Source organism: Plectropomus leopardus, chromosome 20, assembly GCF_008729295.1.
Source record: "Plectropomus leopardus isolate mb chromosome 20, YSFRI_Pleo_2.0, whole genome shotgun sequence".
NCBI classification, from domain to species: domain Eukaryota; kingdom Metazoa; phylum Chordata; class Actinopteri; order Perciformes; family Serranidae; genus Plectropomus; species Plectropomus leopardus.
The window spans coordinates 3,767,905-3,839,993 of NC_056482.1; the positions used below are offsets into that span (position 1 = coordinate 3,767,905).

General features: G+C 37.9%; 2 protein-coding genes across 2 annotated transcripts; both read right to left on the reverse strand.

Annotated features, from left to right (window-relative positions):
• Positions 1-4,934: 4,934 nt before the first annotated feature.
• Positions 4,935-9,846, reverse strand: otpa (orthopedia homeobox a). Its single transcript, XM_042509827.1, has 3 exons — positions 9,739-9,846; positions 8,866-9,278; positions 4,935-5,694 (listed from the first exon to the last, which is right to left on the reverse strand). Exons 1-3 carry the CDS (start codon positions 9,773-9,775, stop codon positions 5,173-5,175), a joined length of 972 nt encoding a protein of 323 aa, XP_042365761.1. The 5' UTR covers positions 9,776-9,846; the 3' UTR covers positions 4,935-5,172.
• Positions 9,847-17,956: 8,110 nt separating this feature from the next.
• Positions 17,957-34,535, reverse strand: tbca (tubulin cofactor a). The gene is made up of 4 exons (XM_042509577.1): positions 34,406-34,535; positions 25,275-25,380; positions 20,442-20,528; positions 17,957-18,263 (listed from the first exon to the last, which is right to left on the reverse strand). Exons 1-4 carry the CDS (start codon positions 34,456-34,458, stop codon positions 18,183-18,185), a joined length of 327 nt encoding a protein of 108 aa, XP_042365511.1. The 5' UTR covers positions 34,459-34,535; the 3' UTR covers positions 17,957-18,182.
• Between the last annotated feature and the right edge of the window lie 37,554 nt (positions 34,536-72,089).

Sequence of the window (72,089 nt, forward strand, 5' to 3'; positions counted from 1 at the left end):
ACACACAAATTGTCTCTCTCACACACACACTCACATGCAGGAAAATTAATGAGCTCTCATTCATAATCCGGGATAGAGAGAGCCATATTCACCCTTGGATGGTTTATTGACTGATTTCATTTATTTGTGTGGAATAAATAGGAGGTAAACATTGGCTTGCGCTCACATTTTCCGTGACACACTCGCTGCACAGCATTCTGGGAGAAATGATCCCACCAACAGCAGGGTCACTGATTGGCTACCTCGTCAGTGTGTGACAAATTACCCAATGAGAAATAGGTTACCCATTTCCACAAACTAATTAACCTGGGTGATAGTGAAACAAATTATTACATTTATGTAATATTATTTCACATCTGGCACCAGACTACAAAAATCTTTATCCCCAGGCTTCCTCAAAACGCTTTTTCTTTGTGATTATAATCCAGACATCATGGAAGCACACATACTGTATGCTAATAGTATATTATTTTGATAGACTTCACTTCCAGAGAGCATACTAACGTTGACACAAGTGACATCACTACCCAGAAGCCCTCACACACAGTCTGGGCTGCACCTCAGCCACAAATTTCTGTCAAATTCACTGACTGAAAAGCAATAAATGGCAAGTAAAAACAAAGAAATTATGAAGAATAATCAGAAAATACTATATTATAGTCTGATTGACTTATGGATGACAGAAAAAAACAGTTTGTCACCATCAGAGACCTAAATCTGTCTCTAGGGGGCTGTTTACATGGCAACGGTTCTTGCATTAAATGTTTAACTTTTGTTGCAGTTTCACCTTTCATTCACACAACGCTTTGGGGCCTGAAAACACAAACTTTTGAAACCAGGTTTCACTTAATTTTTTTTTTTTTTTTTACAATTTTTTTTAAAAACGCCACCCCTTCTGTCACCATGTAAACTGGCAAATATGCATATCCTGCGAGAACGGTGACGTCACATCCAAACTCCATGCGCGCCCATTACATTTCAGACAAATAACCATGCAGTAACAACAATGGTGAACTAACAAGCTGTGTTTGTGCTGCTGACTCTACTGAGGTTATTAAAGCTGTCCGTTCTCATGCATTGTAGTTTGCCGTGATTATTGGACTGCCCAGTAAACGGTTTGTTTGTACTCACCACTTTGTAGAGGAAGCCCTTTATGCACAGGCACATGGTGTTCTTCTATGGTGTGTCATTACAAAGTTGCACTACCAACTACTGGCCTGGCATGCAGACTACAGCGTTTTTAACTGTTTCTGCAGAAGCTCTATGGGCCCATAGGTCATGCGTGCAAAAAACTTGTGGCAGTCAAGCGTGGCCAAGTGTGCCCGAGCAGGTGACTTCCGCAGGTGGAGTGACTGACTTCCGGTTAAGCGCTTTGCAAGCTTGAATGGCAGTCGAAAAAATGGAATCTTGTGGCTCTTGCAGACTTTCCAAATGTTATTAAACTGGATGGCTTTAATCTAGATAGTGAAATGAGTTGTTCTGATATACAGACATCTCTTTCCCAACATCAGTCAATTGGGAAAAGTCTTCTTGGGACCGTGATGGACTCGGACAGTGTAATTCCTCTTTTGGCCACTTTGAAAAATTTGCATCAGAGCCTGGCACACTTTCTGGGGGATCTGTGTACAATAAGACCATTTTCACAATGTTATCATATGAAGGCGGATTTCTTTTTTTTTTTTTTTAAACCCAAAGGAAAGACTTTTATGTTTTCAGCAGGGCCGCTCCCCTCCTCACATTGCCTGTCTTTATTTGCATCCTGATTAAAAAAAGGTAAACAATCAAGAGAAAGATTTGCATTTGGATCAGAGGTGTATATGTGTAGTCTGGGGGTTTGCATACTCCCACACGCTGAAAAGAAAAACTCAGTGAGAGAATTCACTAAATTGATGTGAATGCCCCAGAATATCTGCAATAGCAACACAAATTCTGCACAACAAGAGAGTTTTAAGTTTGCCCAGACATGAAGCTGCACCCGTGCTCATGTTTGAATCATTCAGTTATTATATGAGCAAAGCCTCTTTCTTATGTTTTATTATTTAGGGCCTTTGTCAAACATGGGGTTGATTACTGTATCGCTGCATGTGTCATGGAAAGCAGCCGATTACACCGAGTAAAAATGTAGAGCTCCTAAAATTCTCTTTTTCCAGGCTTTAGAAGCTGAGATAGGATTATTATTTTGTGGTTTCAGCTTAAAGATAATAAAATGAAGAATAACACCTTTGGGTCCTCTTTTTAATTTGTCAGTTTGCTCCTTCCTGTGATTGAGTTTGACATCTCTAATCTTGCCTCAATTATTAATTGGGAATTGACCATTTTGTGATGAGATGCTCCTTAATGACTTATATATGTTTTTACATGGTTACACACCAGCTATTGTAAGACACTTTGGCCACCTCAGACAGACATGCATGACTGGGTGATAATCAGTTTCTCGCTTTCTTTGTTTTGTGTAGTGCTGGTGTAGGTTTTTTCAGGGTTTGATTCCATTCAAGAACGGCAAAACTGCTCTCAGGGGCCGACACAAAGCCGATATCTTAGAAGTGGAAGATGACTATTTGCTGGAGTAAAAGCACCATTACAAGTCAAAGTCCTGCTTTCAAAATTAGAAGTCAAAGTACAAAAAATATCTTAGAATATCAAAAGTAACAGTCCTTTTGGAGAGCAATATTATTACTGTATGCAAGGGCATAGCTTTCATTTGCACTTATATAGCGCTTTTCTAATCCTTCGACCACTCTAAGCACTTTCACACAATGAGCCACATTCACCCATTCACACAAACATTCATACACACATTCACACACTAGTGGCCAAGGCTACCATGCAAGGTGTCACTTGCTACTCAGTTTTTAAACATTCATACTAGGGCTGCAAATTGTAAGCCCTTCCTTTACCTGATCAATTAACGATTGATTATCGACGAATCAATGAACTGATAATTAATTAATCAATATTTAATCATTATTTGAAAAAGATAAAACTTTCTTAATTTGAACAACAAATGCATTTTATCCTCAGTCAAAGCTCACAGCAACATATTGCATATTTTGACAGCATTTCATAGCCTATTGATTAATCGATTAAATTTCACGTTTGATTGAATTCTTAATGACCGAATAATCGATTATTTGTTATTATCCCTAATTCATACACACTCACACACACTAATCACCATCAGGAGCAATTTGGGGTTTAGTATCTTGCTCAAGGATTATTCAACATGCTGACTGGTGGAAATGGGGATCGAACTGCCAACCTTTCGATTAGACCATGACCCGCTCAACCTTTGAGTCTCTGCTATCATTTTAAAGTAGTATGTGGTTGGTGGGGAACACATTTTGAATAATTTATTTAATCTTGAGTGGTTTTAATGTATTTTTATGCATATTTTTATGAACTGTGCATATGTTTTGCATGTAAAATTTGAAAACTTCAAAGTTGTAGCTATCAGCTAAATGTAATGGAGAAAAAGTTGTGTTTCCTTCAGACATATGGTGAAATATTAGGCAGCATAAAATATGTTATGTAATACTGTCAACATCTGCTTTCGAAAGCTGCCCAGAGGTTTGCATTTCAGACCACAGCTGTGAATAACATAATGCTTTTAAAGCTCAATTTTTACTTTGTGTCTTTAATTGTTTTTATTTGTAGTTTTTCATCTCCATGTCTCCATAGGCTGGAGATGAGGGCACTCATGTGACACATTACTGAAGAGAAAGTTTTAGTCAAAATTTAATTTGAATTAGAGGTTTAACCCTTTGAAACCTGGATCGTCATCATGTTTTCTGCATTCAAACGCCTTTCACAAGTATTTAAAGTTCAACAGCCTAATGAAATTGGTTTGAATTCTTTAGAAAACATGGTTTTAAAAAAGGGGTCTTTTTTAAACAGGGGAAAATGTCCAAAATATTGTAATATAATTAGTTTTTTGGCTTATTATTTTTTTGGGTAAGTTTTGGGTCATTTTTGTAAAATTGCTCATTGTCTTCCTCCCCTGTTTTTGAAAGAAATCAAGCCAGTTTGCTCAGATTTCAAAAGGTTAAACAGGATGACACTGTTGGTCTTTATATGCTACGGAAATTTGTGTCCTTTTAAAGTAAAATAAACTTCTTAAAAACCAGTTTGATTGCTTTAAAAAAGTTGAAAACTTGTTCTTTTCCCCTCTTATCTAATGAGACTTGTTGGAGACGCGTGTTTTGTTTTACAGGACAGCAGCACCAGAGGTCCAGTGTCCTCTGATGCCTTCAATAAAAGAGGGTTGATTCATGGTGTGACGTAATCGAAAATGATTTTTATTTGATCATTTACATTGAATTGATATAAACATGTCCATGAAACAAAATGGTTCAAACATTTAAGAAATCTGATAATAAGCACAGACAGAATTCTGAGAAACAGAAGTTATCACAAACTGACCAAAATGGGAACAAGAGTGCTTCCGCTACACAAAACATCCTATATAACAGATTATAGTTAAGTCAGTTTCCATGTCGTAATTTATAGTATTCCCATATTTTTTTTATTTTTTCTCTTTTTTTGCCTTGGACAGCACATGCAGTCAAGTCCTCTTCCATGTTGTCCTGATTCCTGTCAGCTCTCTGTCCTCTCTCTCCCTCTCTCTCTTCAGGTCAATGTTCTCATGTTCCTTTTAAACCTCCAGGTGTCTTGTGTGTGCACGCCCATTGTGCATCCCTGTGGCCCCTCAGAGTTGCATGCTGTGCAGCAGGTGGAAAAAAAAGGGGATAGGTTTTGTATCTCAAAGTATCCACAGAATCTTCAAAAACCGTCAGTCACCAAGCAAATATCACTGAACGCCCTGCAGCAGAAAGGCAGGGCTTCGTGTGCCAAAGAAATAAATACAGAACGAATAAGTTAATTTAAATAGACAAATAAATAGTTGCCAAAGGCTACATGCGAAATAATAAATTATAGCTTCAAACTGAACGAGTCCTATGTTTGATGGAGGCCAACAGGCCGGTAAATAGCTTCAGTGTTCCCTCTTGTTTTTGATTTGGAGAAAACAGCGCCAGGTGCGCGGCTCTGTGAGTTGAACAATCCTGGTTGTATTTGTCCCGGCGCGCCGTTTTGGATGGATTGGATGAAGAAGAAGGAAACGCAGCAGATCTCTGTGTGAGTGAAAGAAAAGCTCTGCGCGGGGGCCCCTCGGTACTAGGTGAAACTCATGGATACTGTGTGCTCCAGCGCTTTGCGGCGCAGCGACGCGATGCTTGTCCCTCTCCACACGTCACTCTCCGGGGAACTACACAGCTGAGGCGAGCCGGTCACGTTGGTGGGGCCCGACAAGGACGCGGGGACCATCCCGGGGAACGTGGGTTGGTAGAGGTGCGACTGCAGCCCGGAGCCGTTTGACGACATGTTGGATAGCCCCATGGAGTTGGGCGGCGGCCCGGCGCCGAGGCTGCACTGAGACAGGGACTGCGCCATGGCCTGCTGGCGGCCCAGAGCCGGCGGGAGCTGCAGCTGAGACACGCCGTGCATCCCTGCCGTGGCCCAGCGGGTGTCATTGGCGTGGAAGGAGCAGAGGCTGTCGCCCATCGCCGCCGCAGCCGCCGCGGCGGACGGGAACTGAGGCAGGCCGTGGTGCGTCGGCAGCAGAGTCCCCGGAGCGCGGAAGACATTGGTTGTCTTCTTGCGCTTCTTCCACTTGGCGCGTCGGTTCTGAAACCACACCTGCAGACACACATGAATTAGGAGGAGCGCGTGTCATGGCGGGTCATGTTATCAGAGCTGTGCGCGCACATAAAAAGGTTATGACATCACTCTGTGATCATCATCATACTGCGAACAATAAATCAGCGGCAGAAAAACACTTGATTTATGTGTTTTCCAGGAGCTTATGGTTTATAGCAACGTGACACTCGTTTACATTGTTTACATGTGCGTAAACGTCTTCAGTGAATACAAATATTAAAAAGTAAATCTTTCAATGGCACATTTTATTCTAGGTTGAAGTACAGTGCGAGTGCAACAACGGAAAGCCACAAACACGATGTGGATAATAAAGATAAACGTCAGTAAACACAGTGAAAACAGATACATTCGAAAATAACAAAATAATACGTGTGAGGTGGTACAGAAAAAAGATCATCAACCGATCAGTAAGAATTAATATGATATTACTGCCATTAACAAATAAGAATAGAATAAATAAACAAAATAAAAATCAAGACCAAAAGTTGGCCAATAAAAATAAGACGCGCGAATAAAATAACAACAAAAGAAGTCAGAACAAACCAAATTGAAATAAAATACAATAAAAATGAAACATAACAAACACAGTAAAACTCAACTAAATAAAATAAAATATTAAAACCCACAAGTCACACTATAAAAGGCGCAGCTAAAACTGAATGTTTTTGGTTTATTTTTTATAGAATGACAGCACTCGAGGACACCTGACACCTGAGTGGGATTTTCAGCCATTTTTGTGGAGACCCGGGAAATTTCAGATGACCTGAGGGGTCTGAGTGATTCATAGCTCAAATAAAGAAATACTGAAATAACACGAGGGTAAATTAGAGTATATATTTGTTCTATCTCGCATTTTATTTATTTTATTTTTGTTTTTGAAAGACTGCGTTCAGTCTCACCTGAGTTAGAGGATATAGTAAACTTTTATTGTGAATGTCAAATTGTGGCAACATTAAAAAAACAGGGGATTTTGTTTTTCCATTTCTCAATAATTAACAGGCCTGATTCTAATCATTCAAATGTATTTTTTGTGTAAAATACAACATTTTTAATAACATAATTTGGCCCCCAAATGATTTTTTTACAGCTTTAGGAGGAGCCATTGAACAGCGCGCGCCCGGGATAATAAAGATAATGTTATTGCGGTGACAAACAGACTTTATTCCAGGAGTCCTTGAGCTCCTATAGGTTTGCTTGTACGCGCGCGGGCGTCTATGATTAATGTGAAGATTTGCTTGAGAAAGTGGAGGCGCGATAATAAGACCAGGACAATCTCACTCTCTTTCTCCCCCCGCGTAAGCCAGCCGTGAAATCCGGCCTGAAATGCATTACACTTCCAACGGAAAGAAAATGCAATTCCTCATTCTGTGCAGGAGAGACAGAGTGCACCCTCAGCGCGCCATGAAGACGCGCGCGGAGCGGTGACAGCTGACTCTGGACCTGCTGCTTAATCCAGCACTGTGATGAGCGTCATTTCACTAATTCTTATTTTATGGAAATAGTATATAGGAGCTGAATTGAGCCGTGCTATAATAATGATTATTAGGGTATTATTTCACATGTGAGCGCCTCCAGTGCATTCGCCATGGCTGTGAGTTAATAAGGCGGAGGCGCCATAACTCCTGACGTTTTAAAAAAGTATTTGTGCAGACTGAAGTCACAGAGGACATTATGGAGAAATACACCAGATAAAACACACTGAATTTAGTCACGCTTTCACAGCGCATTCAAGTCGGTTTAATGTGTGCAATAATCATCATCTGACTGCCTGCAGGTTTATTATGGACTCAAAATGTGCGCAAATTCTGAAAAAGGCAGAATTTAAAGCCCACAAAAATAACTACACATTTCTGCAAAACACACTGATGCAACAAGACATTTAGTTAATGAAAATAAAAAGATAAAAACATAAAATGTTTTCTATAATATGTGATTTTTTTATGTTAGAAGACTACAGCTAGATGTGTTGTTGACGTCTTTAGTATAAAGGATGTATCTGAAGTAACGTGTAACGAGCTGATCTCAGGCGGTAATAAGTTCTGTCATGTTGTATACATGGCGTAAATGATGCGCGTGTGTAATCCAAGGTCGCAGGTTCGAATTCCAAGTCCGGATATAATCTCTGCACTTGCGCAATGCAGCCAAAAAAAGTGTGTCTATGCTGTATGGGCTTCACTTTATTGGTTATTGGCCGTTGGCCCATTTTAACTCACCGCTACTATTAAAATAAAAACTTAGTCTATTTATTAATTGCAAGATACAAAACAAAATTTGGGGATACAATGTATATGGTTTTTTTAGGGTTAGGGTTTGGGTTTTTTATTATTATTTTTTTTTTTCAATTTGTTGGGGAGATTTTTTTTTGTTTCGGTTGTTTGATTGTTTGTTTCTTCTGGTTGTGGGCCATTATTTCAGTGTTATCAAAAGCTATCTGAAAACGAAAAATATGAAGGCTTTTCCATTTGTGTGTGTGTGTGTGTGTGTGTGTGTGTGTGTGTGTGTGTGTGTGTGTGTGTATGCATATATATATATATATATGTATGTATATATATATATATATATATATATATATATATATATATATATATATATATATATATATATATATATATATATATATATATATATATACTTCGAGTCTCCTTACAATTGAACATTTTGTCTCGACTAATAGGCCATCTTAAAATCTCCACGCTCTTAATAGAAAATCACAACATTTAGGCTCATTCTACATACATTAAGATAAATACACAAATAAAAAAGAAATAGTGCTATTTTTTAACAATGATTTTAAGAAATATATAAAAACTTAACGGTGCAAAGGTCAATTTATAAAAACGCAAGGGCGCATTTCAAAAAATCAATTTGAACAAAATGCTAAATAAGAGAAGAAATAAGTTCATTTTTTCAGTCAGAAAATAGGGAATAGATTGCTGCTGTTGAAATTTAATTTGTATAATCTGTTTTTTACAGTATGGCTATTAGGAGGGTTTTATTTTATCTTTATTTATATTGAATTTAGACGCGCATTTATTCTGTCCTTGTGTATTTAATGCTGCTTTGCGCGCGAGTCTCTGTGGTTTATTCTATGATAAATCGAGCTTCATGTGATCCTCTGTTGATGACAAAAAAAAGCTCCAGCTGTCCTACCTGCACTCTGGACTCCGTGAGGCCGATCCTCAGTGCCAGCTCCTCGCGCATGAAGATATCAGGGTAGTGCGTTTTGGCGAAGCTCCTCTCCAGCTCGTTGAGCTGCGCCGGCGTGAAGCGGGTCCGGTGCCGCTTCTGTTTCTGGGTCTGCTGCCCTCCGGACTGGTTGGGGTTGTTGTTCTGCTGCTGTTGCTGCTGCTGCTGCTTCTCCTGCTCCTTGCTGTTCACCTGGCCCGGGTTGGACCCTCCTCCGCCGCTGCTGATATCATCGCCGGGGAGCATCGTGGCCCCTTCCACGCCGTCCGGGCCCGGGCCGAGCTCCCCGGAGTGTCCCGGGTCAGGTCCTCCTCCGCCGAGCCTGCATTTTAAAGCCTCCCTGTGGCCCAAGAGCTCCGCCGCGGCATCCTTCATCCCTGCACAGACAACCACAGCTGGGTGAGATTTCAACAGTCAACATTTTCGCTACAGGAGGGAAAAACAGCATGGTTAGAATAAAGCAATGCACAATATTTTGCAGGCAAATTAAGCAACATTTGAGCTTTCAGAGTCAAAATCTGCACATGCATTAAAAGCACACAGAAATTAAACCAGCTCGGAGAGACACAACCACAGCATGCACGTTACAATCTGCTCCTTAAATACTCTTAATTCAATTCGATCGCACCGATATCTTAGGAAATTGTTAAATCAAATTACGCAGTAATATAATAATAATAATTACTTTTCCAATGAATTAGGCGAGTTTGGCTCACTCGAGTCGCATTAAGATGATATAAGGAAGCAAATTGACAATTTTCACAGCTTGATTTAAGATGAGAAGTGCCTCCAGCTTACAGTAGAGTTGAAGACCGGAGTTTGGTGATGATAACTCACCGAGGCGAGCATCCAGGAGGTCGGCATGAGATAGCATTGCGCACCGCTCCAGGGCGAAGTGCTATTCCCAACCACAAAAAAAAAATCCCTATGACTTTAACCTATTTAAGAAATATATATAGCCTAAATGAAAGCAAATTCGGTTTGTGGTTAAAAGGGAGGTTCGTTGCATTATAATGTAGTTTAGAGAAATGGGGAGGCGCTTAACGGCGGAATGAACCCATGAGCTTCTCCAAACGAGGACCAATCAGAGCTGAAGCCTGAGGTATGTCAGCTTTAGACCCCCCTGCACCCTCCTCCTCCTCCCTCTATCCTCTCACATCCACAAGTTCATTCCTCCTCATTCCTGTAATTGGCTTTGATTTCTCCTCCAAATTACATCCAATAAAATAACCTGATTTAATATCTGTGTGAGCTTCGACCCGTTTCAAGAAATGTTGGATCACCACAATATTTGTTTAATTGCGCATGCTGTTGTGTTTTCATAGGACAAGAATGCGAGTTATTCATATGAGGAGGAAGCACATGGCTGCATTATTGTGCCTTTTTACACACAGTCTTTACGCATTTATTATCATTGACCTTTCCTTTTATTTTTTCTTTTAATGTTATTTTCGACCTCTTTCCGACACTAAATGCCTCCTGGAGACCAAGTGAACCTCTTCTAATATCCCTGATTTCCCAGTCAACCAAACAACAAACTTTATATAATTCTAACCAGGGCTCATTTTCAAGGCCATTAGGCTTTTAGTCTGTGTAATTAGCGCCGAATCCATGCGCCTTTATTGCAAATATCAGAGTAAGATCAGTATAAATTAGTGCTAATTTACTAGTATTTAGGCCCGACTGTCAAGAAGGGAGGGACTTGGTATAAATGATGTGTGAGCAAATTAATTCGGCGGAAAGTGGAGGGAGTTGGACATGATAAAGGGACACAGTTAATGCACCCGAAAGGTTGTGGAGACGCTGACACCTGAATAAATCACGCGATCATGTTTACAACACGCAGAGGAGGCCGGTTATTCCGGTTTTTATATTATGTCTAAATTAAGGGGTTTTATTCTCAAATCAGACAAGAAAAAATCCCCCTTAAAGGAGTTATTTTTGTTACTAAATAAGACTTTTCTGTCCCAAAATATTTAGGACAAAAAAAACAAAAAAACAAAACAGACGTGCTTTAGACAGATGTCGGGACGTTTTGTGCGGGTTTATTTATTATGTGCTGGGAAAAAAAAAAAAGTGGCACAAAGGAGGCGTCCGAGCGTGAACCCACGGGCTCGTTTCTTTTCTTCATCCATCCAGGCTTCAATCGCCTCCGCTCATCTTTTATTTGACTGCAATCTGGTGGCACGAGCGACAGACCGGGAGGGATGGAGGGAGGCTGGGAGGATGGAAAGACGGATGGATGGAGCGGAGTAGTGTGCGGGACTCTCTGTCGGGATGTGGAGGAGATTTGGTGTCTTGATTTGATATCTGCGTTTTTTCTTCCTGAGGAGAAAAAAGGAGAAGATGCGCACGTGGAGATATTTGTGCTCCTCTTGTTCGATCGAGGCTCTTATTCTTTTAGAAGCTGGAGTTCAAACTCAAAGACCGAAACTAAGCTTTAATTCAGACGATTTTAAAGACATTATTTTCGATTGCTATTAAAAACCAGATCTTTTTATCGTGGCGCACTGAAAGGTTGGAGATCATTTCACATCATCACATTTGCGGGATGATGGATCGCGCGCTTCGTTTGAAGACTTCTCTCTCGCTCAGTGATTTTATAGCTACACAAACAAAAGTGAATGACTCCTCGCGTGACAGCAGGTCATATTTGACCCAAAACAACGGTGGGGGTGGGGGTTTGGGGGGTTGTCAGGAAGCTACTATGGAAGAGCCCCACAAAACATTAAAAACAATTATCTCGTCCATTTAATTTATATTTCGTTATATATTTAAATACTTTTATATTTATATTAATATGTATATATAATATAATATTAGTAATTATATTTATTTTTTCATTGTTTATATTTTTAATTTTGAATACATACGTTTATAATTATTGCCTATAATTCAATTTATTTAATTTGCGTAAATTAAATTGTATTATTATCCGCGTTTTCAAAATAAAGCATAAAATCTTTCAAAATTATAAGATGCCTGGGAAAATTTAAGCAAGACTTATCATTTTTTTATTATTGGGCCTGTTATTATCATTCAATAATTTCATATTTCATTTTATTTTTTTTAATCTACCCCAATTTAATGATAAATTACTCTGTCTAGAAGTTATTTTATTAGAGTCTATGTATTTGTTTTAACCACTTTAAAGGTATATTTTCACTTAACAGTGTAAATAGATTTGTGTGTGTGTGCGCGTGTGTGCTGAAGGTCTTGGTTTTGCTGACTTGCTAAGGCTGTAATTAGGCTAAACGAGGAGCACAGCACAGTTAGCTCTGTCTCTCCACCAACATGCTCACATCAATCTTCTCCGTGACATAAATAAAAATAGACAAACAAATTCGCCCCCTGCAGTTAATGCGGTGCATCTGAGTGGAAAGTAGACATTTTCACGGGTTGTGGAGACGCGGAGTGACTTTTAATAAAAACAGCAAAAAAAAAAAAAAAAAAACAACAGAAAAGTGTGATATTGCTGGTGTGTTGAGGCCGCAGCCTGTGAGCCATTTTTACCTGCAGATCCATGTGTGTGCTGGCTGCGGATGGGCGCACAGTTGGCGGCAGGCGGGGCTTGAACCTCTGACCTCTTGGTTACAGTACAGGCTCTCAGAACCACAAGGCCCGGGTGATTTCTCTTCCACTCATTCCTTTCTCTCTAATCCGCCTTTGCGGTCTGTATTCACTCAATTAGAGATTTCTGTGGTGGAAAACAATCGATCTTCCATCTGCAGCAGCTCCAGTTTAACAAATGAGATTCTTGTTTCATGCAGCTGATTTGGTGACAGTCTGGGGGGATTAGGAGTAATAAGTTACTGTGTTGAAGAGGAGAAGAGCAGCTGCCGCTGATGCTGCAGCCACACCGGGCTGCTCTGCGTCCTGCAGACGGCACAAAGTTTGACATGGACAAAACTTTAGCGGCAGAAAGAGAGGACAAATGCTCGTTCGCGCGAGCGGAAAACGCATCGCTTACAGGCTGTGCCGCTTCCGCCAGGGCTCCAGAGAGAAGACTTCAGGGTCAAAACCAGGAGTCTTGTCGTCAATATCCGAGAAATTTGTTAAAGCCTATTTTAAAATCAGTAAACTTGAAAATCGTTCACATTAACAAAATCAGTGGTGGAGATATAAGTATGAGATACTTTATGTAAAAGTGACAACACATCAAACAAAGTCTATGTAAGAAGAGCTAACTTTGGTAACAATGTAACAAAAACATTCATGCAGATAAAGCTGATATGAATTTGATAGACACCCAGACAGACAGATATATAGATAGATAGATAGAAAAAACTTGACCAAAAAAAAAACTTAACCCAGCCACCCTGTAAATAGTTATAATTAAATAAAATCTGTTGGTAAAAAAGTCCCAATATTTATATTGAATTTTGCGTTTTAATAACATGTGGCTAGCTTACCTGGCACTGTATTAATATAACATTTTTTTGAGGAGATTATCCGGTCAACAAAACAAATTTTTAAAAATTGGGATATGAAGATAAACTACTTTGTTTAAACTTAAAAATGTCAGTGTTTGAGAAGACAAGTTGAGTTAATATCATCATGATTCAACTTTTCTTCTCAAATTCAGTCCGATTTTAGATTTTACCCTAAACCAGGGGCGTTTCTAGGAATTTGAAGGATTGGGACCCCCCGGGCCCCGCCTGAGGTCATCGCAAAAGGAATTTTGTTTTTAATGCACATGCTCTATTTTGAAGCTTTTCTGCGCTCTTGCACCTCAATTTGCCTTAAAAAGTCGTGTTTTTTCTTTCCATGATGATTATCAATTTTAATATAAAAAAATATTGTTGTTCTTAGTATTTACTTAAAACAGAATATTATATAACTGCTATCAATAAACATGTATTGACTAGAGTTGGAAAAACGTTAGATTGATTAATTTATGTTAATAGTGGTGGAATGTAACTAAGTGCATTTATTCAAGTACAAGCATGAATAGACTGACATATTATTATATACACTGCTTTTTATCATTATTGGGCCTATTCTTATTTTTGAAATATAGCCTTATATACCCTAAATATTTAGATCAATGGCTATATTTGTAGATCATTAAGGGATGAAGCCTCGGACGCCCAGGCCTAACAACATCACTGGCTTATACTGTTTAGTGGTTTAATTTAGTTTAATTTTGAATATATATGCATTGTATATGGGAATTTTAATTTATTAAAATCTTCATCATTAAGGTAGGTCTTTAATTTATAATATAGTAAAAACAAAAATTCCTCTGAATCGTTGTGGTGTATAAATAATTGAAGCAGTCTTCTTGGATAAAGTGCAATACCTTAAAATTGTACCGTACTTGAGCTAATGTGCTTATCCTCTCATTTTTCTCTCACATTATTAGATTGGAAAAGTAAGTTAAACTTGTTGCGACGTCAGACCAGCTCCTTAATTCAGTACTATCTACATCTCAGAATGTCTATAGTCATTGTAACTGATATACAGCAGATGAGAGAGATGATCTTGGAAGCGGAGAGACTGAATCAATCAAGGTTGACTTAGTATAGAATAAACGTTATATTACTTTGTGTGAGTAACTATAGTCTATACTAAGAATACACTTTCTATTACTTTGGAGTCAAGTTATAAGTGATGATGTAAAGTAACTAATTACTTAAGTACTGCATTTAAGTATAAGTTTGAAGTACTTCCACTTGAGTATTTACATTTCATGCCATTTTATACTTTTAGTCCTCTATACAGCTCAAAATGAGACAATATTGTATTTTCTACTCCACTTACGTACATTTTCCTCGACTTGGATTTCCATAGATTAAACAATTGACCTGTATATAAACTACGTCAAATTTGCTCCACCAGCTACATTTGAATGCTTTCAAGTGTATGCATGAGTAATAGAAATCCAATATATATTACATATATATATATATATATATATATATATATATATATATACGAACTTACTGAGAGGAGGCATTCTGCTGCCTTTGGGTGCTTTAATTTTGAGAGTTTTGTTAAAATTTGCAGATACTTCCATACCTTGAGTTTGCCTCAGTGAAATATTTGCATGCAGGACATGTAACAGAGTACTTACATTGCTCTATTACTTGTACTTCAGTATATGATCTGAATAGTTGTTACCCAGCCTCTACATGTTCTGAGCAGTGAGCAGCCTGCAGCCTGCACAGGTCCTCTGGTCACATAAACCCAGATGCAGCGCCCCGCCGCCGCATCTCATGCCTCAATTAGTGCCGCTGCCCTCTGCACGGACTCGATTAGGCCGTGATTTATCCGAAAGAAATATAATTATACCTCCAAATAAAATAATCAGCATTGAAGAGCGATTTCCTTAACGAGATGGAGCGGGGTAGATGTCACGGAGTAGCAGCGCCTCATTAGGGTGGTAATGAGACTTTGGGGTGATCCCGATAATTATCGAAATCTGTAAAATAAGGATCAAGTCAAATGTAACCTTAATTTGTCTGGCAATTGAGTTCATTTATTAGTAGGACTATTTAGGAAGGACTCTCTCAGCCTTAATACAAGGTGTCGTTATTTTAGGCCATTTGGATAATAGATGGAACTGCTGCGGGGACGGCAGACGGGCCTGATTCATCATTCAGGGCCAGAACCAACATTTGTCTTTTGACTGACAGGGTTTCCCAAAGTGCTCCGCTTTATTGTAACACCATCCATTTCACTGCTCTTAACAGGATAATACACTGTGCACTTACATCCATCAGTTTAGTGCTCAAACCATCAGTTTATTCTTCAATTAGCAAATTTAAAGAAACAATCCCCAACCATTTTTAAAATCGATTAAAAAAAAGTCAACATTCATTGGTTTTCGTTTCTCAAATCTTTCCCACTGTTTCATATTATTGTATGTTGAATAAAATTGTTTTGGAACAAACAAAACAATCTGAGGAAAAGTTGTGATAGGTAATTTTTTCTTTTTCTTTTTTAACAACTAATTAAAAATTCAATTGATAATGACTATAATTGTTCCTTGCAGCTTTGGCTCTGGGATGCATCAGCATAAGATAGAGCAGGCTTAAGCAACTCTGATACATATAAAAGGAATGCAAAATGAATTAGAAAATTATTGAGGAAAACTGTCACTTCATAAAACACACAAGGGGTGTAACGATCCACCAATCTGGAGCGATATATCGATTCAACAATCAACGATGCAATTTATCCAATGTGGGGTGAAAACATTGATCCAAATCATTATCTTTAGGGTACGCCTTTATTTTGAAAGTCTGTGTCACTGTAAAACAGGCAGGCAATTAGTGGCAGCAGTCAAGAGAAAGACAGTGTGGATGATGTAAATTACTCAGGGGAAAAATAAAATCAGTAGTGTGGAAATATTTGGGATTTCGGAGATAATATGGGTCAACAGACAAAGGTTATTAGATAAACAACGACGTACCGTAGGTGCTTGGTCGGACATCTAATTGTTCGCTAGCTTCTTGCTCTGGCAATACATTAACATTAGCTGCTCTGTTTCAACAATTTTAGGTTGAAAAAACGTGCATGCAGGCTCATACTCAACCATGCTGTTCTGTTGGGAGAGGAAATAACTTCAACCAACAGTGAATGAGAAAAAAGTATAAATAATACAATGTAATTTGTTAAGCAATGAGTAGAAGATAACTCTGCTTGTCGTTAACTTAGGCTAGGCAAATTTATGCAGTGTTAAAGCACTTGAGCTAATGATGGTGACCAGCAAAACATAGTTGTTTTGTCTATGAACCTTGACAGTAGACTAAGGCGGGATCACGGTATTTAGGTATGTTTTTCAGTACCGTCATAAATGCAGACACTCCTCTTACTATTAAACTAAGTGTATGTAGTGCACAGCAGGCACCACCAGAGCTCAGTCTCTGGTCTTTACTGGTGGAACAGGCAGCTGAACTGAAAGATACTGTGACATCTAGTGGTGGAGGGAGTTAGTTACAGAGACCGTGAGGCATAGCGACATGTTTTTTTACATCTAACTTGGTAAATTAAGGATTTCTTTGAACCAAACCAGAGCTGGCGATTGAAACAGTGGATTTACTAACTAGATTACTAGCAAGAGTAATCAAGATGGTTTGGGTGAGTTTTATTTTGTTTCTGTCCAGTTTGAATGTAGTGTGTTTTATGATGAGTTAATTAAGCCTTGTTAGTCTTCCAGGACCAAGAGAAAGTTGAATTCAAAAGGTGTACAGTTGTATTTGTTTCATAAGGAAAATAGCTGTGAGAATATTACTTTTCTTAATATTTTGTGTATTGTGTAATTTGTGTGTATTTATTAGTCTGACAAGCTGAAAGTAAGTAGCGAACTCACTGATGTGGGTGGGGGAGGAATGAAGCTACGAAATATTACATACTGCCCAAGCCTACTTGACAATTATCATTGAGCTGAGTTTTATACTTCTTTTAAATTATGTTTTCGTTAATCCGTTTGTTGGGAGAAGTTTGCCTTTAGGGCTTTAAACCAGTTTGCCCTGAAGATTCAGGAAAAATATCATTAGTTGGGCTAAAATGACAACATTTTTGCCAGAGAGGTTAACTCCATGCGCCGTTTTATGTCTGTCAATTTAAAGCAAACTTAACTGCTCTAAATCAGTTACAATTATTAACATTATTTATGTGATGTTTTTATCTGGTATGGTCAAAAGCACAATAGAAAAGGGTGGCAGCTTCTTCTGTAACAGATTGTGTTAAATGGGCATTTAATATTGTCTCATACTGATCGCAGGCCCCTGGATTGAATCAAAATCGTATTGTGGCAGACTTTGTGATATAGACACACATCACATCACATAGTTGTCCAAAGAATCGATATATCGTCTCGTGATGAACTCAGTGATTTACACCCCTAAAACACACTATGGTGATTTGCAGTTTTTGACCGTTTACAACAGTCGCCAATGTAAAGCTAACCCCACAGAAGACCCACACCATTATAAGTGATGGTTACAACCCCATAAAAGGTAAACCTGTGTGCACTTAAAAGCCTTTAGATTGCGTATTAGTAAGATGAATGAAATGTTAAGAAAAAAAAAAACTTCTACTCCTCTGCTGTAATGAACTGAATGTTTTATCGTGTTCTTGTGGGATTGTACTCACAGGAGGAGTGTGATCAAATGCGGTGGCACGTTAACAGTAAACAGTCGAAATAATTACATCAAGAACAGAGACTCTGAATGGATTCAGCTTGCCTCCACGCTTTCCAAACAGGGCCTGACGAAAGGAATGGACATTTAAAGCAAGTGAATCTCACAGTGAGAACAGAAACAGAGCAGAAATCATCCTTCAAGCTTCACTGAGTCCAATACGTTCCTAGCCTCTTTGTACTCCTCTGATTCGGCCAAATCCTCTTCTGCTTCCTGGAAAGACACAAACACACACACATGCCCTTGTTTTATCGCCAACTTAGGAAAAATATTGCCATCTCCTTCACCCTAAAATAAGGAATTAGGTAGCAACTTAAGAATAAATCCACAACTCTCCTTAACTTTCTGTCCACTGTCTGTGTAAAAATATGTTTGGCTGTCACTTCATTGTCATCATTAAACTTAACGCTTGTACCATGTTCTCAGCATCTAAATTTAGCAGTTAAGAGCTGGACCGAGGGATAACGTGACAGTATGGTGTCCATGTCCTTTAATCAAGTGTGTACGAGTTCCTGTGGTGGTCACCCAAGTGACAGCGCCGTTAATGAACTGTGATGAGCGTGTGCATATGTGCATGTCTGTCCAACAGGAAGAAAGGAGGGAGGATGAGCGATAGGGGAAGAGGACATGTTGCTAATTCCAGGTTAGCTCCCTCTGCCTACCATCCAGCTCTCCTGTGAGTGACTCACACCGCCACCAGCTGCCTGACTGTTGCTCTGCATTAATTGAGATGACCCTGAGACATGCATGCTTATGTTTGTTTCTCACCATATCAGCTTAAGTCCTGATGGGATTAAATACACACTGTGTCTGTACTGATACAACAAAATATGGGTAATTGGTGTAACATGTGATACTTGAGCATATTCACATTGAGTTCAAAGAAATAACAGAAAGGCATATTATCATAACCCCTTGGGGTTTGTGGCCAAGCGGATAGCAGCAGTTTTATTTGATTCAGTTTGGGATATTGAGGTTACATCCCCACCGATACGTTTTCAGTTTAAAACACAACTACTGCTACATTTTTGCCTAGCATCCACACTGCGCCATTTTTGAACACCTAACGGTTCATGCATGAAACGTTCAACTTTTGTTGCAGTTTGGACTTTCATTCACACAACAACTGCGTCTTGGGGGCCTGAAAATCCAATGTTTTTAAACCATAATCCAGAGTAACTTTTTGAAAAGGCCACCCCTTCTAACAGCGTATAAACTGGCAATGTGCAGATCCTGTGAAAACAGTGACATCACGGCTGCACTTCAGACACGCGCAATATATTTCAGACAAATAGCCATGCACGAGCAGGAGGACAACAATAACAACAATGGAGGACTACCGAAATGTATGTGTGCTGCCGACTCCACTGAGTTTCTTAACAGCGTTGGTTCTCGTGCGTTCGCCATTGTCTTCGTGTTTATATACACCATGGATGTATTATAAGGAATACACACCGCCCTGTAGAAGAATGCCTTTATGCACAGGAGCGGGGTGTGTCATTACAAAGTTACACCGCCAACTACTGGCCTGGCATGCATACTGCAGTTTTTTCAGTTGTTTCTGTGGATCAGTGTACGTAAGGATCGTTTTCACAATGTCATCATGTGAACGACAAATTTTAAAAAAAGAAAGACTTTTTTTCATCTTAGTAGGGCCGTTCACATCTTAATGTGGCCTAAATCAGAGATCTTTGAAAACCATACTCATATTCAGCCCTACCTTGCAGCCACACAAACTGTTTTACTCTCATTTCACTCAGTGTTTTAGTTTTACACACATGAAGATGTCCCCTTCAAAAAAGCTGTGATAAATCCACAACACACCACAAATCAAGCACGAAACGGCAAACAGAAAAAGTTGGAGAAAGTATATTAATAACAATGCTGCTCTTTTACTGCTGGATGTCTAAAAAGTTATTTTTTTGCAACACATCAGTCATAACAACTTTAAAAGACACTAATAGGTCAGAAATGTGCATTTTGGTGTGTTTTAATATTTTCTGCCTTCTACTGGTAAAAAAAAACAAAAATTGGTGCAGCTTTACTTTAAAGACATTTTGACAAGCTTCATAAAGTTCCTCTCAGATATACAATAGGAACAAAAAGAACTGAAAGATACATTCAAGTGAGGAGAAACTCATTTTTTGTGAAACACCATCCGAGGTTTAGACTAATTTTATGATAAATGGTTGTTCTTGTCATCATGTGTCTATAATAATGTGTATATAAAATGCAATTACACCATGTAGTTTTTTCAACAAGGTTATAATTTAGTTACCGTAACAGCAACACAATAAATGGAGTGAGAGTTTTATTAATGTAGTCAGGTTTGTCCTGTGGTGAGATGAAAAAGCTTTTTCACACTTCCACTGAACAGCAAGTGTTACTTACTAAAAACTGGAGCAGTTCTGCGTGTGCCATGGTCAGACGACGGCGGCAGTCTGGGATCATCATTTTGGACTCCTGCAAGACCTCCGTCTGAAACCACACAGAGACCACATCAGTGCCATCACCATCTTTATTAATTGGACTTACCCCCGCCACTGTTGCTGTGATCATTTTCCATTAGAAAAATCAACACATCATCGAACATTAATTCAAACAGTTAGATACGAGCATATTCATTCGCTGCATTCGGGCGTCGCCTTGTTCCTGACAGAAACATGCAGGGTGTCCCGCACACACTCCGCTGTGTTTAACATCTCCAAACAAGCCGGCGGTATGAAATATGTTATTGAGTTATCGATCGGGCAGGGAGTTGGGCAGCAGGGGACCACCTCGATCTGACTGCACACCTGGATAAATGAAGAAACCCTGAAGCCGAGGGCGCTGTGATCAGGCGTAAAGAGGTATTACTACGCCTGGAGTGAAACTGTGTTACAGCCTGGGGAACTTTCACAGCCATGGCTAATGTGGAATTCCCCCAGCTGGCACCCTAAAGAGCAGAGAAGAGTTGGCTAACGCTGTCAGACACACTCACTCATGACAGATGCTTCCTCACCTAGCCCTCTGTCGAGCTGGAAAGTCTAAACACGTGTGTATTACACGGCTGTGCACACTAACAGGCAGATAAACTCATACACAGGCGGGCTGGCAGACTGACTGACACACTGAGAGACGCTGGACAACTAGTCGTTGAGCTGGCTGCCATCCAGATGTGACAAGGTGAGGCGGACTAAGCAGAGGAGTGGTGAAACAGAGAAAAGTCATGGTGCCCTCCCCGTGCGGTGGAATGATCCCATCAGCACTGGATAAAGATGACACTTACAGCGTATTGATTCCATTAAAATAAAAACCTCTAATCCATCCTGCCTCAGACCTCTCATCTCCAACCATAATCCATCTGGCCTCCCAATCTCCCCATTTAACACCAGCCAAGCCTGCTGCTCAGCCGGAGCCGCCGCTCTATGAATGAACAAACAAAACAAAACACACACGGAATTTTAATGTTACCAGTAAACATAATCAGACGCTGCGAGTGCTCTGCGGTTCCTCCCTGCCCGAAAAATGCAGAAGTGAATTAAATCAACTGAGACCCAGGACTCAGCAAACCAGGCCAACCTATTTTGGTATTGTCCGTATATTCAGCCTTTTAGGACGAAGCTGAAACTGGATTTTAGATTTGATGTGTTGTTTTTTTTTTCTTTTTGGAGATATGCCTAAAAAGTTTGTGTAAAGAACAAAAACAAACCATACCAAATGCTACTTTCAAATAAACCTCCTGCTATGAGGCCTCGTTCACAAACAGTACAAATCTGTGCTTAAACCATGTGGACAAATATTTTAATAGAAATCTGGGATTCATCAATATTGTCTTACCTGAATTTTTTTGTACATATTTTAGTTAAGAATGATTCTGATTCACCAACATACACACAGAGGTAAGAACAAATTCAGCCGGTGCGCATGTGTCATGAATCTGATGGTAGTTTTGCAGGCGCACTTTATTTTATGCGCAGAGTAAGAACATTTCTATGCACATATCAGTAAATGACGCCCACTAACAGCTTCTTTAAAAACACTGTCAACTACCTCCACTCAATGGAAACAATTTGTGTATCAGCTATGCTTTGAGCTAAATGCTAAAATCAGCAAGCTCATAATACCAACGCTAACATGTGTGTTGTTTATCAGGGTTCGCACAGAAAGGAGCAAGTCAAATTCAAGGACTTTTAAGTACTTTTTCAAACATTCATTTTTATTTTTCCAGGATGAAATTATTTTCTCCACAACAATCCATTGCAAAATAATTGTGCAATTTCATAAATGGAGCCAACATGCTTATTATTATTATTATAATTCAGATATGTTGTTGGCAAAGGGCAAAAAAAGCAAGAAAATATACAGAGCACAGAGCATGGCAAAGCAGTCCCCCTTGCAGCCAACAAACTCAAAACAAATCTATCCAACAGCTCTACCATCAGCAGTCACACACAGCTGCATACTTACTGCCTAAATCACAGCTCAAAACTTGTGCCAACTACCGACGCTGCTCCGCTGTGACTGTTTTGAAGCGTGTGAAACATGCTGCTGAATATTCATTGCTTTTTACCAACCCATAGAAACTAACTACAAGGACAGCCGTTCTTAGCTTTCAAGTTTAAAACATTTATCTGGTACGTTTCATAAAATGATTCATCATTCTGTTCTCCTCTAAGTTATATTCAAGTACTTTCTTAAGGACCATGTTAAAAAATGTATGATTTTCAAATCAAGTAATTTCTTAGTGTCAATTTCAAGCACCTCAAAAACCTTGTATGAACCCTGTGTTGTTTAGCGTGTATTTTATTAATCTTGGCAATTGTAGTTTGAAGCTGGGAATGACATCATGATCAAGTTTACAGCAAGTCAGAAAATCAAGAGGTTGTTAACAATACCAGTTGTAGCCTGGTTAGCCATTGACAGTAAACCAGTTGATAGCACATTACTTTTTTTCACACACAAAAACCATTTCCACAAATAGCACTTGGACAGTACGTGTGTGCAGCTGTTTTAACGAGGCACAAATAAGACAAAGTGTTCATAAAAATTACATTAATAATAAGAATTAATAATACATTACTTAAGTTTTCACGAGAAACTCTGAAATTCCGATTTCCCAGTGCAGATGTCACGCACCAATAATCTTAGTTCAGTGTGTTAGCATACGTGTTAGCATGCTAACATTTGCTGATGAGCACACAAAGTACAGCGGAGGCCGATGGGAATGTGATTAGTTTTGTAGTAGTTAGTCAAAAACTAAAGTATTGGACAAATTTAAATTCGACCTGATGGTATAACTTATGAAGTCAGGGGATCACCAAAGTAATCACAAATGTAACAGCAATCCATCCGATGATTGATGAGACATTTCACTCAAAATCAGAAACTTGAAATTCATTCAAATAAAACTCATTAGGCTTCATCCTCTGGGGATCATGACTGTCAAAATTTCATGGCATCCCATTCAGTTGTTGCTGACAAAATTCAGTCTGCTCCAGTGTGACAGACATACCAACAGACATTTCTATTCCTTGAGGACGCGGTGATAGCATGGATAAAAAATACTTTATGAAATGGGATAGTTACACTCAGACATTGATCAATGTCTTGTATTTAACATTCTTCTTAATTTCACCCTTTTGGCCCAAATCCCTGTGTAATGAACTGTACCCGTGTATCTGTCTGTGTTAATTGATGACCCAATCCTGGTCCCCGTTCTGCATTTCAGCTCCGCTGGTGTTATTAAAATATTAACTAAAATAAATTCAAGAAAAGAAACATGTAAATGTGTATAAAGTCTTAAAAACAAAAAACACTTTAAGCAAATGCTGTTCATTTACAGCCAATCTCCTACAGTAAAATACTGTATTAGTGTAAAACAGTTTGTTATTGTAGTTAGCAATGCATTGTGGGTTGCTCCACTGGAAGCTAAAGGATGGAGGCCCTTAACAGTCTGCCGCTGTTTTCATTTACAGGACAATACAGTACTTTTTGGAAACAGGGTGCTAAATTGGAAATTTGGAGTTCGGTCAGAAGTTTGATTTAAAGTTAGTCTTGATATTCTAACTTTAGGCTTGTGCTTTTTGATTCTCAATTTTCTGTTAAATAATTTCCAAAGGGACTTCAGAAACCGTCATTTGGACGGCAGTATTTCCCGCACTATTCGGGACCTAACCACCTAACACATCAACAAGACCTGATCCATCAACATCGATGAGTCTTGCATCTACAAATTAAACAGTAAATAGAGGGTGTTTTCTGCCAGTGTCTTGTTCATATTGCTAAAAATGTTTGATATCAAACTGATGCTCAACAGGCTGTCTAACTAGTTTTAATGTGTCATATATCATTGAGGAGGAGATTTGAATCAATCAAATAATACCCTTTTTACAGCTGTTTTTTGTCGATTTATTTTGGTAACGTTGACATAATGGTCTGCATCTGGGAACTGATATTCTTATTAAGCACAAAGACGCCAGCATCGGCAGAGGGAGGCAGCGGTAAAATAGAGCATTAGCCTACTGGAATATTTTCACATCAAGCCCTATCAATATAATAAAAGAAATAATAAATTAACACACTAATATGATGCGTTTAATTTTTTCGGTAAAAGACTGAAAATGTTAAACAGTATGGATACTGTAATATTGCGGCATATTGTTGGCATCTGTGCTGCCAGTATTTTACTGTATATTGTAGAATACAGAAATATACCATATCTCCGTTTCACAGTAATACTTTGGAAAGTCATTTCACAGTATGAATACTGTAAAATGATGGTATATTGCTGGCATCTGTGCTACCAGCTCTTTACTGCCAACTCTGCCAACTAATCTCAGACCCTGTACTACTTTATCCAAAGCACAAGCAGATGATAGAGGGCAGCGTACACAGTGAGAGAGAATGGAGAGGAGGGTCGGGACACTAAATTACCAGCATGTGTCAGTAATTATCAAACTCCTCTAAAGTAACATGATATAATTACATCTGCATCAAGCAAATTACAAAATCACTAATGATTCTCCTCTCAAAACCTAATTCTTCATTATCGCCATGGACTGACCTCATTACATGAATGAAGGGGCTCCTCAAATCATCAAGATAGAATTCACTTCCTAACTATGGGAGAGCAAAACCTCTTCACTCACCGGCCCAGATCAACAGGACGATATCTGGATAATGCTAAGCTTTTCAAATTAAGACATATAATTGTTGCACGGTATCAAAGAAGGAGTCACATACCTGTTTCTTGATGACATAATCGTCTCCTCCCTCTGCTTTCATGCGCTCAACCTTCTCCTCCTGCTGCTTCGCCTCTTTTTTGTACGCAATCTCCTCTTTCACCAGCCTGCAGACGTAGACAGGAAGAGAGGACGTTCATAGTTTAAAAGGCTGCGACAAACTGGGCCTCATGCAAGAAACTATATTTGAAGAAATTTTCTCTTATTTTTGCCTGTATTCACGATTTGTTCTTATTTTGTTATTACCCATTGATTTTTGGGATTCAACAATGTTCTCTTATTTTTGCTTTTATCTTAAATAAGATAATACTTTCCGAGATAAGAGAAAAATATCATATTTTCACAGAACGCAAAGAAAAATAAGTTTTACATTTGAGAAACATTTAAAAAATGCATAGATAGCAATCAAATTTTGATCATGTTTTAGAGTGATAATAATATCTGGATTATTACATTTCAGGGTTTAAGAAGTCCTCCTATACTAGGTGCACTGATCCCAAATACTGTAATTTCAATTACTGTGCATCCCTCTGTTGGCCAGTGCTGGAATGTAACTAAGAACATTTATTCGAGTACTGTACTTAAGTACAAATCTGAGGAACCTCTTAACACTTTCAACTTCTACTTGAATACACTTTAGGGGGAAATATACTTTTTACTCCACTACCATCATTAGATAACTGCTTTAAGAACAACAAGAAAACATTTCATGGTTCCAGCTTCTCATATATACTTTATGTATGAGGACTTCCTGCTTCTCCTTTTATTTCTATTAATTATTTTTGATTTATTAGATTTATTTAAACCTTTTTGCATGTGTAGTTTTACTTTTAATACATCCATACATTTCCCTGAAATTCAGTTTATTATTATTGACATACTGCAGAAGTTCTTCCTCTCACAATCTTTTGTGGTGCACACGGCACAAAAACCTGCCCTTATATGGTGTTTAGGGATGTTCGATATACTAATAGGTGACTTATGATGATGTGGGATTCAGCACTGAGCACATCTGGTAAGAGCAGATTCGGATGGTTTAGAAAGTTTGTTGCATCTGGAGTTGACTTCTCTTATATTTGCTCTTACGAGAAAATTAACGAGAAAATATAAGAGCATGTTGCTACATGAGGCCCACTGTTGTTCCATCAAACAGTACAACATGAATGCACGACCTCCCAGGCAGATAATACAGGCCGAAGCATGAAAAAAAGGCGACCTGTGATGGTCACCTTTTACAGACAGGGCCATCTATCCTCATTCTCGCCAACGTTTCTCTGACTGAGGGGGACACAGTGAGATCATCTCCCACAGGATGGCAAGATACACACCTCAATAACAACCACCCAACACATCATTCCTCCTCACTGCCGCTGCACGCAACACTGGCATCCAGGTGGACATGCTTTGAAATCAAATTCAACATATTACATACTGCATTTTTTGATCTAAAGAAACTCAGGATACTATGTTTACTAGCATATTCTAATAATGTCCCTGAATATCTGAGCAAAATACCTTCTATAAATTGTCAATATGAGGCTTTATTTCTGCAGCAAACCTTTACTTTTAAACTAAAATATTAAAATATGACAAATGCAGCTGTTTGCTGATATCTGCTCTTGCACAGCCATTCTGTATGTTTGCCTCTTACTTTCAACTGCAAATTCCAGTCTACCTACGGGTACAAACAGAGCAACCAGAACCTGACACTAATCACAAAACAAGGATTTTAAAATCAAAAGCATCTGCATCATGGTGAAAAGGTTCACTGTTAAGCCCAGTGCTTCAAACAACACACTGTGGGATGACCAAAGCGACAAAATACTTACATGCATGCTTATTCTTAAAGAGTAAATAGGCAAAATAATTGAGCAATTATTAGAGGCAAGTAGCTATGTAACGTTGCACAGAGGTTTTGGTTTGGTTTAGGGATTCACAATATTGGGTTTTTTGCCATTATCCGATACCGTTATTAATATATACAGTTTTTTTTCATCCACCTAATTTTAGTGAAAATCAAGTCTCTTCTTTGGTGGAATTAACAACATATTATGCATATTCTTATTGTGATGGACCACCAGCAGATGGAGACATAAAATACAATGCTTTTCAATGTATGTTCAATGTATGTTATATACATTTATTGTGCAAAAAAGAAAAAATACTTCAACTTATGGCTGATTTTTGTACACACTCACTCTGTAAAATTAAAAAAAGTAAAAATAAAACAAAATAAAACAAAATATCAGTTTGTCATATTGGCATGTAATAAGCATGCTGGCCAATATCATTTTAAAGACAATATCGGCCGATACTGATACTGTGCCGATATTATCGTGCATCCCTACTTTGGTTCATATCTCCTGGGTCACAATTCAGTCATGGAGGTAGCATTTTGCTGGAGGGCAAATTTAGTCAAGTATTTTCATGATGAAGATAAGAATCATTTCAAACATTTCTGTATTACACTGAACAAATGCTTTCCCAAAATTGTCAGAATGGGCTATAAAACTAAAAAGCATCAAAAATTCTGGTTATATGCCGATGTAATTGCTGATTGCTTCAGTAAGTGTCCTCTCCTGTTCTGCTTTTGTGTTAAAATACAAGTCTTAAGAGGCAAGCAACCACAGACTTTTAGATAACAGAGAAAACAATCAGAAACTTCAGTTAAAAACCTGACGGAGGCTGAAAAACTCTGGTGAGGTGATTAAAGCATGGTGTAATGGAGAAGAGTTGAACGACATGTTTTACTTTAATACTCACCATATAAATGGCATGGATACTATTATATTTGTATGTATATTGTGATACATTTGAAATTATTTCACAATTTACCAAAAAAAACCTTTCTTTGAGCTAATCAAATCAAAAGTATCTATTATAGAGTAAATCTAGTAATTCAATCCAATCTTGTGTTGCAGTTTACAGTCATTCCCATTACCGATTAATTTGTGAATTATTTCTTCAATTAAACTACTCGTGACTTGTTTTGGCACAACTGTGTATTGACTATAAAATCTCCTGAGGTAGTGAAAAATACCAAGAAACCCAATGTGACATTTGTCACATTGCTTGTTTAGTGCGTCAAATGTTTCACAACCCAGAAATTTTCAATTTACATTTTAATAAAGCAGACAAAAGCAGTGTATCCTGCTTTTAGAGATTAAAAACAGATTGTGTTCAGCATTTTTTAAATTAATTTGAATTACATGATGAATCTTCATAGGGTCATCTAATCAATTATTCGACCTATTGTTTCAGCGCTAATTTAATCTGATCTCTAATCTAACGCATACATTATATCATATTTTCAATGTTAATGAAACATTCCTCTGATGATAATGAGCATAACAGAGTACAAGATGATGATTCTGAGATATTATCACACAGACAACTACGTGCGTTGCTTATTTCACGTCAATTCAGTGAGGGGATTTCCCATATCGGAGCCATTTAAATATTGTCATTTAGTGACATAGCTGCTTTTTTTTTGCATCACTTTTCCCTCAAAATTTTCAAGGTGAGACTCATGTCGGCATTATTGCAATACTGAAAACACTGATTTTATTTTATCATCTCTACTGTAAAGCAAACTCAATTCTAAATTGCTACCTTAACAAATATATTACATAACTGTCAGAATTTCTTAATTTTAAAGTGTCAAGTAACATCGAGTTCCAACTTTAAATGTACAACTTTGTCTATGTTCAGCAAACATGTAGCAGCCACACATATAAAAAACCTTTTCCTGTTCTTGTTGACTGGATCATGCCTTCCAGCTCACACCTCATCACCATGCTTATCTGACTCCTTTATCCACCTCCATCGCCTCCCAAACACACACACAGACACCCACACACACTACTCGTCCTTTTTTAGAGATTAATTGATCATCAATTTAGTCCCTAATTTGGACCAAGTCAGGTGGTAAATGGGCCTCTTTTCCTTGATTGTTAGTGAAAATGGGCTTGAGTACATTGATAAATTTTGATTATTTATCAATTACGGGCCAAATGGAACTAAATCTATTAAACAGATTCCGACCCTGATTGGCATAATGGAGTTTGAAAATATCGCTATTGATAATGATTCCCAACTAATAGTCTTTTTCCGCCTGTGCCTGCATGTCGGAATGACAACACAAATTTAATTTTTCATAAAATCAGCTGCGTGTGCGTAAGTGAGTGATCCTTCATTAATCAGTAACATTACTGGAGACCCTTCCCTCCATGTTGCGCTGCTCCTTGCTTAGCCAAGGAAGCCAACAGCACTCTGTCATATTTTACATCAATTACCGCTCATTCGAACTCGGTTCCATCAAGAAGCTTTTAAACAGGCACCATATGCAATGGCAGCCCCGCTCCCCAGCTTGATGCAGAGTGAGTGATGTCACCTGTTTAGAGTCAAAGAAGGTGGCAAAGAGAGGGGGAAAGATGGAGGAAGGAAGGCTGGAATAATTTGAATAAAACTGAAGGACAGTCTAATAACAAAATGTCCATTCCTCCCCTTCCAGTCCTGATGTTAATTTCTTATTTCTCCCAGACTTGGAGCGCTGTGTGAATGAGGGGTGGGGTCGTGGCTGGTTTTAAATAGACCTGCCACCTCAGGCTTAATGGAAAAGGCAGCTCTCTGGAAAATAGAAAAAAAGGGAATTAGAGCCAGCCGACACACACATTCGGCCGCCTCCTTCTAGCACTGTATTTTTGAGCCACGATGTAGTCTGTGCTGGGACCGGAATGACAAAGGCAAATTACTGTTGTCATTTTATTAAGGGCATCCGCCTCGCTAGGGCAGAAAAGGCACTGACTGGAATGTGCAAAAGCCACTGGAAATAGGCCTGGCTAAAAGAGCAGGCAGGTTTCCTCTAAACTCCAATATATAGAAGAGGAGGAGGGAGGGAGCAAGGCAAGAGGAGAGGAGAAGGAAAGACAGAGGAGAAAGAGACTGAACGGGAGGGACATGAGATTATGAAGAGACAGAAAGCAATGACAGTCTGTACGTTTAAACCCAACAGCTTGATTAAGGGTCCATGTCAAGATAGTAGTTGTGGCCCAGAGGAGGTGAGATGTAATATTACACTCAACCTCAAACACATCAGTACAGTTAGGGACAGTACTGGTTGGTTTTTCCTTCACTGGACGCATCACCCTCTATGCAATGATACTCAGCTTACAGCCTAGCCTATAGGGTAAAACCTAGAAATATCCTTTAATCCTAGAAACAGCAGAAAGTGCTAGAAATGTCCTAAAATCCTAGAAACATCCCTAAATTCTATACACATCACAAAATACTAGAAAAGGTCCTAAAATAGTAGAAAAATCCTAAAACATTCTAAAATCTCAGAAATGTCCTAAAATCCTAGAAACAACCTAAAATCCATGAAATGTTCTAAAATCCTAGAAATGTCCTAAAATCCTAGAAATATCCTTAAATCACGGTAATGTTGTATATTCCTAAAAACGTCCTAAAATCCCAGAAACATGTATGAGGCTGCTGTGTCTTGCCCCAGGCCTTCTGTCATTTTAAAACAGTGTCCCCCAAGCAAAGCAAGTTGAGTATCCCTGCTCTATGGGAAATCCAGCCACTATCATCACCATCTCAAGGAGCCTGTTAGTAATCTGACCCTCATCAAAATACAATCGATAGCACATTACACTATCACCACTGACAGGAGGGAATTAGAGGTCTGCCTGATGGATGAGACATACTGTCACAGACTACTATCCTAAATGCATTATCCCACCACATCTCATTTTATCTACAGTGTTTTCTATTCCAGCATGGTAAATCTGGACGTTGTACAAATTTAGCTCAGACTGGATGCAGACAGCTCTATTAATAGGCTGGCTTAAACTGGATGATGAGTTGGAGGAGTCCTACATCAAAAAGCTTGTGTTATGTCCCAGATGTCATGTGCAAAACAAAACACATTCATTACTGTACAGTTTTGGAATTTCTATTTGTTTTTCTTTTGTTCTATTAGAGTCAATTCAGTCAGAGAAACAAAATTAGGACAGCAATTTCTTCAGCTACATCCATCATCAGCTGGAAAACTATGCAAATGGAACCTAATGGAACATATTGTACCCATTTTCAGATCCACTATGCAACTAAGTGAATGGAGTTGGACATAAAAATACTTAAAGGGACAGTTCACAACAAACTTCAAAATACACATTTTTCTTCTTACCTAAGGTGTTTTTTATCAAACTTGATTGTTTTGGTATGAGCTGCTGAGTGTTGGACATATCAGCCATGGAGATGGCTGCCTTTTCTCCAATATAATGGGACTAGATGTCACTTGTCTTGTGGTGCTCAAAGCGCCAAAATTATACATTTCAAAAACTCAATGCAATGTCTCTTTACTGAAATCATGACCTGATTATTCAAGATCATCCACAGACATTGTTTTAAGCAATTTCACATAAGAACTATTTTTTTCTACTGAACTACACCTGCCCATCAGAAGGAAGCGTGCATCTACTGCCAGCTCACCCAGCACCACTAAGCTAACTGATGTTGCAGCTTAGCCGATGAGGACGCCATTAATATTTACATCTGTCTCTACATCTGGTTGGTTCTGGGTATGCATTCTGCATCTCTGATGCATACAAATCAGAAAGGACGCAGTTAATGTGCTATTGAGGCTTAGCACAGCTTAGTTTGGTCTGTTTAGGATTTAAATCAGGTTAGGATTTAGTTTTACACAAAATTTGTATACATTTTTATGCAAATTAATTCACTTCCTATCTGTTACTACACAAATAATAGTATAAGCTTTGATACCAGTGTGTTTTTCTTCAGTACGAGCCATGATTAAAGCAGATCTATTATATATTCAAGTCACCTGTGTCAATAAGTTTAAAAAAATAGTTAATGAAAAAAAGGTCTCTTTAATTTTTGCAAATGTCTTTATAATCTTGTTGACAGAGCACCTTCACAAAGACCTGCAAATACCTTGATTGAAGTAAAATATGAGTAACAGACTAAGTTATCTAAGATGAGGATAAATACTGGTAGAAATAAATCCTTTCAGTGGCTTGAGAAAAGGTTGGATTGAATCGATAATTAATACGGGATATATAACTTAGAGGTCACTGACCGCACACTTAATATCATTATTATTTTATAAGAATACAATGATGGGTAAACAATAGATATGTAAAAAGAGTTACTTTTTTCTAGGGATACATGATATTGGATTCTGTCAACATCCAATATGTCAGTATTTTCTGACTCATTTTGGTGCCTATAATGAAACATGTACATATGTGTTTTTTTTTTGTTTTTACCTAATTGCAAAGAAGATCAAGTCTCTCCCATAGTGGAATTAATACATCATGTCTACTGTTATCGTGATGGCTCCCTGGTGGCAGATGTTGACATAAAATACAAAGCTTTTCAAAATGTACACATTCATTGGGCAATACAATAAACATCTTTAACACACATCACATGTAAAACATGTCATATTTATGATTATGTTACACATTTTTAACAAGACTGTCAAATTCCTCTCACTCTGACAGGCTTGGGTGGTGCTATCGTAACACAATCCTGACAACAGCCAAAACCGGGGCAAATTTGACCCATTTCAACTATTTAAAATTGCATAATTAAAGTATCATCTTGTCGGCCTGTCATATGGACAGAGAACTTAATTTGGTGCCATTACCTATATTGTATTTTAAAGCCATTATCTGCCAATACTGTTGATATGCCAATATTATTGTGCTACCCCACTTGTTTTCAGATAGATTACTACTACTACTAATCAATTAAGGATCAAAATAACATGTTTTAGTGTGGAAAATAAAAACGGCACCATACTTAACAAACTCTGGTATATTCTTACTGTATGCTTAAATCATAATTAACACATAAGCCTATAATTTATATTAATCTACAGTTTCTCTCCACAGGCTGTCACTACGATGAACACCAAACACCAGTCCATAGTGACAGAAAAAAACCCTGGAATAACCCTGTAATACTAAGCATCCACTTTGCCAGTTAATTATATGCTTTTCTGATTTAGATAAACACAGTAATCATGTCAATATCTGTCAAACATAATCCTAACATGCTCTGCATGCATCATCATAACATACTACCTCATAAGTAACCTGTTTAATTGATCATTCTGCACCATTTGCACTGTCACTATTGCACTACTGTCTGACTTTCCCCAAACGTCACTGTGTTGTAGTTTTTCATATAATGTAGTCACTCGTTTACCTTTGTAGTATATGTGAGTATATTCTGTGTGCGTACAGTGAAAGCAACAAACAAACTGAGTCAAAGTACTCGTATGGGCACATTAAAGCTAATTCTGATCTATATGTTGAGTATGAGCCATACTATCAGTCATGATGCAGTGTCATGATTATGTAGGTATTTCCAACATCTTTACGATGATGAGCTTCACCTTCAGCTCAGACTGTATGAGAAGAAAGTCTTGTGTCATAGAGACAAAAACGCAATTAACAGCGCTGTGTTGAAAAAAGTAATGCCACATCAATTTATCTAACGGCACCGTGAGCCTCTCTGTGGCTAGCTATGGTTTCTTACATATTTCACGTTGCAACCATTAAGGTAATAATCATTACAGTATCACAATAACAGAACTTGTTTGTAAGTGACCTCCTCCATCAGCATACATGACAGTTTGAGACACAAAACTGCAATTTTACCTAAAAAAACGAGCCCAAAACAAGGAAACATGCTCTTAGCCATTGTGATAGCTAACTAGCTAACAGCTAGCATCAGTGGACGAACGTTAAGCTAGCCACCGCTGCGAGTTAAATTAAACACATTACTCTAATATTACAGAGATTTCTTTTCGAGTAGAGTGAACTTATAACATCACACCAAAGTGTTCGCAAGGTGACGTGTATCTAGCGCAAACCCAACAAAAGACAACCGTTTATTGGCACAGGCCGCACCAAAGCACCGGAGTAAAGTTAAAACCTGAAGGACAAATATGGCTCCATGCGCGGTGTAGTTTAATGCCAAGCTAGCTGTTAGCTCGGTTAAGCTAGTTAGCTTGCTACCCTTAGCTTCATGTTGCTTTTGAGAGTGGCTTTTTTGGCGTGCTAAATTGCATTTAACTGAAACAAAAACCAACAATACCTCTTCAGGACGCCGGTTTTAATCTTAATTTGCCGTACTCTCGGGTCTGCCATGGCTGTAGATTGTACGCGTGATGTCCTGTGTGAGCGGTGGGCAGGTTGGAGATCAGTGATGATAGCTGCTCGCAGATAAATCGATCCGTAAGCGCAGATGATTATCGAGTGTGTGGATCACAGCGACAGGTCCAGGAGGAATAACACTTGGGTGAGTTCTGCTCCTTTAGGCTGCAATTAATCACATTAATCCTCCAATTACATTTAAAGAGTACGAAAAATATATTACTTAAAAAAACTGTGGAAATAAGCTTTAGTCAGTCAAATGATGTGTTGACTGGGGTCCTATTATTGACATATAAAATAAAATAAAATATTACACAACAATAGTATATAATTCTACATACCTTTTTTATTTCAATAAATAAAAATACTTTGAGCTGTACTTACTGAACGAACTGGGCAAATATAAAGTACATAATATTAATAAATATAAATAAAGTTGGGCAATGATATGCCCCCCCCCACCTCTCCTACATAGGAGAAAGACAGACTTTGTGGCTGTTTTGTCTCTTTTGATGTTGTTGTTTTGCATTTCTTCGTAGTTGTTATGCATCTTTTTGTGTTTGTTTTCTATTTTAGATATTTCTGTATCTCTGTGTGGTTGTTTTTATTCTCTTTAAAGTCATTTTGTGTGCTTTTTGGTTATTTTCTGTCTCTTTGAAGTCATTTTGTGGTTGTTCTGTCCAGTTTTGTAGTTATTTTGTGCCTTTGCTTTATTTTGCATCCTTTTAAGCTCTCATCTTGGCTGGTAGGAGTTGGACAGGGGGCCCCCTAAAACCTTGGTCTTCTGGACCTTTGCCCAGTAGCTCCATTCAGCAATCTATCCATGTCAATAAAGGTTTATCTTATATACATATAATGTGATATGATATATGACTGATAATGTGGACTTGCTTTAATCTTTAATGATAGGATTTGATGTTGTGCTATCACATATTTGGCTTCAGTGTTAAGAGATTCTGTTTGAGTCCAACAAATGGACTCTCTTTTCTCATTTGAAAGCATACTCCAGATTTGTAGACTGTTCTGTGACATTTCTGTGACATGTCTTTAGGGTTTTTAACAATGTAGAGGGCCAGAATTTATAACAAGAAGTTTAATAAATAAGTTGAGTGACTTTGGAGGACTTTATTGACCAGCTGCAGTTCTTCCACACTAAGAGAAGTCAGTCGGGGTGGCTATCACTTCAGGGTAAGGATATCACTCGGGTGTCTTTCTGTGAGGGTGTTTTGGACTCCTTGAGCCTTTGGGAAGAGACCACAATAAAGACAGAATAATGGGAGCTACATCTCTAGCTTGCTTGGGATTGGTTGGGGATTCACTCTGAGGGGCTGGTTTTCAAGAAAAAGATCATCTGGGATGTTGCCCTGTTTCTAGGTGTATTTCTAGGGATATACAGTGTAGAAAATGTAAAAAGTAGACTCATAGCCGATTTATGAATATCCACAAGCTTAAAAGTAAATGATAATATCATCATATCAATAGATAGTCATCCGAAGACAGTCCTTACATTTCCCAGTCTCAGAAACTACAGGGTGCTGACCGTGGTCCTGATCCTGCTGCTGCCTGCAACAAGAGAGCTGTCCAGGGTACTCCCACAGCTAGTGACTGACATGTCACATCACTGATTTCACCTTTTTGTATTGTTCTACAGTATATGCCCTCTGTTGCTTCTTCTCACAGTTGCTGAGTTTTTCCCCCCAGTGTAATTTAATTAATAAAAAGGTTTTGTTATTGACAAAGCTGTGGACAAACTCTATTCTTTACTTTAGATTTGCTGATTCTTGTATAGTGACAGTGGTCAGGCTGCGAGAGACCTGTTAGCAGTGGTGTATATCGTTTGTCCATATTAATTTCACTAAAAAAATACAAAAATCCAACAAAAGACAAACCCCTACTCATGCACTGATTACTGGACATGCCTACCGGGCAAGCCCAGGGGCCCAAAGTGTCAGGTACTGCATGTCACAACACCAGAAATATTTATGTGGAACACCCTTTCCCATTTTTCTTTTATTTCATTTGTTACTTACCATTTATAATTGACTGTGTATTTTGTATTATGACTGTAAAATGTGACCTTTTGCTTTGTCAACATGTTTGATCCATAACTTCATGCCAATAAAGCAAATTATAATGAACTGAAACTGAGAGAGAGAGAGAGAGAGAGAGAGAGAGAGAGAGGTTCACTAGTTATTTCAGATCTGTCAATGTCGTACCAATAAAGCACCATGCTTTTTTTAACACAAGTACAATTTTTTGTTAAGTAACATAAAACCGGGGCACCCAGTGGATCAGTGGATGGAGCGGGTGCCCCATGTATAGAGGTTGTGTCCTCGCTGCAGTGGCCGTGGGTTCAATTCCGTTCTGGGCCCTTTGCTGCATGTCATCCCCTCTCTCTCTCCCCCTTTCATGCTTAACCTGTCCTATGGAATAAAGACATAAAAAAACAAAATAATCTTTGAAAAAAGTAACATAAAACCAATAAAGATTAAATTAGTCATTTACATTTGAAACATTTAGATTAGTGTGTTATCTGGAGAAAGCATGTGAGATGAGAAAACAAGATCTTTATCAAGAAAAACTGTAGATTTGTAAAAATTTGTAAAAAAATATATTTTTAACTGTACAATTCACTTTTTTGCAAGAATATTGTTGATTTATTATTTTTGTAACTTATTTTATTTTATGTACTACTTTTTTTGCTGATATCTGTAAGACCAGAAGACTAACTATACTACTGATAAAATCAAGCTGATATTTTAGTTATTCATGTTTTATTATTCTATTTTCTTATCTGTCTTTGTTTTTTGCTAAATGAATGTGTGACTTATGGCTGCTCTTATGCTGCAATCAGAGCTGATCCTCGATTAATCGATTATCCAATTAGTTGTTAACTATTGAATTGATAACCAACTAATTATATAATGGATTCATTCTCTTGGGGTAATTTTTTAAAGGGAAAAAAGGGGAAAATTCACTGGTTTGAGTTTCTGAAATCTAGGTATATTTTCTGTTTTTTTCAATTCTCTATGTTTACTGAATTTCTGAAAAAGACATCTGAGGATGATATCTCAGGCTTTGGGAAACACTGATCCACATTTTTCACCATTGTACAACATTTTATAGATCAAACAAGTAATCGCTTAATCCAGAAAATAATCAACAGATCAATGAACACTGAAAGTATACGGACAGTCTCCTGTCTTCATGCATGTAGGTCACAATTGTTTTTTTAATAGTTCGATTAAAAATAATTTTTTGATTTGCTTTTGTTGCCCAGTCAATTTGGATCAAACCATAAGAGAACATGGAATATCAAATATATTTACATACTTTGGAGACATATAATCCTAATCTAAATCTTTCCCAGTAACTATATTTGCATTGACTTTTAAAATTTAGTGTCAGTAAAGATTAAACTCTGTATACAGTAAAATACACTTACACTCTGTGTAAGTAAAGCTTTTATAAACCTCAGAATAACCCAATTTCTTTATCTACACCGTACATCACTTAAGCTAAACAATTGACATGGCTTATAAAGCTGTGTTACAAAGACAGCACATTCAATATCATTTGAATCTTTGTGCATCTGATATTGATTTGTGTGATCTATGAAAAAAAGAATCAATTTCATAGCATTCTTCAAGGCTGCTCGTGTCAAAAGACTAGATTTCTGATTATGATCCAGCCTTCAGCCTGCCAGCACCATTAAAAGTTTATGTTACTCAACTCTATTTCTGCTCATAATGGCGTAACAGCTTCTGAGCAGTTTTTAACAGAAGTAAAGTTAATATAGAGCATGTTAAAAACACACAAAATATCCTAACAGCTCATCTCAACTGATCATAATAAAACTTACAAATGATGAGCAGAGCAGCTGTGTCAAGGGTGGAGGAGGAAATTTACACATTTTCATGCAAAAGAAAAATAATACAAATTTTCTCCTTAAAACAAGAAAACATGTTATATTTTTGACATATTATATATGTCACAGTTATATTTTGCCATTTCGATTGCAGTATCATCGACATTGGTTGACATTAGTAGCTGCGTGGTTTTCAGGTTTTTGCACGTTAAAATGAAAAATAATTAATCTTGTTGCTGTCAGAGTGATGAATATAAGTAAAGTTTGAGTAAAATAATATAATCTGGAGGTTTCTGAATGGTAAGAAAATAATAAAACAGTGCTTTAAATGCATCAACTCAAAATAAGTGAGGTAAATAGCAAATATGACCATAAAAATAGTTTGATATTGTAGTGGGTTGAGTGGCAAAGAAGGAGTCGTCAGTTATATAGTGGTGGTGCTGTTTGTTGTAATACAATTCCACTTCTTCTTTCTGTGTATTTAGCTTTTTTTTACTTTCTTTTTTTTAAATGTCCTATTTCAAATTAAGAAAAAAAAAATTATATACACTGTCCATATGTGATGATTCTCAACTAGATATCTTAAATATCTTAATGGCATCTATGTATGGTGTGTATGCATATAAATGTACAGGTGCATGTGCATACATAGATATGTATACTTTACATACATATAACCTTAACATATGTATGTATATACATACTTAACATACATATACAGTTTATATAACTAGTTACAGTAGTTAAATAAAAAAAAAAATGTATTCTTAATCTATTACAGTTACTGAGAGAAAAAATATATAATTAAATTACAGTTACATATCAAAATATTGGTGATTAAAAAGAGGTTACAATCAAAAAAGAATCTTTTCAGTTTATATGTATATATCTATCTATCCATCTATCTATAGATCGATGGATAGATAGATAGATAGAGATTTGTATAGCCTACACTGATAATTAAAGCATTGACTGATTCAAAATCATTAGCTAAATTCTGCAGTTGTTACCTGTAAGTATGAATGTTAATAAACTTAAACTCAACTTCCACACGATTTGAAGCAGACATTGTTAGACCAACTTATATCATATCTATCAATCAACCAGTGCCTCTGTCACTGCACAGCTGTGCAACAAAATTAGGCGTCTCTTAGGTGCAGACAGATTAAAGACTATAATTAGATAAAAACAACAAATAAGTGTAAAAAACTGGGAAATAAAATAATGCATGATTGCACAGTCATGAAATATTTATCTGCATAACGAGCTTTGATACCTCAAATGCTACCTTTTGCTCATAATACAACACTACTAATAACATTTTAATGCAGTTTTTCTTTTAATAGAGTGGTTTAAATTCCCAGTCCATCCTCTTCTTGCTCATCACAGCACAGACCCACTCACCCTGGATTCCCTTCTAATGCAAAATAACTACAATGAGTTGATATTAATTTTTATTATACAAAGACTAAATAGGTTAACATAAGCAGTTCATTCTTTCTGCAACCGGAACGATCTAATGATGTAAGATTTGGGATTTGCCTTGCATTAATGCATGACATTATTTCTGAATACTAATCCAAAATATATGAGCTCTACTAATATATATTTTTCTCTCCAACAGTACACAGGAGTAAAATATGGTGCAGGTGTGTGTGTGTGTGTGTGTGTGTGTGTGTGTGTGTGTGTGTGTGTGTGTGTGTGTGTGTGTGTGCACTAAATGGAGTTCTGCATGCATGGCAGCAGCAGCAGGAGGAGGAGAGGAATCCTATAGCAGGCAAAGCTCATGTGATTGCATGTGAGAGGAGGGAAAACCCCGGGCTCTTTCCCCCTCAGCTTCATGCCCGTTGATTATTGGTATTTTTCCGAGTTTTCCAAACTAATAAGTGGCACTATCAAGCATTTGGAAGCGCCGCGAGACTACAGACGGGCTGCTCGGCTTAATTGATATTGAGCGAGGCAGTGGTAGGCGCGGACGGGGCCGCTGCTGGGTAATTTGCAGTTTAATCAGCGTTTGTAATGAGAGCCGCTGATTAGCGCGGGGTGGAAATAAAAGAGAGTTACAAGGAACGTCTGTCAGAGTCCGGTGATAATTCACGACTAATTGTAATGATTAGAGCAAACTGGATGACTTTGGAGTTTTCTAATGCGCTGCCTCTGTCTCTGCCTCTGCCTCTGCCTGTGTGTGTGTGTGTGTGTGTGTGTGTGTGTGTGTGTGTGTGTGTGTGTTCGTGTGTGCACTCTGTTGTCTTTATGGGGTTTGTGTTGGAAATGAGCGTGCATGCGTTTATGTGTGTCTTTGCAAGATTTTTATGCTCCTATAAAAAATAGATAGAAATTTGACAATTTTCTCCACACTGTAAAATCTGACAAGTTGACCTTACTTTGAAAAAAAAAAAACAAGGAAACCGATCGCCTTGAAAAATAAATTAATAGATAAACAGTTCTTAAGTTATTTTTTTAATAATAATGTTAATGTATACTTAGAATTAAGTTGTTGCAGCATCAAAACAAGTGCGATATCCTTGTTCATTCCAAGTAATGGCAACTTAAGTAAACCAAGTTAGTGTGGCATAGCTTCATCATGACAAAGAGAGGATTTTTCCTGTGATGAAATTAGGAGATCTGCTATGTATTATAAATATATATTTAAGAATATACAAATATGATGATATGCAACTAGCAGAAAACAGATATTTATAGCATTGCAAACATGGTTTGCTGAATTTGCTAAAACTTACACAGATTAAATACATTTTCCTTTATATTTTTAAATTGGAACAACTAGATTAAGTGAGTTCAAATAAATGTTAAGTAAATGTAAAACGTAAATTTGGAATTATTATGATAGCTTAGGTTTTTCAAGGCAAAAGGTTTCCTTTTTTTTAAAAAAAAAAATCAATTTGGTGGATTTTACAGTGTACTTGTCAAATCTACCTAAAATTTACCTGTATTAACTTAATTTTGGCAAGTTGTTGCAATTTAAAATTGACAAGTGAAATGATCGCTCTTTTTAAGTGTTAGCAAGTTAGTCTGACTTAATCATGACAAAGACGATTTTGCTGATGATAACGTTGGCGATCTAGGAGTTCTTTTTTCTTAACATGTTTATGAAAATAGAAATATGATTGACTCATTTGCAACCAGCAGAATATAGATAGTAGGCCTATATAGCACAGTAAACCTGATGTACTGAAATTGCTAAAACTTTAAAAGATAATCTAATCAAACTTGGCAATTTTAGGTAGCAGGATTTCCCAAAATTAAACAACTATACTAAATTTTATGTAAACTGAACAATTAGATATTAAGTGAAGACTAATAAAAGGCAGTTTCTTTGTAAGATTAACTTGTCATATTTCACAGTGTATCATAAATCGCGTAAAGCATCCGCGCGTGTCTGCGTAATGATGCGTGCGTGCGCGCGCATGATTGTGTGCGTGTATGTGTGTGTGTGTGTGTGAGAGAGAGAGAGAGAGAGAGAAAGCCTACAAGGCTGATTCACAGAGATTTGATTATCAAACAAAACAGCTAATTTATAACTGGGGGGTTGGGGGTCGTTGATGGACTCTGCAGTAGTGAGGGCGCGAGATGTATTCCTCGAGACGTGCCTCGGCCACTGCTGGAATAGCAAATGAGAAATTAGTGAGAAATGTGTGTATGAACGCCGCTGGTCAATTAGCGCGAGGCGAGAGGGAGAGAGGGCGAGAAAATCAGCTGGTGCTCTCACTGTGCAGATTTGCCTGGAGAGCGCGTGCACACACGCAGCCTTCTGTCTCCCCTCTCTCTGAAGCTTTATGTGATTTCCTCTGAATTATAATAAAGTTGGGGAAATAAGATCTCTGACTGCAAAACAGAAGGGTTTGATTATTGGCTGTTTATCTGGTTTTATTTTCTCAACCCACATTAGTGACCTTAAAGGGTCATTTCACTCAAATCTCTGACATCTGTGCCACTCAACCAACAATTTATATATATATATACAACATACATTTATATATATATATATATATATATATATATATATATATATATATATATATATATATATATATATAATAAATATATATATGATATATAGATATATATAGATAGATACGTATATTTTTAGATAGATAGATAGATAGAACATACACACACACACACAACACACACACACACACACACACAACATTACCCAACCTTCCCATCTACCTAAAAGCACACCCACACTATTAACAACCTATACACTACTGCTAGAGCACACGCACCAGAGACCTCCTTGGGATGATCTAACTTCAGGTTTAACACTGCGCTAACTTGAATGAACATAAAATTATTTTTTAATCATGCAGCTCTTCTAGACTTTCCAAATGGCCCAAATGGATCAAATTCTTTTGTGGGGGTTTTTGTGGGGTTTACAGATCTTTTTTACAGTGCGAGTCTACAGGAAAAAGTATTTTGGACCGCATGGCATCAGGTCAGGGACCCGATAGTTATAGATCCACCTCTGGACACTATTTAAAATTTGCTTCAAAGCATGGCGCTGTTCTTTGGGGCTTGGTTAAAAATAAGTGCATATGTGTGTAGCTGGGGATAGGAAGGGAGGGGAAGTAAAGAAAAAGGAGGAAAGCAGGAAAGGTAAAGAGAAAAGAAGATTTTAAACAAATTGTATGTGTGTAGGCATGAGCATAAAGAATTAATAATACCAAAGCAAACCCATTCTGCAAAACCCTTACATGAAATGTAACTAAACCCAAGCAAGCAATGCTGTTTGTTTGTTTTCATTGCATTTTGTTTTTGTTTTCTTTTTTTCTTAAGTGTCTTTATGTTCATTGTTGTTGTCATTGCTCTCTTACTTTTATCCAATATCCAATCCAGTATCATCACTTTGTTGACTTTGTATTTGGTTGTATGTATGCACTAAATTGTGAAAAAACAAATAAACAAATAAATATATTAATAAAATAAGTATATATAGGGTGTAAGTATCTCATAATGTGACTTAACATGGTCTTGATAAGTATGCATTGTAAGTTATTTATAACATAACTCAAGGTTTACTTTTGGTTTAACACGGGACACAAACAGCAGTCTCCTGGGTGAAAGTCCAGAGTTTGTTTGACCCATCCACCACCCTGACCAGCCCCAGGGCTGCAAAGTCATTTATTGTTATTAGTTTGTTCAAATACCACTGCATGACCATCAAAACAGGCACAGATAAGACAGCACACCTGACAAGATGAGAGCAGACTGGTACTGCTATTCTTTGATACTTTTACACACTACTTTTATCAGCTTGTTCAGCTGATTTTTGGTTGACCTTCAGGTTATTGTACTACAATATAAGACCAAAGGTTAAAACAGACTCAATCAACAATAGGTCAGATTTGTATTATTGTTTGTTTGGGTGGGCTGGCTCTCTGGAGTCCATCGACTCTGAGCATGTTGTCTTCATAAAGACATAATTTTATTCATATCTCATGTAGAGACAAGCTAAGACAAGACAGAAGTGCTGATGTGAGTCTTCCATAAGGTATATCATTTATATCTGTAGACATTTCTTTTCTTTTTTTACAAACATGAACTGTTGTTTAAAAAAATCACATTTTCAGTGATTACTGCTAAATATTTATACATTTTTACAGTCACCTGTGTAATTTTTTTTGTCTTTTGGCTCCCTGGCAAAAAAAAAAAACTTAAAGCTGTGCGTGTGCTGCAAATAAAATATCATATCATGCATGTGGAGTAAACACAGTTTCAAATGTGCTTAATGAGAAAAAGGTCAGCAAAAGTTAAGTTAAGTTTTTATTTAATCCTGAATTTTTGGGCTGTAACAGTGAAACAATGTGAAGACAATGTTAATATAAAACTATTTTTAGTGAAGTGAATCAGTTTCACATTTGGCTGCCAGGAGGCCCTTTGGTGCCTCATCTCTTCTCAGGGGCCCCAACCCCTTTTTGGGATCCTCGGCCGTCTAACAAACCCCCCTGATTAAAATGCGTGAGGCCTCAGTGGGCACGGATGACCTGTTTGGTACCAGGTGTGATGTGCCACCAAAGTGACCTTCTCCATCTGATCCTCCGCTCTGCCACACTGGGAGACGGGAGCCGGATGAGGCCGGCAGGAGCCCCAGCGATCGATTCTTCAGCGAGAGGTTATCTATACGTGGTATTTTAATGTCACAGAGTCAGGCCAAATTGATAGTGATAAATATTTGCCGGAAGATTAGGTGAGGGGAGTGTGTCGAGGGCGCTCTATCTCAGACCTGTAACCCCGGCAGAGCTGTTCCTCTCTGTGTCGGATTAGCCCCATCCATCCAGTGTCAATGGCTGTCTTGTTGAGAAAATCAGTGAGTAAACACGGCTGACAGAGAGAGGGAGCGGTGTGTGTGTGTGTGTGTGTGTGTGTGTTAGGCGGCAGATAGGCGGCTGATTACTCATACAAATAGACTCCAAACTCCTCCTGCTCCCTCCAGAAATGTTTTCCCTCTGTTCACCTCCTCTCCTATGCTTTTTCTCTCCTATCCTCTCCAATATTTACTCCCCCCTGCTGTCTCTGAGGACCCCCCCCCACCACCCTGTCCTGCTGTTCCCACTTTGTCCCCCATCAATCACTGCGGCATTGTGTCCTGGATGTTATATAGAGTGACTTAATATCCCCTCCTTCATCTCTATTCACTCCCAAATCCATTCTGCGTGGTGTGTGTTTTGTGAAAAAGGTCATGGTGGGGGGGTTACAGAAGAGGAAATAGAATGAGTTTTTACTGTAACACTGGAAACGCTGGTTTGTGTGAAATTTAATGATTCTTGCTCAAATTTGATCAAAATATCTAAAACCACCAAAGGCCACCAACATTCAGTCATTTGTTTTGTTGTCCTAATAAACGTTTTGTTTTACTCCTATTTTTTTTCTGTATAATCTTTTAAATGTTTGTAAATCGTTAAACGTTGAAAATAATAAAGAAATAATTGAAAAAAATATATATCTATAATAAAATGTGAATGTAAAAACATGTAATTTGTTTTCCTGCCAAGAATTAGAAGAAAACATCTACACCACTTTCATGTCTGTGTGATAAAATGAGAAACTACTGCTAGGAGAGCTTAGTTTAATATACCGTAAAGACTTAACAGGGAAAAAGTTAGCCTGGTTCTGTCTGAAGGTACTGCTGATATGCCCATTTCTCACTGGATAAAAAAACTGATTAACATACACTAAAATCTGGCTTTTGACTTTCATGGGAAAGGTTGAGATTGGTATAAATTCCCAAGACAAATGACTGCAATCAGCAGTGATGGAAATATGCTTTTTTTTTCAGGTGCGATGCAATTTCAAAAACTCTGTCTATCAGCATCTGAGCAGCACTCAAACATGATTCAAACTAGTCTGTAGTGATTTTGAAAGAGAGGCTGAATAAGTGACAAGTATGAAAAGAAAGTAATCACATTTTCACTGGCCTCCATACTGCTTTCTACTGCTTACTACCCTGTTTTGTGGTACGTTCGTATGACGGTGTATTTGGGCCATTGTTGATAAAAATAAAATTTAAACAAAAAATTAACGGAGGACTATATTCTAAGAAAAGAAAACACAGAATTTCTGTAAATAAATTCTTAAAAAATCAGAAAAATAGAAGGGGGTTTTGTTTGTTTTTTGGGGTCAAAGAACCACACCACTTGGGATCAACTTCATCACACAAATGCTGCCATCTACTATGTATTATGCCTGCAGTAGATGAACTCATGAAATTATACTTTGCAATTGGATTTAGCAGTAAGGAAATACTACTGATTTTAACCCATAGTCACAAATTATCATCAGCATCTGGACTTTGAAGTGACACTACCATCAACTGGGCTTATTCAGAAGAAAACTTTTTTCTCACAAATTTGCAACTTTCTAAACTCACGGAATATACCTTGGGTTTTTTTCACACAAATTGATGTCATTAATCTCGGAAATTCTGTGTTTTTTCTCTGAATATTGCCCTCCATTTTTTTTGTTTTTTGTTTGTTAGTTTATCTAAAGTGGCCCTAATACATTTTGGTACATTTGTGCCATTGAATATGACACACCAGTAAAACTAAAGAAAAAAGCATAATCAACTGAAGAGCCATGTACACAGCTCTGGTTTGCTGGCAATGGGAAAGAGGTCTTTCGCCTAGTTTTCCCGCATTCAAAAAATCAGCACATACGTGCTAGTTTATGTGGGACAAGTCATAACATCTGGCTATTGACTTTAATAGGAAATGTTTCTGTAATAAAAAAATCTGCATTGGTTATAGGTTTTTATCGGTTCCAGCTCCAATCAGCAGTGATGGAAATAAAATTCGCCAGAGAATGCATTCATTTTCGCTGCTTTTCTGACACAATGCAATGACGCGCTGCCACAAAATACCATCCCTCCCCATCAAAGTAGTGCATAAACATTGTTCTAAAAGTAGTCGGATGTGAGTTTGAAAGACACTTAATACGTAACAAATGTTAGAAAATATATATAATAAGTAAATGCTGCAGACACAAGCGGACATTGTGTCGCATTTTCGGATATTCATGTTGAACACAAATGAAATACCGTGAACATGTTACTGAAAACAATCAACATCTCGGCAACTTGCCCAATCCTTTAATTTAGAACATTTCCATGTTAAATAAAAGAAAATGTGATTTTGTTGGCGTTAAATTTCCCTCAGATCAGGCACAAAAAAAATTATATATTTATATCTTACAAGTAAACAAGTAAAGCAGGAAATAGTAAAACAGGCTAAAAGACTAAAGTTAGTGAAGTAAATAAAACTCATTTAGTCTCTTTTTAGAGAACACAAACAGAAAATCATCCAATTTCCTCTGTGATTGTTAACTAATTAACTTTGCTGGAGTTAACTAAAATTAAAAATACTTTGATTTAACTAACTAATTTTCTATTTCTGCCACAGCACTTAGAATAAGCTAAAAACCTCTCTTACTGAAATCACCTTTGAGTCTTTTTTTTTGCCCTCTGCGTAAAATGAAGACATCACATCTCCAACGCTGTCCTCGTATTTTATGAAGGGCCCCTGACAAATAGGGCCTCCCTGCCACGCTTGAGTGGCCACCTTCATTCTGCACTTGGCTTGTTTACATAGCACCAGGACCATTTCCACGGATTAAACAAATCACTGCCCGAGGGGGACATCCATAATCCGCTAACGGGTCACCAGCAAGACAGTTATAAATGCCTGTGTCTGGTATAAGGGGGGTAGAATAGATGTCCATGTCCAAAAATGACCTTCCCTGAATGCAGCAGCCACTGCTCCCTGCACTTCATTATAGGATTGGGAGGGAAAAGAGGAGAAAGAAAGGCTTTGTCGCAAAAATAGGTTACCAACTGGCTTAATTTAACAAAAAATTCACTATAGAAGAAGAAGTGAGGCCTGGTGATGAGAGCAGATCACCTTCTATCAGCTTCGATCACTCTCTGCAAGACTTTTTGACACCTACAGTAATAACGGGAGACATTTTTCCCACCAACACAAAGGCCAGTGAAGACGACGGGTAAAATATTGTGTGGATCTCGGACCAATTTACCTCATCATTCCACATTACAGCCTTATGAATTGTTCAAATTTGATAACAAGCACTCAATTCACTTTATTATGTAAGTTAAATTAGACTTTTGCAGGAAAAAAAAGAAAAGATAGTTGCGGCGGCATTCAGTGGCTCCTTGAATAAAATGTAATTTGTGTGAGAATTTGTTGTATCTGTCACAAATATTCACAATTAGCAGCGGTAATTATTTGATAGTTTCTGCAATTATGACTTAAACGGTTAAATTTGGAACTGTGTGGAGCCCTAATTGGCCTAAATGCGATATTTTGCATATTTGCATAATGAGGAAATTGGTAGAAAATTGTGTTCATTCATTTGTGAAAAATCCTATGAATTTTATGAATTTGAAAGGTCTGTTCCCGCAGTCTGTGACTTTGCTGGCGGCTCCCTGAGGAGCCTGCTGGAAAGTGGGGCACAGGCAGAGGGCCAAATGGAGGAGATTTGGAAGAGGAAGGGGGAAGAAAGGGAGAGGCGCAAAGGTTTTTATACAACTACATGTTTGAATGCTGGCAACATTGACAACTCAAGTTATTTTTCATGGTGATAAACAGTGCTGTTAGCCCCATGTTACTACGACTGAAAGGTTAGTGAGAAATGTTGGTTGATTGATTGTTTTTTCAGTTGTTGTTGTGTATCATCAGCTCATTAAATGGCCACTGGAGACCTGCTGGTAGGTTCAGATTCTGCCTATTTATTGGCCATTACCAGTTTGTTGGGTTTTACTCTAACTTTCTTTAGGGTTAGAAGCCAAAAACGACATGGGGAAAAAACGTTACAGCAGAGTATCCCGATATTTTAAATGGCAATAATGTATGGATACACTGATGCCAACTATCATCTATTTATTATATCAATAATTAATATTTCAAATTAAATACAATACAAATTAAACTCCAGGAAGTCTTAAACCAATTGCTTTTTCAGAGACAGACTGATAATTTAATCCTATTATAGATAAATAAATTTTGTTTCTTCTGGGCACATAATTTGCACTGAAAAAAGGTAATAAATCTCAATATATGTTATCAAAGTAATCAGCATGTCACCAAATGATAAAAAAAAACAACGTAATAATATTGTGTCATGCCCCCCGACATATGGAACATCTTACAAACCACTCTGAAATTCAAGTCGCTTATATCCATTGGTCAGTTTAGCACCAATAATTCTGTCACAGCCTGCATCTGTCTTAAATTATTATTTTGTTGATCGTTTCTAATCTTATTTTCAAATGTAATTATTTTAATTTGACTGTATTGTTTTAATTGCTTTTAACTGGTTAGATTATTTTATTACTCCTCTTGTGCATTTTGACTTTTTATTTGTGTGATGTATTTTTTATCAACGACACTGTGAGTAGGAGCTTGCTCTCAACGATCCATTGAGACCGAATAGAGATTGAATGACCTCAACCTAACAGTAGGTGCAGCTGACCCCTATAACCCCTTCAGTACATATGATATTTATCATCACTGATAAGGGCTATTTAATGGCCTGATAGCACCCAAATTGGCTGTAAGAGCATTTCTGGACCTTCTCAGTTAATTATTAAACACTGAAATATCAGGTACTGATCAGACATCTTTCCAATTTGCACAACCCTCAGTACAGATATTAGCTGCTCCCTGTGAACTTAAGTGAATTTTCTTGAATAATTAGATGTTTGATTTGAGATTCAAGTTCAAGTTCAAGATATCTTTATCGTCCCCCTCAATCCTCACATTTAAAGGATAAAGTTGGTGATTTTTCACATATTTTCTATTGTCAACAAATCCCATGAAATGATATAAACAAACAATGTATCTGCTGACTAGTACTATGTGTGTACCGAAGCCTAACTTATCTTCTGTGTCTGTGCCACAGAGGGCCATTGTTTTCAAAAAAAAGTATTAAAAACAGATACAGTGACCTATTGCACTGGGTGACATGGTCACTCACCAATGAACACACACTGCTGTTTATTTTGAATCAGTCTAACACAGGCTACAATATCCTGCTGCCATCAATACTTACTACAGCAACAAATGTGGATTAATCCGCTGTTGAAAATAGTCCCCAAGAAACGCATCATTTACTCCTCATACTAATAGGTACTATTGTCTCTATGACACTCAGCGCAGTATCATCAAACAAAATTAGAGTTGGGAAGCATTGTGGGAAATATCAGGTCCGGTCAAAACAAATCTAAACTTTAGGTTTTAGTACTCTGGAACTGTTAAGCACCACAGAATGTGTCAAACAAATAGCTAGCGAGCGAGTTGCTAGTTATTTAGAAGTCTGCAAAATGAGAGTTTACAGACTGATGAGTTGATTTCCACATGCCAATGAGTGATGGAGCCATGCACCACCACCGCCCAAAGCAAGCTACAAAAAAAAAACAACAAAAACTTGCAAAATGGACATAAGAGCCTGCTTTGAGGAGCCAACTTTGAATGGATAGTTCACCCAAAGATGAAAATTCAGTTACACTCACCATCATGTAGATGGATGGTCGGGTGCAGTTTTACATTTCACAAAACATTGTTTGAGTTTCACAAGAAAAAGGCACTGTACACATCTCCCAAACAACTGAAGCTTACATAAGCCAGGATTTAAACGTTGAAAAAAACATAATAAAAGCACAAAATGTCTTCATACTGCTGTATGCTATCTTATACTGAGCCTGTAGCTCCTAATATGGGATATGGCTAAAATGTGGGACAAATATGGCTGGAAACATGGTGTCAGTCACATTTTTCAAAACAACTTGGCATGTCAGGGCTTCAGGACACTTGGCTTACTTTATATGAGCAGCATGGACACATTTTGTGGTGCTATTATGGTTTATTTAAAATATTTGAATCCTGATCACCACAAATTTGCTACAAATTTGGGGAGATGAGCACACAGCTTTTTCCCTGTGAAACTCAGGCAATGTTTTGTGGATTGTAAAACTTAACCTGACTTCCCATCAGCATGAGGGTGGAGGTGAGCAGAAAATGACTGACTGAATGGACATTTTTGGGTGAACTATCCTTTTCATTTAGTTATGGCACTAATTGCTCAGAAATAGAAAACTGCAAACAAAACAAAACAACACTAACTACTACTTCGGAAGATAAGATCTATACTGATAACAAGATATATGATGATAAATAAATTCATAAACTGATAACTTCTTATTGCTATATTCGATTGTCTTATAAACATGGAAGTATATCTGCTCCATCTGATTTTGAAATGAAAAAGCCATTGAATTTCTAGTACTGAATATTTATGCATTGAAATTATATATCTGATATTTTTTTTTGCCTCTAAATCAATTTTAAATTCTAAAAGTAAATTCTAGAATTTATTTTCACGTTATTTTTCAATGTTCAGAAATCCAGGATCAAAAATTCACATTTTTAAGAATTAAAATAATATACTATGTTGAAGTTGCTAAAATTTGAAAGGGCAAATTCGAACGCCAAAATCCAAGGTATAAAATTCAAATAATATATTTTCAAGTTGCTCTATGGGCCAAATTCAGAGGCAAAAATATGAGGTATAAAATTCAGAGTAAAGAGCCCACGGAAAAGTAATGGCTTTTCAAATTTCAAAATCAGATGAAACAAATTTACTTCCATATTTAAACTATTTATTAAACTGTTTATATATTGCATATAACTTTTGCCAGCACATCCATCTCTCTGAAACATGGACACTATGTTGATACATCAGCGACTGTCTGGTCTGTATTATAAAAATGAGCCCCTCAAAACTACATTATTTTCTTTTTTAATGAGAATCTGGTTGTTTATGTTTTGTGTTTTGAGGATCATCCACATTAATTAGAATTTGACAGATCCAATTAAAACTGCAGGCCCATAATGATGTGACGGGGTCGCCACCGGGGGAGCAGCCTCAAAACAAACAGCACTAGTTTAATGTAAAGGTTGAGGGGCTGGATCACAGAGCCTTGAAGTGGAGGCGTGCCGGCGCACGTGCACACTCGCTTACCCCCCCCCCCATACAGTCGCTCTCCCCTGCCATTCCCCTGAAGCTCATAAAGCTCATAGACAATAATGATCCTGCCATAGACTGTAATGATCCCACCATTTCATGGGGTATTACACTATAATGATGATAGTCCTCGACATTTGCATCCTCATCCAGCCTTTAGCTGCTGAGCTGCACCTCCATCTTTACCTGGCATGGGTAATTTATAGAGCGAAGGCGTGAATAAGCCGCTCTGGAATAATACAAGCTGCACTTAGAGTCAACTGCAGAGATTTATTACAGGAGTGTAAACCCAAAAGGCAAATAGAATCGGGTGCCGGCTCGTGGCGTGTGTGTTTGCAGTTGGTGTTCAAGAATGAAGACATCCATGACAACCCGCCAATGACAGCACATAAAGGATGATGGGAGAAAGGTGGGTGAGACCTGGGAGGAGGAAGAAGGAGGAAGGAGGAGGAGGAGAAGGAGGAGGAGGGATGTGGGTGTGGTTGAATCATAAAAATATTTGTCTGCAAAAGTGGAAAAAAAAAACTCCATAAATATGTTCTTTGCCCGAGGAATTTTTCACCACTATTCTTTACAAACAGAGAGATGCGTGCAACACAAAGACACACTCAAACACACACAATCACAGCGAAGAGAGGGGGGAGGGGGGAGAAAAACAACAAGCCTGTGCGTATTTTACTCTGAGAGTTAATGGGAATAAAATACCTTGGTGGATGAGTGCAGATGTGTTTGATACAAATAGTCATTTTCCTATTTGCTGCCTCATTGAGCATGATGAATGATGGGAGTCAGGGAGGCGGCGTGATGAATGGCAGCACCTTGGCTCCATTGCATGCCCTATTGATTCTCCTTCTTTATTACTCCTACAACCCAGCTGGCTGCTCCTGCCCTCCCTACACTCTCTCCTCTCTACTGAGGGGGGGAGGAGGGGAGAATGAGGGGGGGGGGGGGGGGGGTCTTTTTCCTACTGTAAGGCCCCACCTCTTACAGGAAAACTGTGTGTGTATGTGTGTGTGTAAACATGCAAGTGAACAAGCATAATGCGTACGTGTGCTCGCCGGCTGCTGGGAGTTCATGGATGGGAGGGAAAAATGAGTTTTCTGATTAACGGATTAGAGGCCAGTGGGCTCTAATAGGGACGTGTCTGGGAGCTGCTGAGTTGGGAGGGAGCTCAACGATGATGATGAGGAGAGGAAGTGGATGGAAGGAAGAAATTACACTTAAGAGTGTGAATCGAGGGGACATGTACAAGGAGTTTCCACTTGTACCAAAGATGAGATGACGACAATTATCCCAGTGGAAGGAGAAAGTCATTTTCAACATTTATACATAAGCATTATGGTGTGGTCACAATAAACGCGATGTGAGCATTTCGCGTGGCAAGTTCACATACAAGGTCATTTCAGAGACGCAAATAGACATGATTTCACACTGGGAGGTGCAATGGATGCAACCCGATGGACACAAAAACACGTATTTCACGTCTTCACGTCGCGCAAGTTGAAATTTATCAACTTGAGCAAGAATTTCACATGAAGCTGCAATAACCTATCAGTGTTAAGATCGAATTTATCGAATTAAGGTTCTACGGAGATCTAGAAATGAAGGACAAACTATGTCGCTGTCTGTGGACACACGGAGCTACACACATTGTCAGTACTGCACAGAGACAGAATAAATTAGGACCTGAGGGGCTCAGAGACCAGTGAGCAAAACTATAAAGTTACGTGGTACGCTCTGAAAATACACCTGTGTCTTGTGTTAGCTATTTTTGTTGAGTTGCTTCTTAGCAAAATGCTCTGAGTGATAAGTTGGTGTTTTATAATAGAAAAGTCAACAGCGGAGGGCATGTAATGCACTGCCGTGAAAATGTGATAAATAGAGTGTTAGTGTCTTGGTTCACACGCCTTCAGGGCATGGAGCCTGCGTCTTCACATTCGGCCAATTTCACTGCAAACCAAGTTAGCCATTAGCTGCCTCTACTAGCTAACATAAGCACAACCACAGCTGCTGAGGGTGAATTTTCACAAGTTGCAAAATGCTCCAAAAATACTCAAAATTTTTTATTGCCTTCGGTATGAACAGGGCATTAGGATGGTATGAGCTTCACTCGGTGAAATAAAAATACCATAAAACTTCAAATGAAAGCCTATTCCCAATTACACACCCAGTCCCTTTTACTAGCTGGGTGTGGCTCCACATTTTGACAAATAAAGGCCTGTCTCAATTAGAGGCTCAGTCTGTTTACACTGCAGTTCACTTTTATAGAAGTCCTTTTTATATATAAAACCAGGTTGTTGGCTACCAGCTGGAGATAATGTTAGTTAGCTGCTTAGATCACGCATACAAACATGGATATATGTTTAAACTTTTTGTCATTATGGACATACTGCACACACTGTTAGCTTGGTAAGATTCTCTTCAATGCAATCATTCAGTTCATTTACTGGAACCATGAGCACCAAAGAGGAAGTAATACTGGTAGAATCAACAAGAAAGATGCAAAAAAAAAAGCTTTTTTTAAAGCTAAGGAAAATGTCTAGTGAACTATTTTCATTGTGATCATAATATTTTAAAATCATTTCACAGAATTATTGCAATTTTTACCCTTTCTTTTTTTTGGGTCAATGCTTGCTTTTTTCAAAAAAAAAAAATAACATTACTATTTGATGCCGACATTGGATATTTGTCTGCGACAGTGTCTGAAATGAATTGTCTGAAAAGTCATTTGGTGAACGGTCAACATTACAAGTATCGTCTGTGTACATTTTTGCCCAGAAATGATTAAAAACACATCAGTGAGTCACACTGTTGCACTGGGTGACATGTTCCTTCATTACCGTAAACACACACTATGCCCAAATCCTCACTAGAGCACCAGATGGATTAGCTGTGGATTAATCCACAGCTGAAAATAGTCCCAAACAAATACACTATTTCCTCCTGTTTGGTAAAAACTAAAGTAAGCTGCTGATTTAGGAAATGACTGATTATTATTTTTTTAGAGCCACCTCACATGTACATGGCAGGTTAGAGTGGGAGCTAACACACGCATGTCACACACACAGCCCTTTGAGTGACAGCCCTGTGGAGCCTTTATACACATGTTGCCAGGGACTGCAGCCTCAGTCCCACAGGCTCTGTCAAAACAAAGGCCTGTTTATCCATCCGTCCTCTCGTCCGAGTCCACATCTGAGAGACTGAGGCCTCGGCCTGGACGACAGCCCCCACGGGGGGTTTGGACTGTATGAGTGTGTTGTCACCAGTCTGTCTGTATGACAAGGACTCGTTCTAGGTCTGGCTCCAGTTTAGCGTGACGTCACTGACCAACAGACTGACACAGAGAGGGATTAGATAAAAGTCATGATGGGCAAGACGTCAAGGTTCGAGACAAAGTTGTTCCAGTCCAGCTCCATTTACAGACACTTTACTGCAAAAGTCAAGCATGAAGAGTGTCAATGGGTCAATGTCCCTGATACATTTTGTCAATTAAAACTATGACAAAAAATATTTGTTGATGACATTTTATTCATGACAAAGCTAAAATTAAAAAAAAGAATTATGTGCTATTATTTTAAACTCATGATTAAAATATAGTTTTATTGATATTTTTCCTCTTTTCTTAAAGTAATTTTCAGGTAATTTTCACCTTTTCTTCCAATTGCAGACACTTCTTGTTTAGTTTTTGGAAAAATCAAACCAATTTGCTTTGGTTTCAAGGGTTTAGTAGTTTGGCATTGAAAGACATCTCAACACAGCACAAGAAAACTGATGCTGATCTAGGTTTCAAGGGGTTAAACAAAATGGGACTGAAATTACATTTACAAAAGTTACAATTTGACTAAAATATCAGCATTACATTTTTGTAAAACAGAATCTAGGTCCGCGCGCCAACATGAACCCTGCTGCGGAGTCATAACACCACGGTGTTCAGCAGAAAGAACATTTCTGTATGCATCGTGTACGCGGCGTTCAGCTCGGGTCAGTAAATCCAAATCTAGTCCCTGATTTGAAAAACAATACTCATTGAAAATAATGGGCAATCTCTGCAACTGATGAATTAAATTTCGATTCATTTCCTAAATGGGCTAGGTAGAGATAGAAATGATCCCAACCGATAATATGCATACACATATCACCCACACAGTCACCACACACACACACACACACACACACACACACACACGCACACACATACACACACACACACGGCTGCTCTCCCTCTCACACACACATATACACACAACCATCTTCATCTCAGCATGGCCTGCGCGAAGCTTCCCAGACTAAATTACAAATGTTTCAGTGGATTGGAGTTGCAGGACATAATGAAGCAGTGCGGCACGCTGAGAGGTAATTACCCAGCAGCACTCCTGCCGTTCTGCAGCCCCTGCGAGGTGAGAGAGAAGATGAATAGCCAAAGTACAAAACCACTGACCCCTCAAAAGTTTCATTTACCATCTCCCCCTTCTATCTCCCTCCCCCTGGTTTTGGGGAGAGCTTGGAAGAGGTAATCATCTAGGGACAGTTTTGGTAGGTTGATGAATGGTGTGTGTGGCTTTGGCGCTCGTACACACACATACGCGCACCTATTTATCTGCTCCGGCCTAAACCCAGCAGAGCAGGGCTGGAGATGCGGAGCATGCTGAGCCTTATTGAGTCACCAGGGCTGGTTGAGCGGAGAGACAGGCCGAGAGGGAGCGGAGGAGGAGGAGGAGGAGGAGGAGGAGGGGATGGAGGGATGGAAAGAGGACAGACCGCCTGGCTGGGAGACGTGGAGCCGATCAATTTTCCCCTCCAGCCTATCAGTCATGTCCTCTCACTCTGTCCGTTTCTGCTGATGACACACTTTCTCTGCCCATCGGCCCATTTCCAGGCCAAGAGCAAAAAAGAAAGTCTAGGTGTGTGTGTATTTGTGTGTGAGAGAAGGAGCACACACCTGGGGGTTGTCCGAGGAGAGCGACGGCGGAGACGGCGGGGAGACTGGCTTTTGACAAAGTTTGCTCTCCCATGAGTGTGAGCGAGGGGGGCCGAGGAGCAAGGAGGAGGGAAAGCAAGAGCAAGGAGGCCCCTCAGGTGAGCCCGCCTCAGCCTCCTCTCCCAGGCGTGCCAGCGGAGGTGGCAGGATCCAAAGCCTTGTCAATGCATAATGCATTAGAGGCCTCCTTCTACTGACAGCCCCCTCTGCCGCCTCCCACTCCAGCAGCCTGCCCGCTAATCAAAAACGACACATCCGAATGTCCAGACATACACACATGCGCAGGCCCAAACAGACACACACACGGGCAGAAATTTACTAATCAAAAAGTGTATTTCCTAGAGGCTGACTCCCAAGAGAAATCCAGCTGGAAGAAATTGGAATAATTTATTAGCTTACAAGTTTTCGTTGACAGTTAGCCCGAGGCTATTTATCTCAGTAATAGAGAACGTCTCCAATGTGGCAAAATTGACCAAATCAAACAGCTTTGATCAGAAAATGAATCTGGCAAGGCTGTCTGTCTCTGGGTGTCCCACGAGGCGAGCGGGAAACAAACAAAACTGAGAGACAGAGCGCGAGACGTAGGGAGAAAGAGAGAGATTATTTAACAAGTGACCACGGGGAAAGGAAAAACAGGGAGTGAAGGATAGGCTCACATTGCAAGTGAAAACTCTCCCTATAAATTATTATTAATTCAACAAAAGAGAGAGGGGGGCCAGCGATATTCAAAATGGAGGGCATCGCCGGATAAATAATGTGACAACGGTGGAACATCAAAGCAATTTGTAGAGTTTACAGTCTCTCTTCATTGAGTTTGAGATGGCAAACATTGTCCTGCTTTTTCATATTACAGCAGCAGAATCGCTAATTCACTTTGTCAGTGACGAAAACGGGGAAATGGGACAGAAAAAGATGGATAGAAAAAGACACAGCAACAGTGTATGCAACATGGCTATTCAGACAAAAAACTCCCTCTCCCTTTTATATATGTTATTGGAAATGTTTCCGTTCAGAATGATCTGTGTCCAGGGGTGTAGCAACAAATTCTGGGGCCTATGCCTACACAGTCTCTGTGCCCCCCACCCCCCCCCCCACCCCTTTCTCTCTTGATCCATGTCTCTCTCACCCACCTTTGAAATTTTTTTTTACAAATTCTTTTACAAAGTCAGTTCAGCCCCTTTTTACATGTGCTATATCGCTGCTACGATGGCTTTTTGTCACCTTGCCATTTTTTTCACAGAACAGAGCATAATGTTGCTAAAGTGTCTGATTTTAGACAGCATGCTGGCATTGTAGAAGCAAAAGAGGTGGGATGTTTTACACATTTACATGACATTTAACCCTTTGAACCCTTGGTGAACTGGCTTAAGTTCTTTCAAAAACATGCTAATAACATGCAAATTTAGCAAAATGACAGTGACATAAAATTTCAGTGCCAAGTGACATAAAACAGACACACCAACCAAACAACTCTCCCATACAAACACAGAAAGATTAACTCGTCTGCTGCAGAGCCGTGGTCACAGCTCTGCTGTACCTAAAAATTTGGTGCTACGCTCCTGACTGTATGGTACAAAACTCCCTCCTGCTTTTATTCATTTTGTTTCATTCCAGAATAATTTGTGAACTCTCGTCCACTGTAACACAATTCCCATCTGAAAAACCCCAAACTCCTGAGGGGTTCTGCTGACATTTCTGAGCCAAATCTATTTCCATTCCTGCACAGTATATCTCTCTCTGTCACTCTGTCTCAGTCTCAGTGACAAAGACACTGAGGCGAGCTGTAAAACATGCTTTTGACATGATCCCCAGGCATGCCTCTCACTGTGAGGGACACATTCATTTGTCGAGGAGACTGACAGACAGTTCAAAGGGTCATCAGGCTGACACCGAAAAGGGGACAGTAAACACACCACAACCGTCTCAATTAGCAGCCGGGGTCTTTGATTCACAGCCGTCACGCAGAGATCCAGGAGATAGGTCTCATTATGTTAAATGCATGTCAATCACACGCCTCAGGGCAGGAGGAGGAGGAGGAGGAGGAGGAGGTGCAGGGAGTGAGTTGGATGTAGGAAGCCTGATGTGTGAGTTTAAGAAAACAAAGATGAATCGCAATTTTGCAAAAATTAAAAAAAAAAAAAAAGATTAAGTAAGTTTCACTAAACTCTGCGTCTGTGATTCGACCTTACAGCCGAACGGAGAAGTTTCCAGAACAACAACAAAAGTCTTTCCATAAGTGGAGAGCGGCACGGTGCAGAAACAATGATTGGATCACAGTGGGAAATTTCTCTATAGACTGGCATTAGCATTGACCCCCATCCTCCCTCCCCCCGCCTCCCCCCCCCTCCACCTGTTCTGCTCCGCACCTCCTCCCTCTCCTCGTCCTCTCCAATCTATCCGCCTAATGAATTTTTACCTGGCACAGACTGTTTTAAACTCCATTTGGACTTGTGCCTACAATTACCTCCTCAGAGTCTCCAAAGTAACTGCGCACAGCCTAATTAGTATGCATTATCAATTAACAAACTTAATAGCTGGCAGATTGATTGGATCCTCTGTAGGAGGGAGGGGGTGGGGGCAGAGCTGAAGCGAAACACAAAATGAAAAATCATCTCCCTCCGCACTTCGCATTTCTCTTGCACACAGATTTATGTATGCATGTGTGTGTGAACGTGTATTATTTGTAATATTGTACATGTGGACACTTCCATGTTGATTTTTGTGATTCATTTGAAAAATCCATGAAATATGGAAAGAAATATTGATAAAAAAATCTACATTTATGTCTGAAGTATAAGTTTAAAAAAGCAATTTCAAGTTACTCAAGTCATGTAAATGTAATAAAATACATATTATATACATATTTTCAGGGGTGGAGGACATTTGCAGTAAAAGTGGCAATACGGCAATATAAAAATATTCAATTACAAGTAAAAGTTGTCCATTGAAATGTTCCTAGTGCATAGGTAGTGGTAGAAAAATGTACTTAAATTATCAGTTTGATCATAGGTTTAGGATGTAATTTATCCTACACAGTATCTACAAGTAAAAGTATGAGGCAGGACAACATGGAAATACTCAAGCAAGATACAAGTACTTCAAAATGGCAAGAACAGTACTGTAACCAGTACCACATGTACTGGGTTCTTCTTCACCATTGTAAACGTACTTACATTATGAAGTCATACAAATTTAATAAAGTCCATATTCTACAAATTAGCCAGTGGTGGAGGAAGGTATTAAGTAAAAATAGCAATATATAAATCTAAAAGTACTCCATAGAAAATGCCACTTAAGTAAAAGAACATAGGTGGTAGCAGCAAAATGTACTAAAGGTATTAGAAGTAAAGGCACTTATTGTGTAGAAAATGGCCCTTGCTAGTGTTTTATATATTATTACTATTATATATCATACTATAGGATTATTAGTGAGTAATATTTTTCTGTCGCAGCTGGTAGAAGTGAAGAGTTACACTGCTTGGTAGTTTAATCTATAATAGTATATCCTTTCTTATGAGCGTTCACAGGTTTAGTACAAAGTATCTACAAGTAAAATGATGCAGCATAACATGGAAATAAAGGAGTATAATACAAGTACCTCAAAATCGCAAGAACAGTACTTAAGTGTAAATGAGTAAATGTACAAGCATCCTCTTTACCAGTGTAAAGATACATACATTATTACAGTGATATTTTACTTGCAGCCAGTGGGCCAAATCTAATCTGTAACACGGTGCACATTTTCTAATTCACAATAAAAATTTGTTGATTTACGAAAGGATTTTTTTTCTTTGAATTTAATTAAGGTGCAATATTACTTTAAAAAAGTATAACAATAAAGCTTGTTTATTAAGACAAAAAAAGTGCTATAGGAGGATCCCCCAGGACCCCCGATAGAGGTTCCACCTAACCCACAAATCTCCTCAAATCCTAGAAATGCCCCTGAATACACCTGAGCTGTGCAGCTGCTGTGAATGCATATGGCAACGATGAGTGATGAGAGCAGACGTCAAAAAGTCAAAAACAGGCAATCCATTTATAAAAAATATTGATAAATCTTATTAAAAATCCAATTAAATATACATAATATTATGCAAAAGCGCCTCCCAGGCAAAGGAGGTTGAGTATCCTTCCATTATGAGGTTGTATAAATGTATTGATATACATATTATACAAATACACCCAGGGAGAATTCAGGAAGGAAGAATTCAGTAAAAGTAGAAATACTGCAATACAAAAGTACTCCATTACAAGAGCAAAATGTACATGTACTAAGAGTGTACTAAGAAATGTATATTCATAATTATGTTTCAATTTATCCTAAAAAAAAAATATACATTTTATTTAAATTGTTTTTATGTTTTAATTTGTACCTTTTTATTTTTCTTTACTTTTTTTCAAATTTCAGATTATTTTCTTAACTTTTTTTTATTATTATTTTCTCACTAATTGTTGGGTCATTTCTCATTGCTCATTAGCTTCTTTCCATAATTAAAAAAATAAATAAATAAACCCAAATTGTTCAGGTTTCAGAGAGTTTAATAAATAGTGGAGTAGAAGTGCCAACATTTTTTGCTGAATTGTAGTGAAATAGAAGTACTAATCACCATAGTATAAACTAAGTAGGCTACCTCAAATAAGTGAATCTTTCTGCATATCTATCATCAGTTTGGTCACATACGTAGTCTCACACCATCAACACAAGGCCCTGCTCTGCAAACACGCCCTGAGACGGTAGAGAAGACCTCCTGTAATTCAGCATTAGGAGCGTTATGAAGAAGAAAGGCGGCTGATGGAAGCAGCCGTTTGGTGAAAAATGAAAAACAAGCGTCTGCTTCCCTAGGAGGCGTTAAGTGGCAGCCATGGGAGGCATGTTAGGCAAAAGAAACCAATTTGTCAGGGAGATGAAAATGATAGTTAAAGCAAGCATTCATTTTCTGGACATTGACGTCGCCATTAAAATGTGCTGCCTGACATAAAAGTCGCTGAATGGAGAGGAATGTCTGCATTTTTCACTCTGATCCTAATTAACGCCACCTGTTTCCCACTAAAAAAAAAGTCATTTCAGAGGAAGAAAACATGTCGCCTGCTGTGTTTCTGAAGCCTGGAGGCTCAGCATACATCCAGCCAGACTTCTATGTTAAAAAGTCTTAATTTAATCTTATTATTGGGGTGCCATGTGGTGATATTATCCTGTTTGTCAGTGTTAAACCTGCAGCTCACGGCAGCTACTTAGCAACACTCTACCACTCCTGATTATTTAACTTCAACGTGCATTATGAGGGTAAATAATCCACCTTAATATCGCTCTTTATCCACTGCACTAATGCTTGAATAACATTCATAAACGCATTACCAAAACATGTTTGACAGAGCCGCTTTGGATGCAAATTGCCCAATACGTCCTGAGCTTTAAGTGCGCTGTCCGTGGCGCCAAAAATTACTGCCGCATTGATTCCTCTGCATGGCGCCGTAATGAATCCAAACATTTTCACCTGATTCAAATGGTGTGATTAAAGAAAGCAGCTTATTTACATAAATATCAATAAGAAGACATTATGACAATTAGCCGCCCTATTGGCCGCAAACTTTGTATGCTTGAAAAATATACTTTATTTTCATTAGGAGGCATGAAATGCAGTCATTAGTGCATTAATTAAGACCACTATAAACAATTATGTGGGTTAGTTTTTCAGTTCTCCTGTAATGGGTCATTGTTGTGATAGAATCAACACCGCAGTGAGACTAATTCCTACACAATGCCACTTAGGACGCCACGAAGGCCCCGTGAATTCCTGCGGCAAGAAAATGGACAAATAGAATAATGTTTGGTCTTTTATGGGAGGTTTTCTGTGCTGGGAGAGATCTCAGCACATCAGCGCTGAGGTCCACAGGAGGAAGAAAAAAAAAAAACAATCCATTACCTGGTGCAAACACCGGTTGTCCAGATAGTTCATAGCGAGGTAATACAGCGGCAGAAATGTGCTGTAAATGCAGGGAAGCAGCGAAATTGAGGAGTCACATACAATGAGTGTCAGCGCAGGGGGGGACAGTGGCCGCAGGGTGGGGGTGTAGGTGGGGGTTGGGGGAGTTAGGGGGGACAGATGCAGCAGCACTTCCTAAAACACTGCAGCAACTTTGGAAGAAATAGAAGAAACTTAGCTTTCCTTTAACCCTTTGCAATATGAGCAAAAAAGCAGGAAAAGGAGGATGAGCAACCTAACAAGAAATGGCCCAATAAATTACATGAAATTAGTCAAAAGTTATAAGAAAATAACCTGAAAATAAGAACAAAAAAAGTATTAAAAAATAAAAAATAAAAAAAATAAATTAAAAAAGGGGGGTCGAGAAAAACCCCTTTGAACTCAAAAATACAGGAAAAGGGGGATTAGCAATCTCAAAAGAAATGGCCCAAAAATGTGCATGAAATTAGCAAAAAGTTTCAAGAAAATTACCTGAAAATTAGCAACAAAAAAAAAACCCAAACAACGAGAAAATGAAGTAAGAGAGTGCTAACTGCTGCAACATGATTTTAAATATAATATTAAGAGATTTTTTACTTCGTTTTTTGATAATATGTTATAGTCCCCTCATCCCCTTTTACTAATTTTTTGCAGTTTTGCAGAACATTTCTTGCTGAGTTGCTTATTATGATTTGTTATGTGTTTTTTAAAATCAACCCAATTATCTTTGGTATAAAAAAGTTTAAATGCTAGTGGAAGAGCTAGTATTTATTCATTTTGATTTGAATTTCCACTTGACTTTATGAAAAAAAAAGTTGCAGTGAGCTTGCTGTATATGATGTTGAAAGTTTCAGTTTTGATTAAAAAGTTCTCAAAAGTATTAGAACAAAGTTTTGTGTTGGAGTTTGTTATATTGCAAATTCTACATAGTGACAGACAGATTTTAATTTGTGTTGTAAATGCATATTGGTTCCAAATATTGGTTATAGGTCTCGCTAATAATCAGTATCAGCCCTGAAAAAACAATTTTGGGTGACCCCTAGTCTTAACTGAGCTAACCTGGCTATGAGGCCTGTATAGGTTATAAATACAACAAACTTCATCTACAAATAAACTAACTACCAGATAAGTGAAGTTCAGGTGTAAAGTAGCATTAAACTGAGGCACAGGCACCTCAAAAATGTAAATTTTTAGAGTGCAACAAGACACCAAAGACAGAGAGGTATTGATGCTAGCTCCCTATGGTGCACACTGTGTAAAAGCTGCACAAAGGATGTAAATCACAGAGCAATCAAAGGAAGAGCCCACAGGTCCCTGTCCAGTTTAGCTCTTTAAATTGTGTCTAATCGACTGAGAGCGCATTTATCACTGATACTGACTCCATTTGTAGAGCTAAATGAACATTTGAGGGCTTCAAAGTGGCTGAGGAGGCTCTCAATACGACGCAGGAGCACTTACCTATACAAATATTAGAAATTAAAGAATTAGGATCAGGACTTTATTGTGAAAAACTGCGAAACATCGAGAGAAAGAGAGAGAGAGAATACAAGGGCATGTGCATGTTGTGTGTGAGCATGTGGCTGTGTAAGAGCCTCCTTCATCGTCAGGTTTTTTCTTTTTTTTCCTCTTTCTTTCTTTTCTTTCCTCGCACTGATGTATATTTCGTTGTCCGCCGGCTTAATTTTGATTTATAGTCCGTCCATAAATTAGAAAAATATGTTTTAGAATTCCATCCCGCGGAAAAAGCAGCCCGTGATGTCAGGGGATTGGGTGATATTTAAGATGTCAGAAATACATATTGGATTAGTGCGCTTTGTTCCCCCGCAACAGCAGGTGTTTAATCATAGCTGATGGCTGGAGCGAAATGCGTTAGGACAGGCCAGGCACCAAAAAACTGGAGCTGCGTTCCCATTGTGATAAATCATACGGCCCAGTGTTGTTACATTCACACTCAGACGCCCACCCTCCGCTCCCCACCGTCTCCCTTCTCTTTCTCCCCCCTCTCTCTCCTCTCAGGTAACACATCACGTGCTGGCCACGCGCTCCCTCACACCTTTCCACCCGCGGGTTAAACCAATTGATCAGCAGTGTAATTGAAGCAATAGTCCATTATGCGAGCCTGATGTGATGACAGCGGAACAATTACGCTCTAATATTCATTTAGACCTGATTCTAACCTAATAACAACACTGTGCTCAAGATAATGTGCTTTAAATGCATTTTTTTGCATGTGGCAGTGAACGCAGCAGCACAGGTGATCTCTGCTGTCGTTTCTTCTTATTAGCATGGATGAGCAGCGGAGGACAAACTACAGGCCTTTTGAAGCCGACATAAGGGACTGTTCATTATTTTTGAGAGGAGAGGGGGTGGTGCACAACGGGAGAGGCGTGTCAAATATTTTTTAAGCACTGAGGAGGGATTTATGTTTTTTAATTTGACTTAGAACATGGACAGACAACAGGGGTGTTGCTAAGATTTGAGGACACTAGGGGCTGAGCCCAGACCTCAGTGGGGGGGTCCTTCCATTTTGATTTTTTTTTTTTAATTTTTCTTCTTTCTACATTGTTATATCGTGATGAGAACATACGTTGGTAGATTCAAGATTCCTTTATTGTCATTCAGACTCTATACCAGACAGGCACACAGTTGATCAAAATATCATTGCATATGGCTCAAGATGCTCGTAATATCTTTCTTACAACAGTAAAAAAAAAAAAAAAAAAATCCTCTATGTATATACATATGTAAAGGGTGGTTTTATACAAAAAAAAATAATGAAAATAACAATTTAAGAAGGTTCTTTGAAAAATATCAAGTTCAGTCCTTAGATGTTGGTAATTAGTATTAAATACGTAATACTTACATTTATCGAGTAGAGTTAGAAAAAAGTTAAATGCATTTATTTAGTAGTAGTTGTGGAATGTACATTGGGGGGGGGGGGTTTTGGGCCTATTATTATTTTTGGGGAAAAAAAAGAAAAAAAAAACATATGTTTAGATCCAGGTCTCAGATGCAGAGGCTTAACGGTGCCACTGACACACAACTCTAAATGGTCATATTTTATATTTATGCTATTAATTTGCACTCCGTTTGTGTGAGTAGATTTCATCTCATGTCTTGAGTAAAGAGTACCTAAAAATAGCAGCTGACACACTAAAATGCATTAAGTAAAGACTACTTAAAACTTTTCAATACATTACACAACTGATTCCTCATAAAAGGTGAGTAATATCAACACTTGATTAAAAGTAAGCAATTGTTCATCTACTTAAATAGAATTATTAATGATTAATCAGTATGTCTATTTAATCAGCACCCTATTCATGCTGAAATTTCAACTGGAAAAAAAAACATTACTATTTTAATGTAGATTTCAATTTTGTTTGTTTTTGTTTCATGTTGCCGTGTGGGGATAACACAATATCTTTGAGTATATTTTACAACATTTTTCATGTTGCAATTGTTACTGTTCTCAGGTAGGTAGAATAACTTACCCAATATTAGTTATTACATTTACATAATATACTTAATTATACTTTTTTTTTCTCTTTTTTTTTTTTGAGGTAAAGGGACATGATGCATATTAATCAAGATTAAACAAAAAAAAAACTAAAAAGTCACACCCAAGCTAGTCCCTCCTCTAATAAATAAAGAACAGTCCCGAAATCAAATTAATGCTATCCATCATGTAAGAAAAACATGAACTCATGCGTTTCTAGAGGTATAATTTATCTTTTTGGTTGAAATTAGTAGTTGTTTTGGCTACAAAAGGTCATATGAACTCCTTTTTTTATGTCTCCACCTTTAAACTCATCATATCGTCATCATCATGAGAATCTTTGAGCTCGGTACCAGCCTGCTCACGCACGGCCCGACTGAGTCTGTGTTTTCCAGCCGGAATGGATGAGGGGTGGGGGGCCCCACAGGGGAGGGGAGAGGGAGACGTTTAGGAGAGCAAACATTTTCAAGGTCACCCGGTGAACTGGAACCAGGGAGGGGGAGATGCATGGAGAAAATAGTGCGTTTTGACACCAGCGCGCCGTTTGATTAAAAGGCAAAGTAATGGGTTTAAACACACGCACCGAGAATGCCGCCAGACTCTGTTGGCTTTTTTCCCCCCAAATTACTTAACGGTGCAGTGATGGAAATAAGGTTGTAATGTTTGGTAATGGAAAAGAAAGCCTATATATTCTTTTTTTCTGGTCTTCTTGTTTTCTGACATACACAAAATAAATTGCCCGAGCTAATAACCATGGCGCATGAGATTTTTTATTTTTTTTATCTCCAGTGTGGGAATTGGAAGGTTTTTTTCCTGCTGTTTCATTTAACATGATGGCCAAAATGATGAAACGTCAGTAACATTAACAGTTGTGACTAGTGAGACAAATAGTGTGGACTCAAAAGAAGAATTAAAGAAGCAGAAAAAGAAAAAATGTCAAGCTTGCAGTTCAGAGTTTTGTGTGTTACACTGTAAAATCTGACAAATTGGTCTTACTTGAAATAATTTTGGAAACAAAATTTAAAAAAATACACATACAGATAACTATTAATCTTAATTTATGTTTAATTATTCTAATGTGTTAAAATTACTCATTATTTAGCTGTATATACTTAATTTTGTGAAGTTGTTGCGACTTAAAAATGACATCTTAATTACCTTATTCTTTCTAAGTGTTAGCAACTTAAGTAAAGTAAGTTAGTCTGACTTAACTTGATCATGACAAAGATGATTTTTTCAAATTATAAAGTTAGAGTTTCTGCTATTCCGTATTGTAAACATATTTAATAAAATACAAATAATATTAATACAACTGGTTTGCAACCAGTAGAATACAGATATATAGCACAGAAAACTTGGTTTACTGAAGTTGCTAAAACTTAGCGGGATTGATTTAATCAGACTTAACATTTTTAAGTTGCAACAAGATAGATCAACTAGATGCTGATTTAACATAAATTAAGATGAATAGTTCCATTTACTTATCTTTCAAGGCAATCAGTTTCCTAGATTTTTTTTAAGTAAAATCAACTTGTCAGATTTTACAGTGAATGACTAGAGATCTGCTAGTTCTGTACTGTGTACATGTTTAAAAATTACAAATATGATTGAGTTTGTAACCAGTAGAATACAGATCACAGTACTTGGTTTACTGAAGTTGCTAAAACTAGAAAGATTCATTCAATTAAACTTATCATTTTTAAGTTGCAACAACTTCACAAAATTAAATAAACATAACTTGATTTTGAATAAACTAAACAACTAGAGTACACGTAGCTTAATATTTATATTCATATTTACTTACATCTTTCAACTATTTTAATTTATGTTTACTTATCAAGTTCAATTAACACAGCTGTTTGGAAATCAAGTTGAGAAAACTTAATTTATTTATGCAATACCAACTAAAGTGATTATTTTAAGTTGGTTAACAATTCTCTTTAGTCATTTTTTTAAGTAACATTAACTTGTCAGATTCTACAGCCAACTACATTTTTTTGCGAACTTAACATTAGAAATTAAGTAATCATAAATTAAAGTAGTTATATTTACCTATATTTTTCAAAGTGATCAGCTTCCCAGATTTTTTTTTTAAAGTAAAATCGACTGATCAGATTTTGCAGTGTAAGTGGAGCCTTTAAATGCCTCACAGGGGCACAGGGGGCACCTGCAGAATGAAAGAACCTGCAGAGCAGAACAGAGAGGATTGCAAAACACACTGGAAGATGATTTAATGCTGGCTGCGTGGAGAAAACAACCTCAAGCATATTAGCTCCGAGAGAAAAGTGCTAATCATGCATGCTCGCCAGTGGGAATACTGCCTGCAAATCAAACCTACACTGCGCGCTAAATATAGGCTTTATTGAACATGGAAATTCAATAATCAAAGTAGCTTGAAAAAGAGGGCAGAAATCCACCGAGGGCCTCAGGGGCAGCTTGGATTTTTTTCCCTGTCTTTCTGTCTGTGATGGCTGCTCTGTTTATCCTGGAACCACCTCTCCAATGAGTCTCTTAATTCCTCTCTAATTCCGCGTGTCAGGGCCGTGTATACCCGCTGTCCCGCCCAATGGCCCTTTGTCGCCCCGTTCTCAACTCTCCCCAGCATTACTCAGCTCAATGACACACGGCAAATTGCATTTAATAAATTAGCTTAATGGATTCGACGATCGGTTAGCGGGCACAGTGTTTCCTCTGGTTAAGCAAAACATTTATATCCCACAATCCCTCTCTCTCTTTCTCTCTCACACACTCTGTTAGATCACATCTGCAGGGATATGGATGTAAAGGCATGCACAATCATTGAGTTTTTGCTGAATCTGAAACAATCCATTCATAATCCGTTCACATGCTGCACTGTAAAATGTGACAAGTTGATCCAACTTATAAACAATCTAGGAAACTGAGTGACCTGAAATACATTTTTATTCTTAATTTATGTTTATATCTAACTGTTATGTTTACTTAAAGTGTAGCTGTATTTACTTAATTTTGTGAAGTTGTTGCAACTTCAAAATGACAGGTGAATGACCTTGTCCTTTCAATACTTAAAAGAAAAAACATATTTTCTAAGTAGTTGGTTCATTTAAGATGACATATTTAAAATGAGTGTTAATAACAAGTGGATAAAAACTGAGTAAGGTCAACTCAGTATTTCTGATTAAATTCAATAGTATTATTTACAGGGTAAGTATTAGCAACTTAAGTAAACCAAGTTACTCTGACTTAACTTGATCTTGAGGAGATGATTTTTTCCAATGATGAAGTCAAGATTTGCTAGTTCTGTTTTGTAAATATTTTTAAGAAAATACAATTGACTAGTTTGCAAACAGCTGAATATGTACATATAACATAGTAAACCTGTATCTCAAATTTAGCTGTATTTACTTAATTTTGTGAAGTTGTTGAAACTTCAAAAATTAGAGTCAAATGACCGTGTTCTTTCTAAGTGATGGCAACTTCAGTAAATCAAGTTAGTCTGACTTAACTTGATCATGACAAAAAGAATTTTTTTTCACAATGATAAAGTTAGGATTTCTGCCAGTTCTGTACTGTAACAAATATTACTGCAGAATAGCAGCTAGCAGAATAAAGACATAAAAACTTGATTTACTGAAGTAGCAACAATTAGACAGATAAAGTGAATTTCACTTGTTACTCTTAAATTGAAACAACTTCACATAATTAAGTAAGTTAAAATAGATTTAAAGTAATTGTAAATATAAAGTTAACATAAATCAATGTTAATAGTTATATTTACTACCTTTTTATAAATGCAATCTATTACTTTCTTTTTAAAAAAAATAAAATCAATTTGTCTGATTTTACAGTGCCTGGTGCAGCGGAAGATGATAACATCAATATGTGACATTAAGATCAATTTATTGTTAGTTTTAGTCAATGGATCTGTAAATAAAAAAGAAAAACATCTCCAGACAGAAAGAGCCTCTTTTCTCACTTTAACTTGTCCCCCAGTGCCAAAGGCTCATGGGAAGTTTAGCTCCTATTACCTTTAAATGCAAAAGGTAAAGTTGTGTTATGAAAAAAGGTGACTCCCCACCTACACACTCCTCCCATGAGGTGAGAGAACCCCTTAACCTGAACGAATAATATGTGTTTGTGTGTGTGTGCGTGTGTGTGTGTGTGTTTGTTAGGCCGGCCCTGGAGGCGCTCACCTGAGCGTTACCGTACAAACCCTCCATAAAGCACTGGCGGGCTGTGACCTTTCCTATAATTCATCACACGGCGCGGTGACAGAGGGGCCCTTCACAGGCTGATAATTTGATTACTATAACATCTGTAACATCAATAATGTCCGATGAGATTGTTTTGCGCAACCAAACATGCAGAGGCCATAAAGGATTGTTGTGGTGCGAGGAGGAGGAGGAGAGAGGAGGGAGGGGGGTGTCATGACATTTAACTGCATGCAGTCAGCGTGGCCTCTTCATGAGAGGATGATGATGCTCAGGGTGATGGTGATGATGATGATGGTGATTTATGGCCAAAAAAAAAAGTTTTTACGCACGTGGTTTAAATGATGCAGAGGTTATAAAAAGAGGCGTGAGGCTGACACCCTTTACGTGACAGGAAATGAACTCAAGCCACGAAGATACGACAAGCTGATCTCACTTTAAAAATAACAAAAACGCTTGGAAACCTATTTCCTTGAAAAAGGAAATAAAATAAAAACTATTTTTCGTAAGTTCTGTTTACTTTATATCTAATTGTGAAGTGTACTAATGAACTTAGCTACATCTATTTAATTTTGTGATTTAAAAATAATATTTTTTAGAGTGCCACTGTCCAAAAACTACAAAAAAATAAACAAAAAAAAAAAACCATCAATGAGCGGCACAGTTGTACTGGCTGACATGTTCCTTCATTACCATGAACACACAGTGTGGTCTCACACCAACCTACTTCCACAACTATCCACTAGAGCACCAAATATGGATAACTTCACCACTGACAATAGTCCCATTTTTTCTATTTTCTAAAACAGTTACCAGCTTAGTGTCCTTATGATGGGTCCTACTGCAGTCTAGTTACTTGTCACATGATCAAATAGAGATTTGAACTAGACTAGAGCTATGTTATCGGCTGATATTGGCCCATAACAGAAATACTGGTATTGCCTTATGTGTTGTTAGATATGCACAATATAAACAAGTTTATTATTAACAGAACACAAGAAAAATATGCTGATCAAATTCCAAATGAAGTTTACTGTTTTAGTGTACTGATGTAAATTTTGAAAATAAAGTTTCGTGTTAAACTGTAAAATATCCCGCCTCCATTACGTATCTTCCTCACAAATATTTGATAACCATATCTGCGAATTCATTGCATAACTGCATTTTACAACAGGCAATACATTGATATTGAAATATTTTCACTCTCAATATTGGTATCAGTATTGGCCCCAAAAGTCCAGTCTGGGTTGAGCTCTACATTTAACATCAACATCTGTAATTTTACCCAGCAATCATCATTTCAAAGCCTGTATAAGGCACAATACAGGAGGAAATAACAAATTATTGATTTAACTGAATAGTTTCTTGTCGTTTCTTTATAGTTTTTATGTAGAATAAGCATATTATTTTAGGAATCCCCAGAGGGCCTAAAATAAGATATTATTACGATAGTTTTCTGACAATATAATATTATTGCAACTTTACACATGTTGCAATACGCTGAGTATTGCGACATCATATATTGCAATATGTTGAGATTTATTGCTTTTCTTTCAACTGCAAATTGTGTCCT

Coding starts and splice junctions, on each gene's coding strand:
- otpa (XM_042509827.1), bottom strand. CDS start 9,775: ATGCTATCTCATGCCGACCTCCTGGATGCTCGCCTCG. Junction 9,279..9,738: donor CCTCCTGGATGCTCGCCTCG/GTGAGTTATCAT, acceptor TTGTCTGTGCAG/GGATGAAGGATGCCGCGGCG. Junction 5,695..8,865: donor TCACGGAGTCCAGAGTGCAG/GTAGGACAGCTG, acceptor GTGTGTCTGCAG/GTGTGGTTTCAGAACCGACG.
- tbca (XM_042509577.1), bottom strand. CDS start 34,458: ATGGCAGACCCGAGAGTACGGCAAATTAAGATTAAAACCGGCGTCCTG. Junction 25,381..34,405: donor AAAACCGGCGTCCTGAAGAG/GTATTGTTGGTT, acceptor CTACGTCTGCAG/GCTGGTGAAAGAGGAGATTG. Junction 20,529..25,274: donor ATTATGTCATCAAGAAACAG/GTATGTGACTCC, acceptor GTGTGGTTTCAG/ACGGAGGTCTTGCAGGAGTC.